The 63,249-nt window shown below is 36.0% G+C and overlaps 4 protein-coding genes across 8 annotated transcripts; 2 read left to right on the top strand and 2 right to left on the bottom strand.

Moving 5' to 3' along the window:
- Positions 1–2,532: 2,532 nt before the first annotated feature.
- Positions 2,533–40,518, bottom strand: LOC108119317 (serine-rich adhesin for platelets). Of its 5 annotated transcripts, none has more exons than XM_043213828.2 (10): positions 39,997–40,518; positions 31,326–31,646; positions 30,973–31,146; positions 29,084–30,912; positions 22,446–24,632; positions 8,398–9,005; positions 8,000–8,197; positions 6,849–7,066; positions 5,771–5,914; positions 2,545–4,968 (listed from the first exon to the last, which is right to left on the bottom strand). In XM_043213828.2, the coding sequence occupies exons 2-10, from the start codon at positions 31,402–31,404 to the stop codon at positions 3,665–3,667; spliced, it is 6,741 nt and encodes a 2,246-aa protein (XP_043069763.1). In that variant the 5' UTR covers positions 31,405–31,646; positions 39,997–40,518; the 3' UTR covers positions 2,545–3,664. The 5 variants fall into 5 exon arrangements, 4 of the variants coding, with proteins under 4 accessions (XP_043069767.1, XP_043069763.1, XP_043069764.1 ...); XM_043213830.2 differs by having other exon boundaries at positions 4,875–4,968; positions 5,761–5,914; positions 39,997–40,515; XM_043213829.2 differs by lacking the exon at positions 5,771–5,914 and having other exon boundaries at positions 39,997–40,517.
- On the bottom strand, positions 13,558–18,690 carry dunk (disrupted underground network). Its single transcript, XM_017232470.3, has 2 exons — positions 18,639–18,690; positions 13,558–14,263 (listed from the first exon to the last, which is right to left on the bottom strand). Exons 1-2 carry the CDS (start codon positions 18,664–18,666, stop codon positions 13,602–13,604), a joined length of 690 nt encoding a protein of 229 aa, XP_017087959.3. The 5' UTR covers positions 18,667–18,690; the 3' UTR covers positions 13,558–13,601.
- On the top strand, positions 36,860–38,256 carry LOC108119319 (uncharacterized). Its single transcript, XM_070277510.1, has 3 exons — positions 36,860–37,315; positions 37,377–37,436; positions 37,733–38,256. Exons 1-3 carry the CDS (start codon positions 37,035–37,037, stop codon positions 37,770–37,772), a joined length of 381 nt encoding a protein of 126 aa, XP_070133611.1. The 5' UTR covers positions 36,860–37,034; the 3' UTR covers positions 37,773–38,256.
- A 1,788-nt stretch (positions 40,519–42,306) lies between the features above and the next one.
- Positions 42,307–50,037, top strand: lace (serine palmitoyltransferase long chain base subunit). Its single transcript, XM_043213808.2, has 4 exons — positions 42,307–42,654; positions 47,728–48,837; positions 48,899–49,161; positions 49,220–50,037. Exons 1-4 carry the CDS (start codon positions 42,433–42,435, stop codon positions 49,434–49,436), a joined length of 1,812 nt encoding a protein of 603 aa, XP_043069743.1. The 5' UTR covers positions 42,307–42,432; the 3' UTR covers positions 49,437–50,037.
- Positions 50,038–63,249: the final 13,212 nt, after the last annotated feature.

Here is a 63,249-nt window from a genome sequence, read left to right as displayed (position 1 = left end):
CGAGATTTGCCAATGTACGCTAATGCAGGGCGTCCTATTGAATGTCTTTTGCTTACAACCGGAACACAAGTTTATGAACAGAGCTTAATGAAGGGAATTTCTGCTTTGAAATACCTATGCATTTGATCGAAATTCTTCCATTTTGACGTAAAGCGATAGCATATCCGACCCTATAAAGTATATATATTCTTGATCAGGATCACCTCCTGAGTTGATATGAGCATGTCCGTCTGTCCGTCTGTCTGTTTCTACGCAAACTAGTCTCTCAGTTTTAAAGGTATCGACTTGAAACTTTGCACACACCCTTCTTTCCTTTGCACGCAGTATATAAGTCGGAACGGCCGGAATCGGCCGACTATATCCTATAGCTGCCATATAACTGATTGATCGAAAATGGTATAACTTTGGTGTTTTTAGAGTTAGAGAGTTCAAAATTGACATGAGAGCTATTTTTGGCAAAATCGAAATTCTTCCATTTTGACGTAAAGCGATAGCATATCCGACCCTATAAAGTATATATATTCTTGATCAGGATCACCTCCTGAGTTGATATGAGCATGTCCGTCTGTCCGTCTGTCTGTTTCTACGCAAACTAGTCTCTCAGTTTTAAAGCTATCGACTTGAAACTTTGCACACACCCTTCTTTCCTCGATCGGAAATTGTATTTGGTAGAAATATCAACTTTCGTATTTTTGAAGATAGAAGCTTGGATAGAACTTTTTTTAGATTTTTTATTGTAATTGATTGGTTTTATTATGATGTAATCATGATGATTTTTTTTATTATGATGGTAAAATGAAAACATTTGAGAGCGGGTTCCACGACGCGGCCTGCCAAAATGCCGTAGAACCCGCACTTATAGACATTTTTACAGCGGGTTCCACTACGAACTGAGACGATGTTAAGGTGATTTTACAATTTTGTATTTTTTTTTTATTGGATTATAAATTTAGGAAAACATATTAAAAGAATCAAAATATAATATAAATAGATTTAAAATTAAAAAAAATGTATGTCCCGAGCCTGGTTTGAACTCGTTTTACTTTGCACACCAGCCAAGCACTCTACCACTCGGCTATTCCTCATTCGTTGTCGCGCGAAAAATTTCTCAAAGTTAACTTGTCGTGCAATGGAACCCGCTCGTTCCAGCGGGTTCCACTGCTGGAACCCGCCATAGAAAATTTTTCTTTGTATGAGATGTCCCATCTATGTACTTTATAATCTTTGACAAAACCCACTGATTACTATTCATGGCAAAATTTGTATCAGTTTATTGTTTTTTCCCAAAAATATGAAGTTGAAAATGACTATTCGATTTTCACTTTTTAACTTCGCAACCTTTTGGGTACGACCAGCTGAGTATAGCTTCGAATTTCGCGAATGTAGCCAAATTCAGGAAAGTTTTTGGTAGGCAACATTAATGGTCAGTCTTTTCTTTAAACAATAAGATCCAAATCCCTTCGATATTTTAACTTTTAAAAATTGAATTTTGCACAACAAAAGGGGTTATCTGAACCATAGTGCAGTGGTCGGCAGGGCCCTTTTCAAGGAGCATATGAAATGTGCCTCCGTGAACTCAGCCGCACACACACAGTATAAACGTATGAAAGACATGCTCGCAGACTACTTTCTGCTATTCGTTACTAATACGAATGCTTCAAAACATTGTGTACTGAAACACAATTCATTACCTTTTCAGGGCCGTACGTCATATTTTGTTTGAAAACACACAAACAAATCATAAAATAAAACCAAAGTAGGCTGCTACTGAATTTCGAAGTTATGCCAATCTAATATTTGATAAAAATATCTACAGTTTTCTAGGGATTCAACAATTTCTTTCGCCGAAACCTTTACCGCGTGGTTTAATGGTTGAGTAAATTTCATTGATGGACTCGGCTGGACTTAGTTTGCAAGTAAATCTCTTTTTTAAACTGAGATTTAATTCTAAAAATTCGTTTGCTTGACTACTTACATTTTCACTCTATAAAAAGGGCAAAACAAGTTTTTGGACATTTCACATACACAAACACATATTACAAGACACACTGAAAAGTATTCATTTCAAAAATGTTGATTTTATTCATTATCCTTTCACTTTTTTTTGTGTTTTTAAAATAGCACTCAAAATCTAACATTGCAAGCTAATGTAAGCGTAAGCAACATTCAAAATTGTTCTATTGTGAATGATATGAATTTCAATAATTTCAATTCTTTTTCAAATAGGGGTCAAATTTCATATAGTGCACTCCTTTAAGATTATACTATCAATGTAACAATCTATTAAGTGCCTACCACTGCTTTAAAGTAGTAGCACTGTGGTTGATAAACCTATGTCTGTTTGTTCTGAACTTTAGCTCAGTGGAGCCTAAGGGTTATGGAGCAGTTAAAATTATGCGTAGAGGAAAAAAACAAAAAAAAATCGTGGAATCAATTTAGATTTAAAAATAATGATGATGAAGAACGTTTCCTAGTCATGAAAAGGGAATATTAAATTTTTTTATTTTATAACTTTTTTTTTCAATGTCGTTTTATTAATATCTTAAATATACTATTCCTGGCTTACCAAATGTTTGTTTTTAAATAATTATTTAACGAAAAGTAGAAAGAAGTTAACACGGTTATTTCTTTTAAAATTATTATATTTACCTTTATTAACACAATTTAAGAAACAGAATTAAAAAATATTGTCTCGTTCTCGAGTTAGTATTTTTGAAAAAAAATCTCTTGACTGAACCATAATACGTCTTTCGGTATATGATTTATACAAGCCCCTAGTGTAGCCTCACAGTTCATTCTTATTTGCACGCAGTATATGTATAAGCCGGAACAGCCGAGATCGGTTCACTATATCCTATTGCTGTCATATAGCGGAATAACGATCGGAAATGACACAACGTTGGTGCTTTTAAATAGCTAGAGTCTTCTTTAAGAATATGGGTTTTAAAAATTTGGTCTTGTAATGGAGATCTTATAATCGGCCAACTCTAGCATATATTTGCGATACATAATATATATTATAATATAAACTGATTTCTAGCTACCAGCATATATTAACTTCGGATCCACCCGAAGTAAGCTTTCCTTTCCGGTTTTTTTCGCATTCGAGGCATGCAAACGTACGTAGGAAATATTCATAACTTAAAAGTCATAAGCATTCCTTTTATGGTCGATTCGAACGGTGATTCTGGTATTAAAAAACTTTCAGAACACATGTCTTATTCCTTTCAAAGCACAATTTTGAAAAAACTTAAAACTTTACATTTTTTAATCTTTCACAAAAGAGCATAACATCGTTATAAATATTGATAGTTTTTAACCTTAACTATTTATTTTGTCTATCTTAGAAAACTATTTTTTAAAACATAATTTTAAAAAAGAACCAAATACTTAGCGAGTTGGTACGTAACAATGCCACAAGTAAGCACCGAGTATTTTTAGTTGAGGCACTCGACTGTCCATTATATATAACCCACTGACAACTTTAGCACTTAACTTTAACATTTTGTTAGGACTGACTTCCTCACATACGAGTGCTTTCAATACTACATCCCAATCCATCAGTATCCAAAGCATAGTGCGAACATATGGTTTTCTTTTGGAATTTTCCCCTTTTCCCAATTTGGGTTTTGGCGTTTTTGGGGGATTTGTAGCCGGCCACTAATCAACTTGGTGGAGAACTGCGCTTAAGTAGCTCATCGTCATCTAATTGAGCGAGCGCGGCTGGAGAGCCCACATCTATTGTTGTGACCCGGTTGCAACCGTCGGCTGCAGAGGGCAGCTTAATAAGCTCGCCGTCAGTTTGTACGGGCATAATTATACAGACAAAACTCTGTCCCGTTTGAGAATCGCGAGGGTGCAAAGTCACTGGATTAAATTTATCACTTTGTCCATCTGTAAATGTTTGAAGCCGCTGAAAGACCTCCGGGTAGTGTTTGTGGAGTATAACTCCACGGCGAGATAATATATCCAGTATGTTGGATAGAATAAGTTCGCGGTTACTAAGTAAAGATCGCTGTCCAGGATTAAAGGTGAGGATGAGGATCTCGGTGCGTTCCGGCACTGCCACCACTGATAGCGACTGTTGTAGTGCTTGCTGCTGTAGTTCCATCTCTGCTAGCGCTGACTTGCAAAGTTTTAGCTTTGCGCACCGGGACACAAGTTGGCGCTCCCATCGCACAGGCGCCTGCCCCATTCCAGGCGCTTCGGATACCACGCATATAGCCACGTAGATCAGCATCTTGGACTCTGGCTTGTACTCTGTGCTAAGTTTCAGGAGTTCTGAATACAGCTCCAAGCCCATTTCGGCGGGCATAAGATCAGGCCAGCGCACGTAAGAGGCCTCGCCCATGCACTGAAACCCGTTTTTAATAAAGCACTCCGCCGCGTCAGCACTGCGGAACAAGACCCGTACAACACCCCGTCCCTGCGACAAGCTGCCTTTTCGAGCCAAAAGGCTGAGCTGACGTTGCGAGTCGGGGTCGTCCTTGCATGTGGCTAGCACCTGCCGGCAGAGATTTGATGCACGCGAGTGCAAGCAAGCCTTTCGGTGTTTCTCCCAGTGCGCTCGCCTACACTCCCGCGTACAGTATAAATAGGAGCAGTTATGGCACGACTTGTACACTTTCTTGGCATGTGCCGGAGAGGCACTTTGCTGACACTTAGTGTTTCGGCAACGCACCTGAAGTTCCAATCCCGGTTGGTGCTCTCCGTTTGGTTTATCACTGCTTTTCTCATGCGGCTCTGCAGGCGAAGAATTTTCCAATGATACCCGTCGATTTCTGGAGCTGGCATTTTGTTGACTATTAGTTTCACCTTGATATAAGTGTGAGTGGAAGTTGGTATTTGGCTGGCCCTGAAATGGCTCTTTTTTAGAGTGTGCCGCATCACCTTCACTTCTTCTACGAATCTTCTGTGGATCGGCAGGCGTTAGCGCTTGAAGCTGCTGCCGATAAACTGGGTCAGTTGCTGTGAAATATAAAATGAACATCACAAAGTTAATAATGTGTAAGTTCCAAAAAATCTTGATAAATGTATAAATAGGAAAGTGCATTTCAAGGACCGGGAGCTGTGCTCATGCTGGGTGTAGAAACAAATGAGTAGTACATAACTAAAACCGCAAGCAATTATGTTTACGATAGTTTCTATGAGAACGACTTTTTACTAATAGTTTCAATATAAAAATCAAACCAACTGTGACGATAGTCAAAACTTTATTTTATTTTACTAAACCCGATCTTTTATTCGAGTGCTGAACTTGGCATAAGCTCATTTCTCCTAGCACACATTGCTGAAATATTTCTAACAAAAGTAAATAAGAGATCAAGTGAAAACTATATCTTTTCTCGAAAAAAAATCCCTTTCAGCGTAAACCTTAGTACTTTCCGAAGCATCTTTACTTAAGTATAGTAAAAATTAATAACTTTATCTAGTTATTTTTATTTAAAAAAAAAATCATAAACGAGAAAGAGCCGCAATATTAATATGTTTTTTTTTTTGTAAATTTTTTGTTGATTGTTAAACAAAAAAAATAGGAATCATGCGAATACTCGCCATCTTGAGTATTCTTAGGTCTTGATTGTTTCTAGAATCCCATACGGAGGATATAAAATATCACTTACTTTAAAAGTATGTAGATTTAGTTGCGAGTGCATTAATGTTAAAGATTCTGTTTAGAGACTTTTTGATATATATTTGTACATATATCTGATATTTTTCGTTTATGTATGGGTTTGTGGACTATATTGAGGAAAAACTTACAGGTTCATACCTGTCGTCTTCGACGTTGCACCTTGGTTTCTGCTGCTGTTACTGTTGTTATTGCTGTTCTGGTTGGAGGAGAAAGTAGTTGGCAGTCCTAAAAGCGAAGCTAGGACATCTTCTAGCGAGGCGCTGCTCAAAGAGCGTTCGGGGGCTGAGATTACATAGGGTTTTTTAAATGAGGTCCTCGAGTGAAATTTTGCAATAAAGTGTTCATTTCATAATATAAAAATTGTAACAAGCATTATTTACTATATGCTTTGCTAAATGCTGAATAAGTTAATTTTTAAGAGTTTTACGAGGAAATTACGGAAATTAGAATTCATTTATAAAACAGGAAACTAAAATGGATCAAAATAAAAACATGTTTTAATGGTACAAATTGTATTTATTATAGCCACCACAACAGTTGTTGTCATGTATGTATATATAATTGGGTACAAAAATAATATTTAAAATATAAATATGAAAATAAAAACATCTACAAGTCGTTCGTTGCATACTGATAAGAAAAATAAATATATATTTTTAGCACTCCTACGTTGTCAGATTGCATTTTCAAATTTGAATTTGTCTAGTTTTAATGTCACTGCCTAAAATAGAAAATTCCGAAATGCCTTTATTAAACATACTACATTTAATACAATTTTGATGGTACGAGTAAAAGAAATGGCGCAATAGCATGCTTATACCTTGATAAGTACGCTATGAACATTATGCAAAGGCAGTTGATACAAAAACGCCCGAATTAAAGATAACCAAATAGAAGAAACATAAAAATGCTGAATTTTTGAGCATGTTATTTGTAAATGAAATAAAATGCATTGCACTTTTTACCCTGGATAACGGAATAAACAAAGACAAATACAGCAAGCAAACAGACGCAAATGTATGTAGGTAACACTTGCATCTATATGTGTAGCTTTATCTACGGGCTTATCGATGAGACTACTACAACGTAAGTATGTAAACCTAAAATGAGTTTTGTGCAACTGTTCTTTTATTACAGGCAGAACAAGGTTTTGTGGCTCAAGTCAGCATCGCATGTTATGTTTCGACGCCGTGTCATATATAAATGGTGGACTCACCGCCACCGCCGCCGACACGACTAAGACCGTTCATGCGAAGCGATGGTTGCTCAGCAGTGTCCACTGGCCTTAGACCGTCTTCCAGATGCAGGTGGTACGAAAAGCTGTGTAGCTGATGGTTTCCATGTGTTGATGTGGGCGGGCTGCTGTCAATCACAGGTGTCAGTGGCGAATGCAAAGGCCTTATGCCAACAAAGCTACTCTCCAGCCAGCATTTTCTATAGATGGGACGAAATAATAAAGCAGCTTTAGTCGATTTGAATGGTAAAAATCAATATATGACGTAATGCCCAACTGCAGAACATAAATATATAGCACAAACTTAACAATAAGTTTTCTAAGCTTTTGTTACTTTTTGCTGCCTTCTACTGTCACATGATACTTATGTATATTACGGTCTTGTTAAAAAGCAACATTTTAGTATAACTGACTCAAAATAAAAACACACACATTTTTTCAGTTTAACTCAGTCCGATATTTCAAAGCTACTGGAAGCGCGCATGGGACTTGAATAAAAAAAGGATATGAGCCAAATCTGTAGTCCTGAGCCCAACGAGAGGCAAAGAGACTAAAACCAGCCAGCCGTAAGGGTTGCTGGACTGATGCCCGATTGCCGGCCTAATTTTGAAAGTAAATCGATATTATATTAAGGTCAACGCATTTTCCTCCTTAATCCATTAAAAAAAAATTATCTTATAAAAACTCCTTTCGATTGCCCAGTTTTCATATTGAACCAACTTTTCTTCAATTTTTAAATTTATGTTTTTTTTTTTTCATTAAACACTAAACGACAAAAAGACTAAGTATCGATAGTTCGGAAGTCATGACTTTTAGTATTATTAGTTTAAGAATTAAGCATCCACCTTCCTGGTTAATCACAGTTGTTAGCCACATGAAGACGACGACGGATAACCCAACATAGGGGGCTTACCTCTTTGAGAGATTCTTGTTGGATATTGTTTTAACTTTTTGGCGATACTTCTGACTTTGACACTTTCTAAGGCGGATACACTTACAAATAGCTAAGTGTTTTTAAGTTTTGAAAAATATAATTAATATAGTTTATGGGGAAACGGAAAAAGGGATAAAGCATAAAGAAGTTATTTCAACAGAAAAGAGTATTAAATTGCTTTGATATGACTGCCATTTACCTTGAATTCGGACTGGATGAGCGGCTGCGCTCCGCCATTTGCTGTTGCTGCTGGTCATTCACATAATGAACGATGGCCGACGTTACCTCCTTAATGGAACTTTGGATCTCTGCTGTCACAGGCTGCTGATTAGAGACTCCATTGGTCACCGAATTCGACGACGGGGTTGCACGCTGCGCCAGAAGTGAGTTCGCCAAACTGAAACCACAAAATGATTATATTGTTTTTATAACGAAAAAGCGGTTGAATGTGATTCTCCTCCTAATTATTTATTATGAGACGTGATTTTTTAGTATTTTTTAGACGTGAATTCCCTAGATTGGCCATTAATGTTAGTAATAGTCGATATAACGATTTCAATTATGTACATAGAAAAGCTTAGCGAGATTTAAACACACCGTTCATGTGGCGTCCGTTGGGATAACTTTTCTGTGCTGCGCCATCCAAGGTACGGCTGACGGTAGGAGTTCCGTAGAACACCGCTGCTACTGGCCACTGATATAAAGCTGCTTGTAATAGGCGCTCCCCGCGTGAAACTGCCGCGCTGCGAGATAATCGGCGAAGTTTGAGTAGAGTTAAGGTGGGACGTGGACCAACGGGTTGCTCCTAAGCACGTCTGAACATGCCCCGCCCCATGGTCAGTGGACGATCCCCCAGTAGAGGAGCTCTGGCCACCATGGTGACTGTGCGCTGAGGGGCTAAGTAGCAAAGGGCTTCTGTCGGAACGTTGCGAACCCAATGAGCTGAGTGATGTCGTCTTTGAGTTAAGTCCCTGCCAACGACCTGTTTCCTGCGTGCGTTTGCGGGTAAAGTTTCCTGGACGGTAGCCCCCAGTTGTTCGTCCGGCGACAGATGTTCCACATGAAGTGCTTTCATCTCCCTGATTGTAGTGTCGGAACCAGTCGGGAATGTTAAGCCGCTGCAGAGAGGCCTGTACACGTAGCTGATGTTCGCTCAAGGCGGCCGGGTTTTGATCATGAGATTTTCGAAGTTCATTCTCAGGAGGCTGAAACGTATTAGAAAAATAAATGCATAATTCAACTTGGTTTTTATTATAGTTTTAGTCCGATAGGGATCTACATCGGATCGGATATGGTTTTTTAGAAAACATTCTTTGAGCAAAAGTATAATCTTTAGAAACTCTGAACCTTTTATCTTTCAACTCCAAAGTTATCAAATTTGTAATAACTTAACACTTTTTTTTTATTATTCAGACAAGTCAATATTGTTATGTATAGTTATTCTGGTCTTCTTATCTTATGCTTCTTATCGTCGCTTTATACACAAGAAATCACGTCAGGTTTTTTTGCAAATGGCAGTAAAGTTAACCAAATTTACCAAAATAAGTAATTCTAATATGTTAAGTACATGCTTTATGATTACAAGATACTTTTAATAAATAGTTTTATAATATATATTTGCTTTTAATAGCCACCCGGAACTTATGGAGTACAAGGATATATTGTTTTCTTGTGAATGTACATACATATGTAACACCACTAACCATACAGCATATAGACAACCCATTTCATACAACGAAAATGGACGCGAAAATTTCTTGCGACAGGCCCCAGCAGGCCCCAGAGCGGATTTCTTACGCTCTCTTACGCTCATCGTTCGTTCATCTTACGCTCATTCTCGCAATAAATGTTTTCTGTTTCTCAGTCTCTAAACGGAGCGCGATGAAGAAGGTTGGCCTGCGCTTCGGTTGATCTTTGTATGTATGCGTGTCACACATTCACATACATGGGTGTATGTGTGCGTGCGATTTCGTTTCGAAGCCAGCGCACAAAATTTTGATTTTTCTTACTTTTAAGGCTTGCTACCCTAACAAAATTCGGGTATTCGTTATTTGATGAAATGACGAAAGAAATTATATTATTTTGTATATTATATTTTTTTATTATTTCAGCATACATTTTTAATTTATTTAGGAATAAGATTAAGTGTTAGTAGTAAAATGTTTTCTGTATATATATTTTTACGAATCATTAAAAATCAATATACTGAGAAAGTGTCAGAGTATATTTCGGTCGGAGTCACTTAAAGCGCCGTTTGCTTTTAAGTTTTTGTTGTTCTGCAAGAGGCTTGTGCATGCCTACTCTAACGATGGAATGATTTTTAGGGGAGGGTGAAGACGGGTGAAGAATTAAATTACTTTTTAAAGTTATTATATATAAGGAAATATATATAAGGAAATTATTAAATTAACGACAATAATTTAATTAAATCTCACAATAACCCAAAATAATAACAAGTGCCTGAAAAATTGTAAACAAAAAAGGTAAACAAGTCCATCAGCTGTTTTCGTGTCTTCACCCTCCCCTAAAAATCATTCCATCGTTAGAGTAGGCATGCACAAGCCTCTTGCAGAACAACAAAAACTTAAAAGCAAACGGCGCTTTAAGTGACTCCGACCGAAATATACTCTGACACTTTCTCAGTATATTGATTTTTAATGATTCGTAAAAATATATATACAGAAAACATTTTACTACTAACACTTAATCTTATTCCTAAATAAATTAAAAATGTATGCTGAAATAATAAAAAAATATAATATAAAAAATAATATAATTTCTTTCGTCATTTCATCAAATAACGAATACCCGAATTTTGTTAGGGTAGCAAGCCTTAAAAGTAAGAAAAATCAAAATTTTGTGCGCTGGCTTCGAAACGAAATCGCACGCACACATACACCCATGTATGTGAATGTGTGACACGCATACATACAAAGATCAACCGAAGCGCAGGCCAACCTTCTTCATCGCGCTCCGTTTAGAGACTGAGAAACAGAAAACATTTATTGCGAGAATGAGCGTAAGATGAACGAACGATGAGCGTAAGAGAGCGTAAGAAATCCGCTCTGGGGCCTGCTGGGGCCTGTAGCAAGAAATTTTCGCGTCCATTTTCGTTGTATGAAATGGGTTGTCTATATGCTGTATGGTTAGTGGTAACACGGAGTAGGAATCACCTTCGACCCCATAAAACATAAATATATTTTATCATCTTTTCCAGAAAAATTGTATAATTTTATTCAAAAAAACAAAATTTATCCAAATCGGAAACCCTTTAGGACTTCTAGACTTAGGCATTTTATTCGGTTTAGTTGTTAGTTTCATAGCTTTGGGTATGCAACAAAAAATTATTTTTTGAAAATCTATACTGTAAGGTAAGTTTAAGTTTGGTGGAAAATGGTAAAAGAATTGAGTACCGGACTCGACTATACAGTTTCTTTCATGTTTTTTCATAAATAATTTTTGTGAGAGTTTTTTATGTGGGTTTTGTATATTTATTGAGTCTCACTGCAGTTGTTCAGAATGTGGATAATTCAAATGTTAAATTTAAGACTTTTAAATTTAAGTTTTAATGTAAGAACTTGAATGGAATAAAATAATAACTTTAACGAAATTTTTTAAATAGTTCTAAGATTTTACAACAGGACTTTAAATTTAGAAGTCCTAAGCTTAACATTATAGATAAATATATGCAACTGAAACTCGAAGAAATATTTTAACAATTTTTGAAAAACTTGTAAGTTATCGAAAACTAGTTAAATCTGCATATTTGATGGGAACTTCCTAAAAAATTGCATTTGGAAATCACTGGCAGAGCAGAAATACAGTCAATAAACACGCAAAGACCAGAAAGAGAGAGGGAAAGAGTTGGAGAGACATAATGACCTTATTCCCAATTGGGAGAACTGCAACTAAAGCAAGTCACACCCAAAACGTTCCTACGCGTATATCTCGGAAGTATACATAACTTCATAAAAATAGATTGTGCCTTTTTTATTTTTCTATGGGTGTTTTTTTTTTATCAAATAATCACCCCCAAAGACTTTGGCACTTTGACGGCATATAAATTGAGTTACTTTAGTAACCAAACACTTATCGCGCGTATTTTTTTATATTTTGGTTTTGATCCTTTAAGGGGAATCAATATATGTTTTGTGACATTCTAGTTGTAATGAATTAACGAAATATTGCTTTTACTTGGGATAGCATTGTGCGCGAAACGCGAATCCAATACAGGTACACGCACGACGGAGAAACTTCTACGCCGCCTTTTGCAATTTCTAGCGACAGAGAAGGTGATACGGTTTAGCACTCATCCGTATCCTTTAGCGCAAGTAGCAAATTTAAACAGTGAAAAATCGAAATTCGACTACTCGTCAACTTGTTGTGTTCGAGCTCTGGTCTCGGTTTCAATTTATTTATCCTTGCGCACACCCATTATCCGTTATCCATTTTCCCGGTTCGTTCATGCATTACCGGTTCCCATATGCTTCACCCATTGTGAGTGTCTCTCTTTGAAAGCTGTTGAGAGCAGCTTTCGCGCATGCGAAATCTTACACAGCTTAAGCTTTCCCCTATAAAACAGGAATGCAGCGCCCTGTTTTTCTCGGGAACATCCTGCGACGTCGATGTAAACAACACAAAGCCCACAACAGGCCTATTTCGCCAAAATAGATCATTAAGTTTACAGCAGGATAAGGATCGGCCGACTATATCCTAAAGCTGTCATATAACTGAACGATCGGAAATGACCCAATTTTCGTGTTTTTGAAGATAGTTGGGACTTCCTAAAGATTCTATATTTAGTCAGATGATCCGACCTATCAAATTTTATTACCAAATAACTATCTGCCGGCTATATCTTATAGCTGCCATATAACTGAACGATCGGAAATGGTATTTGGTAAAAATACCAACTTTGGTATTTTTGAAAATAAAAGCTTGGGACTTTTTTAAAGTTTTTATTTTAATAAATTCGACATATTATGATACTCTGATAAGGATCTAAATCCAAAATTTGAGATATGTATCCGGTTTTAACTGCAAGGTTATATCAACTTCAGCTCCGCCCGAAGTTTGCTTTCCTTTCTTCTTCGTATACGAACTTGTCTCCCATTTTTCAAGCTAGTTAAATTTCCTTCTTTCCTTTGCATGCAGTTGATAAGCCTTTTAATCAACTGATTTAGCTAGAAGAGTGAAACTATTATATTTGGCCAAATACCAAATTTCCATTATTTTTATTTTGTAAATTTTAAATACTTATTAAAAGTTTTCATAAGCTTCTTTAACTTGTCTTTTGAAAAAATTTAAGAAAATTTAAATATTCATTTTTAACATCCGTGGAGCATTCTATATTTTATTTTTTTTGTATGGTTATTCCTATAGCCTTGAGACGATTGCACGTTTTTGGTTAGCCAGTTGCGGCTTTTCTATACATAAGAGACGAGTGTTTTTATAGCCGGTACTCATAAAGTATAACATAGAGAAGAAACCCACCCCATAAAGTATATATGTATATTTTTGATCTGCATCAAGAGCCGAGTTAATTCTTCCTTCTGTCCGTTCGAACGTCTGTTCGTATGAACGAGCTATTCTCGAAGACTATGATCTTTAGGCTACAAAAATTATTCTACCAAACTGGTATTAGAAGTTGTTATTTTTTTCCCATACATTTTATCTGCGGATATTATATAAAATTATTGAATTATTTAAAATAAAAGTACTTTTTATTTAATATACATATAAGTGTTTTACAAACGAGTTTATTCTATGAACTAACTAATTTAATCTTTTTTTACGCAAAATTACAACGTTAAATATCGGAGGGCCTTGTTAAGGAAACTCTCCTCCGGCGAATCAATTTGAAAGGCTATACCCCGCCGGGATCTGCTTTTTAAGTGTTCATAATGCTCTTGAACTGCGACATTGGTGAACACATCTTTGTCTTTATGGTCATGGCTATGGCAAGGAAACATAGAAGTCTTAGAGCAATCCCGCTTCAGTACCATGTTGATAATGCGTGACCGCGTGGAACGACGTTTGGGCTGCGTAATTACCTGGGAGCGTGGTCGGACTGGTGGGGGAGAGGTGGACCCGTACACTCCAGATTCGGTGGAATCGTAACCTATGCTAAGCAACTCTTCGCCACTACAGCTGCAATAGGTAATGCTACTGCGTGGCGACTGCGTTGCGCTTCCGTATGCTTCATCATTGCAAGTGTAGTACTCCGGTGATTCCGCGACCGTCTGTTTTTGGTTTTGCAGGTTATCGGATATTGCATAGGGAATGCACTTGGCTTCAAGGTACATTATCGGTTCGTCGACGGCCTCCTCAACACTTGGTGTCGGGCTTCTACACCGTTCATCCTCCAGTACAGCGATGCGGGCCTGTTGCAGCTTTTGTTCCCGGTGGCGTTGACGGCGCTCGTGACGCTCTTTCTGAAGGCGGGATATAGTCTCCAAGCTCTCTATAAAGAGAAATAGGTCTCTTTGTGCAAAATGGACTGCGTCTAGAGTAAAAGTTGTAGACGTGGACATTTTGCAACTATCGTTGAGGTTCAAGAGCTGGGTGCAAGTGTACGATGCCATAACGAGAGCGATATAGGCGTTTCAGTGGTTGACAGGCAACTGATAATTGTTGACCACACGCGGTCGTTTATATATGCAACAGGTACGCGTGGTGCATATGACCCTTTTAATTATCCTGTTATGGTGCACTGCTACCTGTGCGTTGTACTTAACCTTCCCCATACCTGGTAGTATAATCAGTAGACCTCGCAAAAATCCTACGGGCTACTTAAAGTGCTTAAAGGGCTTCGGAATTTCCTCAAATTAATCCCGAACTCAAAAAATTTAGGTAAGATTGGATTTACCCTATTTTAACCATATGTCCACTGAATAAATGAAACAGCTTTTAACTTACACCTGCTGAAGAATTTATGATGGTACCTTTAGGTATGTACAACCAATTTCAAAGCCACTTGGTATTGTCTAAAATTGCCTAAAGAAACTTCGTTTACTTTCGTTTTACTTAATAAATTTACAGTGGGGCGCAAACAGTGAGTGCTTTTTGTTAAAATATTTTTGGTGACATGCCAAATTTTCATACGGATCGGCCGACTATATCCTATAGCTGCCATATAACTGAACGATCGTTCTACATACATCGTTTTACATACATAGTCCTTTACATTTTAAAATTGATAATGGCGGTAAACGCAACTACAAAACCTACATTATTCAATATAGGGTAAAACTTGATATTCTTTTGGGTGAACCGCGGGAACTGTAAGCAATGGGAGCAATGTTTGTTCTGGACTTTGGTTCGTGGAGCGGGGAGTAAAAAAAAAGATTTTGTCGGCATTTCTATATCCTATAGCTGTTAGTTCTATCCATATAACTGAACGATCGGTATTTTTTCAGATAGAAGCTTGTGACTTTTTTTAAATTATGTAATCTAATAATTTGTTTTTATAACAAAATTCTCATAGATATAACCAATCATTACTAAAAGGGTATATGAACTTCGGCTCCTCCCGAAGTTAGCTTTCCTTTCATGTTTTAAAATGTCGTATTGTAAAAAATTGATTTTATGGTATTATGATAGTCGTTTAAGGAGACCCCCCCATTCTCGGTTTCAAAAAATCAATTTTTTTAAATTTAATTCGAACTTATAACTATTCAAGAATGTTCCTTTAAAATTTCAAGTAAAAATTTAAAAAACTCTTGAAGATATAGCCGATTTATGGTGGAACTTCCAAACCTTAAAACGCTTTTTTTCTCGAAACAGTGTTTTTACGACTGGCGCATGAGGTTACTCAAAACCTATTAATCCAATCGGTAAATCCAAATTTTAATACGTTATTCTATACATATAAAACTCTCGTATGAACTAGGATAGATCAATTCGGTAAAGATCTTCTTTACTTTTCAACTTGATTTGTGGCTGAAAAAAATTTCAAAGGCCCGCTATTTTGTTAATTTTTATGCGAAATTAATAATCCTAGTTCATACCAGATCCAAACATGTACTCTTTCTAATCCCGTTGGAATTTTTGGTTTCTGATGTTCCAGTGAGCAGAAATTTGTTTGAACAACACAAAAAACAAAAAAAAAAAAAAAAAAGTAATGTAACATTTTTTTTTTCCTTTTTATGTCTGCAAATAAATAACACAAAAAATCGTCAAAATTTGAAATTGAAAATGGGGGGGAGGGGCCCCTTAAGTCGCGGCCAACTGTATGCGTTATTTTTGGTAAATGTATATCCGCCCAAAGTTAGGTGTCTTTTCTTCTTTTTTTATCATCTTACCCTAGCAATCAATTATTCTCTTTGGAACTTGAATCACTTCAGAATTTACCATCATAAGCTCCCCTACTATTAGAAAAATCGGAAACTAACTTTTTTGTTTGTTTTCGGAACTTGTCCAACCAGGTAAAAAAAAAAATGCAAAAAACTGCAACCAGTTTCTTACAATCTTTTTTTTTATAAAACATTTCTAATTGTAGTTCCTATTATAAGGTTATTTCTTTAGATTAAAAATTATTTGTTTATTCAACTATTTGAATGTTTAGTAATCTTACTAGTTGGCATCGTTTTAAATAATCCAAGCGACCAATTGGCATTTAAGCCTTAAAAAAATTGCATGCAAAAAGTTCAGATAAATAGATAAAATATACAAAAATAAGAAGTATCAAAAAAAGTATAAATACAAAAGGTATACATATATCTTGAGGACATTCGGTCATTGGGAGTGCGTAGCACTTTCACATTTTGCTATTTACAATTTTTTTTTAGCCAATTCAGCCCAGAAGGAAAACGATTTTATTGTCTTTACATGAGTATAAAGTGGTAATTAATTATTTTTGATTATTTTTTTTATTTAAACCTAGGTTAGTCAAATTATGTATAAATAACTGTTTCAACTGGCCTAAGAAATTTGTTTTTTGGTAACATTCTAATAGGGATCGGCCAACTATATCAGTTATTAGGGATGTATGTACAGGTCTTAACTGCAAGGGCACATTACCTTCGGCTCCGTCCGAAGCTAGCTTTCCTTTCTTGTTTCAAATATTTTAAAGCCCTGTTGAAGTATCAACTCGATAGCATTTAAACAAAGGGATTTTGCACAGAACAGACGAATATATGTAGATTTTGTTTTTTTTTTTTTACATATTTTTAAGGATATAGAAATTAATACCTACATAAAGTACCAAAAGTACTTACATAAATATACATACATTTGTATTTATGTACTTTAAAGGTAAACTTTTATGGCGGAAGCCGTTCATCTTTGCGGTAATAGAATATGTACAACATACATACATACATATGTACATAGCTATAAGGCACTATGGGCCGAAACGCCCAGTTTTAGAGATACTGGCCTCAAATTTTGCACATACGCTTAAACTATTTTTGTCGAATTTCGAATTTTTTTTGTTTTTTAAATTTGACCACGCCCACTTTGGGCGGAAACGTCGTTTTTTTGGCATGAACTCCAATTTTAGATATACTGGGCTCAGTATTTCCATATATGTACATACATATATGCTTGAACTATTTTTGTCGAATTTCGAAATTTATTGTTTTGGAAATTTGATCACGCCTATATCAAGAATTGGCCATACTGGCATTTTTACTTAATTTTGACATAAACTTTTCATGTTTATGAATAAGTTTATGAAGACATAAGTTTTTCTTAACAAGAACTAAAACTTTTACTAAATATGGTTCTATTTAATTTAATTTAAACCTCTAACAGCGGCGACTTTCCGGTGGCTCTCCACCCCAAGCTTCGAGGAGCGCTGCATGAGAGAACTCATGCAACATGTATTGTTTTTTCGAAAAGGGGCAAAAACGGGCGAAGAAGATCAATTAAATTTGAATTCCTATATATTTATAAGTAACTTCTTGCGCCGATATGCGCTGAAAAAGTAACACTCCACAAAGCACAACTACTTTTGTTACACATTTCTGCTAAATAAACACATACAAAACATATTTATTTGGGATATCTATTCATCAAAACGTTGTTCATACTCAAAAAATAGTTTCATAATTTTTTTGATTTTATGCCGCACTGGGACCACAGTGCAATGTATAAAAATACCGTCTAATTATATTCAGATATATGTACATACATACATACATACATACATACCATATGTGCATATTTATGTACATAAGTAAACACATATCAGGTTCTTAGCCTTTAATGCATAAATTACTTTAAAATAGTCATTTGTGACTCATGTTACATTTAATATTTAATATTGTTGATTTTATTAATACGCCAAGCAAAAAAAAAATCACAAATCTGCGAAATAGGGGTTTGGGGCGCTGGCCATTTGAAGAATTCATATATGTACATATGTATGTAGACACAATACTTAAAAGATATCTACATATGTACATACATTTTCAATATCATATAAACTTGTATGTATGAAAATATAAACAGGCAAAACATACATATGTACATACTTATGAATAATCATAAATATACCCACAAACATGTGTACATATGTATGTATGAATGACTAGACCGCTAATTTTCAAACAATTTTGCTGGGAGAGAAACGCATTTGACGATGCTGATTTGTTAACTCAACGCAAGAGAAAATAAAAAGTACTCCTCTAAAAATGAGAAACAAATTAAAAGTGTGAAAAATTGTGTCAAGCGACGAAAGTAAAAATGTAAATAAGCAGTACCACAAAAAGACTTTAATTAATTTAATTTCCTGTACCTCCTGCCCACCCCTTCGGTTACTACATACCAACCGTGTTTATATATACATATATGTACATACAAATGCCGTGATGAGAGTGCAAATGATTGCTGACCTGTAGGGTGATCTGGTGATCTCAGCATTTAAGCATTTCAATTGAGTACTACCACTAACCATACAGCATATAGACAACCCATTTCATACAACGAAAATGGACGCGAAAATTTCTTGCTACAGGCCCCAGCAGGCCCCAGAGCGGATTTCTTACGCTCTCTTACGCTCATCGTTCGTTCATCTTACGCTCATTCTCGCATTAAATGTTTTCTGTTTCTCAGTCTCTAAACGGAGCGCGATGAAGAAGGTTGGCCTGCGCTTCGGTTGATCTTTGTATGTATGCGTGTCACACATTCACATACATGGGTGTATGTGTGCGTGCGATTTCGTTTCGAAGCCAGCGCACAAAATTTTGATTTTTCTTACTTTTAAGGCTTGCTACCCTAACAAAATTCGGGTATTCGTTATTTGATGAAATGACGAAAGAAATTATATTATTTTTTATTTTATTTTTTTTTATTATTTCAGCATACATTTTTAATTTATTTAGGAATAAGATTAAGTGTTAGTAGTAAAATGTTTTCTGTATATATATTTTTACGAATCATTAAAAATCAATATACTGAGAAAGTGTCAGAGTATATTTCGGTCGGAGTCACTTAAAGCGCCGATTGCTTTTAAGTTTTTGTTGTTCTGCAAGAGGCTTGTGCATGCCTACTCTAACGATGGAATGATTTTTAGGGGAGGGTGAAGACACGAAAACAGCTGATGGACTTGTTTACCTTTTTTGTTTACAATTTTTCAGGCACTTGTTATTATATTTTGGGTTATTGTGAGATTTAATTAAATTATTGTCGTTAATTTAATAATTTCCTTATATATATTTCCTTATATATAATAACTTTAAAAAGTAATTTAATTCTTCACCCGTCTTCACCCTCCCCTAAAAATCATTCCATCGTTAGAGTAGGCATGCACAAGCCTCTTGCAGAACAACAAAAACTTAAAAGCAAACGGCGCTTTAAGTGACTCCGACCGAAATATACTCTGACACTTTCTCAGTATATTGATTTTTAATGATTCGTAAAAATATATATACAGAAAACATTTTACTACTAACACTTAATCTTATTCCTAAATAAATTAAAAATGTATGCTGAAATAATAAAAAAATATAATATACAAAATAATATAATTTCTTTCGTCATTTCATCAAATAACGAATACCCGAATTTTGTTAGGGTAGCAAGCCTTAAAAGTAAGAAAAATCAAAATTTTGTGCGCTGGCTTCGAAACGAAATCGCACGCACACATACACCCATGTATGTGAATGTGTGACACGCATACATACAAAGATCAACCGAAGCGCAGGCCAACCTTCTTCATCGCGCTCCGTTTAGAGACTGAGAAACAGAAAACATTTATTGCGAGAATGAGCGTAAGATGAACGAACGATGAGCGTAAGAGAGCGTAAGAAATCCGCTCTGGGGCCTGCTGGGGCCTGTCGCAAGAAATTTTCGCGTCCATTTTCGTTGTATGAAATGGGTTGTCTATATGCTGTATGGTTAGTGGTACTACTTTGTATGTATGGCATCAGCCTTGCCCCAGCACAATAGCTCTTAACAATTAGAAAGCAGCGTTCGCAGTTTTGCTCTTAAGAAGCCGCTTTTCTCCACGTACTAACAGAAAAAGTAAAACAAATATGGAACAGAATTTTTCCGGATGGAGAGCAAGACTATCCATATATTGACATATGTATGAACATACATATCACACGTTAAAATGAGTTTTAAGAGAGTTTAAGAGCACGCATTGATCAAGTACTATTTTGAAAGAGAACTTGCTTCAAGTTCTGTGTGTTTGGCTTTGCTCTTAACTCAGACTTTGTCGAAAAGCGAATGAAAATTAGACACAATAGCAAACATATTTGAGTTGTAAATAAAAGGTCTCTTTTGTGAGACGGCACATTAAAAAACTATTTGGAGTAGCAAGGAGTTGTATTTTTGCACTTTAAGATAACCAAATACAAAAACGATTATTAAAATATCTTTAACCGTTGCTAACCTTCTTTGTTGCCTGCAAAATGAGGAGAAGTTAGGTTGTGTAAGGGTTGCCTTTTTTGCTTGGCACGTTTGATTGAAAAATATATTTTTATGATTGTAGTACATACATATATAAATTTGTAAGTATGTACATATGTACATGTTAACTACAAGTACACGCTGGTTTAAAAAAATCGCATTTAAATTACCCTACCATTTACTGACAGGGGCATAGAAATTAAAGTATGCATTAACATATGTATGTATGTACATACATACATATGTAAATAAGACCATCTGGCGGAGGCAAGGGTAAAAAACGCCTATAATAATAATATAACTCAAAAAAATTTGCTCTGAACAAAACAAAATGTTGAATATTTTATACTCAGAACTTCAAAGTAATAGTTTAAACGGTTTTTTAAATTTAAAAATAAAATTTTAAAATAGCACAATATCGAGCCCTATTTGCGAAAATAACGTAAGCGCCATTCTTCACTAAAAGCGTCATTACCACTAAAAACAAAAATCATTTAACAATAACCAAGCTCAAAAAGTACATACATATGTAAGTCCATTTACTTCAAATATTTAGTAGGAAACCGCTTTTGGAAATATAAATGGCGTAGCTTCATGGAACACAGAAAATTTAGTCCTAGAAATGTTTTATGAAATGGTACCTGATGGTAGTTGGTATAGACTACGAAACCCCGTCGGACTAGGATTTAGGTCAGACAACTACCTAGGCGACTTAAAAGGTTCACATTTTTCCCTTCATTTTTGGGACTTGGGTGGTAATAAGCATATGATAATATTAAGGGGGACATCTGAGTAACTGGGAAAAAAGCGGATTTTCTGGAATTTCGTATTGCCAAATGAAAAAGCCAATCGAAAATTTGTAAATTATGTTTTATAATATTAGGATTTGGGCAATATATTGATTTTTTGCAAAATGGTGAGTGATTGAAAAAAAGTTAAAATTTTTACGAAAAAAACCTCACAGAAATTCTACGTTTGTCGATTGATAAAGGTATTTTAAATATACCTTCAAAATTTCAGATCGATCGGTTAAGATTTGTTCGAGTTATGTTTCATTCAGTCTCAAAAAAAGTGGTTTCGAGAAAAACGCGTTTAAAGTTTTACTGTACTGTGGGATATACATAAATGTGAGGCTTCGCCGCAGAATGGAAAATTTCGACAAATAGATACTTTTGCCGGACTCTATCTTTTGATATGTTATTTTTAGACCCAAGAAAATTTTTTGTTTGAAATATGTACTATATTTTGCACATAATCCATACTCGAATATAGAAAGTTAAGCGCGACGAAACACGATACATAAAAATTTTATTGTATGATTGCGTTGTACTTTGTATTGTATGTAAAAACTAAAATTTAAATAATATAATGCATCATGAGAATACTGGAAATTCAAAAAGGTTGGTTTGATCATCAAATATTGATGAACTTATGTATAAATATTGATGAATTTATGTATAAATATTTATTTATACATGTATAGTATATACACATTTTAATAAGTATATAACCTGGTTTCCTAACCTAAGACATCTACATATATTAATATCTAAATATATTAAAAATTGCTTATACATATCTATACAGAAGATTCTGTCTATAGACATTATAAATGCTACTCTCAACAAATGAGCGACATCAATAGCCCTTGGGAGGGTTAAACTAAGCCTAAAACTAGAACAAGTTGTCCACGAAACAATGCCAAAATGCAGCTAAAATCGATGTCCGTAAAGGCTGAATGTGTTCGTAAAATGTATGTATGAGCTTACATATTTATAGAAACTCACCAAAGCATTTTTCTGATTTTCCTTGTCGAGCAGGAATTCCATGCTCTTGTGCGGTCTCCGAACTGACGCGATTTGGACGACTCCTCCACCTATTGAATTTTTGACGGCATCTCCGTTTAGATCATCCACTTCGTAGGCCGCGCTAGTCACGTTTAAGCGTTTTACAATGTATCGCTTGTGTGGAAGACTGAGCGGGTTGCTGGTTATGTCCATGAGGGAGCGAGTTTTTCCTGAAATAATAGTCTCGTGGGTGTCCAGATTGGTTTCAATCAACCCCATTTTCCCGGCACAATACTCGGGTGAAACGGCAACGGGTACGGCGGTGACCACAGTGGGTCTTAACCCACTTCCGTTTCCACCCAATTGGTTGAACATTTGGGTCTTTTCAGCCACTGTAGCCCGCGAAGGCGACTCGGTGTCCCGCATTTTGGCTGGAACGCCAGCCGACAACTGTTTGGCGAACTTTTGGTACTGCTCCCGCTCGGCTTCGAGCATTGCTTCGCTTTCACTGGCAGCACTGGGCCCGGCAACGGCACTTTGAGGCGTTCCTTGAGGCGCATGCGTTAGGCTGCCACTTCGGGGAGGCTGCTTGGGCAACGGCGGTTTACCAGTCACCTTTTGCAATGTGGAGGTTTTGGCCAGCTGTTCTGGCTTTCGAACGCTGTGTACACTCACTGTACTAGCCTCGGAGACGACACTGTCGTCGAGCTGGCAGGATTGAACATTCCTTGGGGGCTTCAGTGGTATATGAATAAAGCTGTCCGAGCTTCTGCACACGCGACCATTTTCGTTGCTTTGGCTTCGATTCACAGTACCTGCTTTGACCGCCACCGGTGCCTGCTTTTGATCCGTCCGATCCAGCTGTGGCTTCTTTTTGCGTCGCAATGACAATCGCAGTCCATGAGCGAACCTAGAAAGGAAGCTTTTGGAACTAGGTTGCTTTTCTCCTGCCGACCCCGCTGCGACCGCATGTTGCTTAGGATCACTGGCAGGTGGCATATCGCCAACGCTGCTGCCGATTTCTGGATCCTCTGTGTCGAAACGCTGTAAAAGTTGCTGAGAGGCGTACAAGATGTGGTGGGCGCGATTGGTGGGTGGCTCGCTGAGAATGGGTAGGTGCAGACTCAATGGACGTATTACCGGACGATGGGAGGGTTCGGGCGTGGGTGTGTACGTGGGCGGTGTCGGTAGCGATGGCTGCGCGAACCGGGCTGGCAAGTGTAAACCGGGCGGGCAGAGCAGAGAATCAAGATTAACTGTAACTGCGTTGTCTGAAGCGAGCTCATGGTTTGTTTTAGTTTCGCATTTCGGGTCTCTCCCGATCGGCACGATGTTTTCGTTGTTCTCATCGCTCTCTTCTGCGACGATCGGCGGTTCTCTTGCTGGCTCTGCTCTTTCGCTGCGATATCTCTCTGTCTGCTCTTCGTTATAACGGGCCGCGATATTCTCGTTCTCTTTTGTGTTGTGCAACACCGTGGCGTCAGCATTGTCCAGAAGTTCATCATCGCTCGAGACTCCCTCGCTGGAATTTGCATGCTCCTCCTGGGGCTCTTCGGAGGACTGCTCCTGCCAACAGTATTTGCTCACCACTGGACAGAAACTTACTTCCTTGCTGAATGAGTTTCTGGAACCAGCGGGCAGTAGGATGCCCAAAGGCTTGGGTAGGGTGGGTGTTTGCGGCAGCTGGTGCATCGATGTGTGGGCGCTGCTAACGTAAATGTCGTCCTCTTGGTCTTGTTGCCGGTCCACATAGGCAGAAAGGTCGGGAGTACTGCTGACAAGGCTACGTGTCTTTGCGCCCGCTGCATGTGATTGAAATCGTCGCTTCGGCAAAGATGGCTGTGTCGGAAGCACTTGTGGTTTGGGGGCTGTGACTTCCTGGATATTGAAGTTACACTGCTCCAGGCTTTGGGCATAAGAGGTGCGCAAATTGGTTGGGTCCTGGTCAAATGTTTTACCGAAGCTGCTAAAGTTCATTGTAGCTGGTTGGAATCCAGCTTGACTGGTTGAATGAGTTTGAGGATTTACAGCTATTCGCTTGGTTCGTGGCGGTGGCTTTCTGATTGTCAATTGAACGTGCTGCACTTGTGGCGCCTCGATCGAATCTTGCGAGTCCTTATTTCCTGTTACCTCGATCGTCATGCTGGAATCAGAAACTTCAGTAGCCTGAAGTACTTCCGTAGTGGTCTGAAATTAAGTAAATACAATATCAATGTAAATAAGGGATTCTATTACAGAAAATCTTTAAAAATTAAATTTAATTTAAGTTGTTTCAAGAAAATATATTTCCATGATCTTGTCAGAAGTCTTGTGTCAACGGCTAATATTTGTTATTGTTTTATATTTTTAACCATACTTATTCTTTTATATAAATATTTTTTTAACTGGAATATTTTTTTAAAGCATACATATGTATGTATCTTTTAATATATTCAAAAATATTGTTTGTCGACGTTTGTAGAAACGATCCTTAAATCGGAATAAAAATTTGAGAAAAAAAATCATTTTCGTAAGAATAAATTGAAAACAGACAACTATAAAAAATGTGAACTATGTACATATGTCTGTATGTACACTGCGCGTCATTAGATTAGCGCCCCCTTAGTATTCCCATTTGAAGTGAATTATTTTCAAAACGATTAATCATAAAACTATAAATTTATACCCCTGCCGAGGGTATCATAATTTTGTCCAAAAGTGTGCAACGCGGTGAAGGAGACATCTCCGAGCCTATAAAGTATATATGTATATTCTTGTTCAGGATCACCTCCTGAGTTGATATAAGCATGTCCGTCTGTCTGTTTCTACGCAAACTAGTTTCTCAGTTTTGAAGCTGTTGTCTTGAAACTTTGCATTAACCCTTCTTTATTTTGCACGCAGTATATGTATAAGTCGGAACGGCCGGGATCGGCCGACTATATCCTACTATATTCTATAGCTGCCATGTAAATGAACCATCGGAAATGAAGCATCTTGTGTTTTTGAAGACAGAAAGTTGGAACTTTTTTTGGTCAGTTGATCACATCTACCAAATTTCATAAGACGACTTATACATAGACGATCGGATATGGTATTTGGTAAAATTAACAACTTTGTAATTTTTGAAGATAGAAGCTTGAAAAATTTTTTTTTTTTGAATTGTAATTGTTTTTATACCCTTGCAGAGGGTATTATAATTTTGTCCAAAAGTGTGCAACGCAGTGAAAGAGACATCTCCGACCCTATAAAGTATATATATTCTTGATCAGGATCACCTCCTGAGTTGATATGAGCATGTCCGTCTGTCCGTCTGTCCGTCTGTCCGTCTGTCTGTTTCTACGCAAACTAGTCTCTCAGTTTTAAAGCTATCGTCTTGAAACTTTGCACACACCCTTCTTTCCTTTGCACGCAGTATATAAGTCGGAACGGCCGGGATCGGCCGACTATATCCTATAGCTGCCATATAACTGATTGATCGGAAATGGTATAACTTTGGTGTTTTTAGAGTTAGAGAGTTCAAATTTGACATGAGAGCTATTTTTGGCAAAATAATACGACATGCCAAATTTCGTAAGGATCGGCCGACTATATCCTATAGCTGCCATATAACTTAACGATCGGAAATGACCCAACTTTTGTGTTTTTGAAGATAGAAAGCTGGAACTTGGTACAGATTATATTTTGATCCATCCTACCAAATTTCATAAGGATCGGCCAACTATATCCGATGTTTGCGATATATATCCGGTTTTAGCTGCAAGGGTATATAAACTTCGGCTCCGCCCGAAGTTAGCTTTCCTTTCTTGTTTATTGTAAGAATCGTCCAACTATATCCGATGTTTGTGATATCGAAGAAGTTAGAATTCCTTTCTTGTTATACCCTTGCAGAGGGTATTATAATTTTGTCCAAAAGTGTGCAACGCAGTGAAGGAGACATCTCCGACCCTATAAAGTATATATATTCTTGATCAGGATCACCTCCTGAGTTGATATGAGCATGTCCGTCTGTCCGTCTGTCTGTTTCTACGCAAACTAGTCTCTCAGTTTTAAAGCTATCGACTTGAAACTTTGCACACACCCTTCTTTCCTTTGCACGCAGTATATAAGTCGGAACGGCCGGGATCGGCCGACTATATCCTATAGCTGCCATCAGGGCCGTAGCTAGAGCCTCGGGGGCCCTGGGGCAACAAGTAAATTTGGGGCCCCCTATACGGAAGTCTTTTGCCCCGGCGGGGCCCTTTCGCTTCGGGGGCCCTGGGGCACCGCCCCACCTGCCCCATGCTAGCTACGGCCCTGGCTGCCATATAACTGATTGATCGGAAATGGTATAACTTTGGTGTTTTAAGAGTTAGAGAGTTCAAATTTGACATAAGAGCTATTTTTGGCAAAATATTACGACATGCCAAATTTCATAAGGATCGGACGACTATATCCTATAGCTGCCATATAACTGAACGATCGGAAATGACCCAACTTTCGTGTTTTTGAAGATAGAAAGCTGGAATTTAATACAGATTCTATTTTTGGTCAGTTGACCCAACCTACCAAATTTCATTAGGATCGGCCGACTATATCCCATAGCTGCCATATAACTGAACGATCGGAAATGGTATTTGGTAGAAATATCAACTTTCGTATTTTTGAAGATAGAAGTTTGGGACTCTTTTTAGATTTTGTATTGTAATAAATTGGATTATATTTTCCTATTTCCATAAGGATTGGCCAACTATATCCGATGTTTGCGCTATATATCCGGTTTTAACTGCAAGGGTATATAAACTTCGGCTCCGCCCGAAGTTAGCTTTCCTTTCTTGTTTTTTTTTATTTTTTTTTATAAAAAATTGGTTTTTTGATGAAATTTTCATAAGAATCAGCCAACTATGTATGTAGTATGTATGAAATTTGGGATATATTTTCAAACTTTACTGAAAGGGTATATGTACATATTTACTTCGGCTCAGCCCGAAGTAAGTTTTCCCTTCTTGTTTAGTTTAAATATATTTTTTTGTCTCCCCACAAGCGATTTAAGGAACTGTGGTTTGATCACCACACCAAAAGTGTTCTTAAATGTAGAGCTCTGGAATGGGAAGATTTTATTGAACAAGAGGGAGGAAATTGATCATCCTTAGATTTATTATACATAAAAAGCGTAGTATCTTATGTATAACCCTAGAAAATGTTTTCCCCATGAATATATATTTTTGGCGCATACATTTGAACTTTCTTTCTGTTTATCCTGGTAGGTTGGGCGTCTAAAAAAATAAAGCTTAATGCGCTAACTGTACTTTAAGTTTGGGTACTTGAATTTCGATTTAAACCAGTGGTGCCCAAAACCCTATCCCATGGGTTTGGAAATATCCCTAAGTCCGGCCTCTGCCTGCACACCGGCACTGTAGAACGACTGTAAATTTTAGTAAAATTCCAAATATTCAAATACAAAGGAATGTCCAACATGGGAATGTATTTGTTTGGGCACCACTGATTTAAAGCGTTTTTAAGTTTAATGAACCAAACTAATTTTTTATAGTAAACAATTTTCTTTGATTTTTGTTTTCAAAAAATTGGAAGATATTTTACATTTTTATTTATTTTTTTTCGAACTCATACTTAAAACCAGGGACAGCAAATAAGACTTATGAGTTCAAAAAAATTGAACGACAAAAAAGCCTTTGTGGGGAGTGGGAAAAGGACACTTATACCATTTTTTAACGGTGAATCCAGAAACACAATAAACTTTTATTTCAATTTCTATTGCTAAAATTGAAATATAACTCCTTTATTATGTCCTTTAAGGACATTCGATACATCATTTGAAAGGTACTGCGCCACAGATCATAAAAATGTAAGCGGTTTTTTGTAAGTCCACTCGGTTTAGAAGTTATTCGCATTCAATTTTTATTTTCAATTTTTATAATAAAAATTGAATCGTAACACTTATTTTCAATTTTTTTAATAAAAATTGAATCATAATTTTTATTTTTATTTTATTTATTAAAATTGAAAAATAATTCTTAGTCTTAATTATTATTATAAAAATTGAAAATAAGAGTTATATTTCAATTTTTGTCATAAAAATCAACAAATAATTTTTATTTTATAATTTTTATTTTAAAAATTATAACAATTACGGTCCCTGCTTAAAACAGTACCCGTTTCATTTAAAAGAAACTGACACAACTTCACATTTCTGCAGTGCCTCCCTTAGTCACCTAAGAGAATTATTGTAGGAAAATCTAGATATATATAGAAAGAGAAATAGCTTGAATTCTCTTTTGTCTTTAAAAACAAAGACAATACACGCCCATACATAATTTCTGTATGAAATAAATGTAAATGAGAAAGAAAATTGTATTTTGTAAACGAAACTTCAGTGGAAAATTATGTATTAAACTAACTATACGTATATAAAACTATATATTAAACGTGGTTACGTGATATATTTATGTTACGTAAAAACGGCAAAATAGTTGGAGCTTAACATAATAAGGTACATTGGAAATCCGATTCATGTATGTACTCTGCAACCACGTATGTATATATGACCATATATATTTACATATTGATAGATATACATAAATATGTATATGCATATTTAACTCAATTGCAGTTATCAGATTTCTATATGTCCTCAGATCAGAAACTTAAAAACTTAGACCTACCTTGTCAGCTGATGATAGGGTTTTGTCTTGATCCGCAATGGGCATATCGTTAAGGATGGATACATTTTTGTCGTAGATTTTGCTGATTTCATCAAGCAAAAAATTTCCTTTGCAGATCACCTGCTCATAGTCCCCACCAGAAACGCTGCTGCGGTCCGACATCTTGGCACATTTGGTCCTCTTGTGGTTTCTCTGAAGCTGTTCGGCTGTAGGTTTCTGATCGGTATAATCCAGCAGAGTGAGGTTTTGGTAACTAGCGTTAAGATACCCCGCACTGGCCACGCCTACTGAAGTTCGGGAGCGATCCACACGTCGACTAATCCCAACAGCTCGGTCGTTCCAGCTACAGCTACGGCGGATCTTCGACAGGCTGTGACAGTCGAAGAAGTAGTCGCGCCTCTCCTCCGCCTCCCACTCGTCGCCGGAACTTGCGCCGCTGCTGTTGCTGTTACTGCGACAATTTCGTTGGTGGGACCGGCTGTTGCGCGATCTACGCCGACGTCCGAGTTGCTGCAGCTCGTTGGGAAGCGAATGTGTGGTGCCTAGGGGCGGGGAAAAATCTGCAGCAGAGGAGCTGCTGCTGCTCCGACTGCTGTTCGTCGTTCTTTTGCTGTTAGTGGCCAGCCCGTAGCCGGTGACGTAAGTAGGGAGCGCTGGATCGATGACTACTGTTTTAGGCGACGACGAACCTCGCGGCTCGCGTATATCGGGCAAACTGTTGTGCAGCCATGTAAACGAGGCGGCCGACGATGCCTCTGATCCGCTCGGCGATGGAAGTTGTGAAGGTGATGCTGAGTCTGAGGCCGATGGACTCATCGATTCCGATTCAGACGATGCCGAAGAGGTGGGACTCTCCGGGGAACTATTAATAGCCAACGTCTGAGAGCAGGGCATTGTGCTTGTGCCCGACGGCTGCTCTATTTTCAGCTGACACAAATCATCCTCGTCGGTGGAGTTTTGCGGATTGGGTGAGCTGTCCTCTAGAAGCTGTATCTCTTCCTCTTCGGACAGCTTATCGAAATTCTGGGGTATCGATTTAGACGTATCACGCTGCAATGTACTTGGTTCACAATAGCCGGAGTCCTCCGAAAGGTTTTCTGCCGAGGTAAGTGGCAATCGGCGAATAGTGACTCCATCCGTTTTCCCCCCATCTCCCATATTTCCATTTCCAGAGACCGAGATAAGAAGACTGCGTCCGCTGGCATCGCTGGAGCTAGAACTAGACTCCGAATCCGACTTTAGCTCTGCTTGATGAAGGTTCTTCGAAAAAAGTTTCCGCTCTTGCTGGTCCTCGAAGCTAAGCTTGTTAAGCTCATAATAGGTTTGGTGCAGGCGTCCGTCGCTTGACTCGTACCGCTTCATCAGAGTCAGAGACGAGGCTGACGCCCTTCTGCTTTCCGGATTCGCGTCGGACGTGACTACACCAGCACCTTGTTCACAGCTTATGAGCGATGGTGAGCTGTTTCCCAGACTGCTCATACTTTGGTGCTGCTCTTGTAGTGTGAGCTGCCGTTCCAAGGACTCGAATTGCACTAAAGAAGAACTGCGGGACAGCGAGTGGTAGGAGTCATTGTCTGAGAAGTACTCATCAAAAACTCCACCACGACGGCTGCCGGTACTGCTTCTTTGCCCCTGACTCCCATAACTGTCACGCGTATAAGGCTCCACTGACAAAAAGCGGTCCTGGCTGGTTGGGGGCTCAGGATCAAAGTGTAAAGAACGACGAAGTTGTACGCTATCATCCAAGCCGTCTACTTGATCAAGTTCTTGGCACCTTCTGGCTCGCTTTGGAGGGCAGGCGAAGTCTCTCTCAGATATGGCGTCAATATCTGCAATATTTGTAAACAAATAATAATAAAAATACGTTATTGGAGAAATATTAATCCTACCTTTTGTTATTTCGACGCGTATGACGGAGCCTGTGTCGGACTCCGTAGAACTCCAAAAGCTGTTGCGTTGCTCCTGGTTTCCGTTCCAGCTGCCCTGGGCATTTTCTTCGTCCTCGCTTGTCTCCTCCATAATAGGCTCTAATATTTGGCGCGAATTGGATAAGCAAGCATCATCTATAAGATAAGAAAGATTATTTTTATGGAAAACATTCTTATAAAGTCTCACTAAACAACTTATTAATGAATAAAAAAAAATTTGAAAGTGGCGAGACGGAATCATTTCCATGTTTGCATACATTATTCATTTATTTGTTTCGGTTTGGTATTTATGAATAAGATGTTTTTTATCTCACCTTGTTGTTCGAAGGATCCAAGGCAGTTCCATGTTTTCGATGCATTGGAGAGATATCCTGCCAAATCTAGATGCTCCATTTCACGACGGTTCTTTAAAATTCTTTTAGTAATTTTTTAAAAACCACTTCGTACGACTATTCTTCTCATCACAAAATAAGCAGTTGTTGGAAATATAATTAATAACACAACTGTTTTTCATAATTTTTTCCTGATGTTCTGCTGGTCAATGTTCATCAAATCCATAGTCGCCGTATGTATTTATCTCATTATGTGTTTTCGGTTTTTTTTTCTGCTATCCAGTTCAATACTTTTTAGATGCACTAATGTAACAAAGAAAGATAGTATTTTCGTTAAATTTGCATTAATTATACATTTATGTTACAAGCTAGCTTAAAACTGGGTTTCAAGTATAAAATCTTATTCTTGTATGCTTTGTGTGTTATAATTTTGGTCAAAAGTGTGCAACGCAGTGAAGGAGACATCTCCGACCCTATAAAGTATATATATTCTTGATCACTATCACCTATTGAGTTGATATGTCTGTCTGTCTGTTTCTACGCAAACTAGTCTCTCAGTTTTAAAACTATTGACTTGAAACGTTGCACACACCTTTATTTCCTTTGCACGCAGTGTATAAGTTGGAACGACCAGGATCGGCCGACTATATCCTATAGCTGCCATATAACTGAACGATCGGAAATTGTTTTTGGTAGAAATACAAACTTTGGTATTTTTAAGATAGAAGCTTGGGACTTTTTTTTACATATTTTATTGAATTAAATTGGTTTTATTGTTATATTCTTATAAGGATCGGTCAACGATATCCGATGTTTGCGATATACATAAATCCGGTTTTAACTGCAAGGGTATATAAACTTCGCCCGACTTCGGCTCTTCTTTCGTGTTTTATATTCCTAAAGCTAAAGATGTCATTGGTTTCATTAAAAGGTGGTCAAAAGAGTACATCAGGATTTCGTAGAATCCGTAAAAAAGAATTTCTTACCATTTTCACTTAGAGATCTTAACTGGGATGCAATAAACTTATGTACTAATAAACTTACCAAGCGTTACCAATCGTAGCATAATGCTAGGTGTAGTTTTTCAACATATCCTAATTAATGGGGATGTAGATAGCCAGCATTTACTAACACGATTACTAACATTCCCAATAGAAGGACTAGAAACTTTAGTCCTCTATTCCTTAGCCATTGTAGTTCGACACATGCACAGCACGACTCTACTCTATAACAACTCTTTCCTGTCCTTCAAATTTAAAATATAGAATTTTAAATTTCCTTACTAACTCTTCTTAGCTTAATAAATTACAAATAGCGTAATAAATACCTCTACTCTAAGCTTAATGATGACTACAGGAATGCTCTAATTGATGCAGAAGCCAATTCCAAATTCTGAAAGACCGCGAAAAAAAATTAGCACAAACAAAATGAGAAGAAGCCCTTTACAAATATTCAGTATATAGGATAAGGGATTTGAAGCACGTACTGCAAAGCTAATTAGTTTTTCATATTGAACTAAAAATAAAATTTACTCTGATTCTGCTAAGCTATTCCAGATCAGAAGAATAAACAGGAAGTTAACTTACAAATTTTTTTTTCAAAGTTAGTAACAAAATTGTATCCTAATATTAGTTCCCAAAACTTATTTAATAAAAAATAATAGGGAAAAATATATTTGCTAACGTCACTTGGGCATCTGACCGGTTGGGCGTGTGTTTGTTTATTTCTCAATTTGTGCTATGTAAACTTGAGTTATTTTTAAATTAAATTGAAACATACATACATATATTGCAAGAACGCACAAGAACATGCATACATATGTACATACATACTAAGTAATTGAGAAACAGTTCCGCAAAACAATTCTTGGAGTGAAAAAAATATAAAAAGGGAAAGGAAGGTTGATAATTTAATAACAGTCACGATAACCAAATGTTCCAAATGTAAAATGTTTAATCGAAGTAAATAATAAAGTCTTTAGAAACTAATATTTAACGCGAGACAAGCAAAAGGCAAGCTAAAATCTTGCCACCCCTGGCAAGATTGTATCTATGTAGATTATTTTATAAAATTTCTATCCATTAGATGCCTTGATTAATAATGCAGTTACAACAATGTTCATTTCCAGCATGGCATACTTTTTAAACGGCAAAGTCAAAAAGTATTTTGGGCAAAACCTACAAACAGCCTCAATAGAAAACTCATTAGAAAAAATTCAAACAACGAACATTTGAACCACTTCAAACATCGATTTACGTATAAGAATTTGAGAATATAAACAGAATTTCGATTAAAAAAAAAGTTTTGAACTGGCGTTAAAGATAAATGCCACTTTTGGGTACGTGCCAAATATTAAAACAAACTTAACTTTTCGAATTACTATTGCAGGGCAGAAAAATAGCTGTTTTACATTTATTCCACTTGTCATATTTACACATACATACATTTTCACACATGCATAATTTACCTGGATAACGGCAAGTTTAAAAAAATTGCCTAGCTTTATGGTAGTATGGAAGAGATGATGTATTATTTCTGAAAACTTATTTATTAACCACCAGTTACGAATGGGTTCGCAGACGAAAACCAAACGAAGTTAATGTGGTTGTTTGCTTTACGATTTTTAAAGAAACAACTTATGATCGATAATGATCAATGGAAAGTATGAAAGGTAAACATATGTTAAAACTAGTAAATACGGTAACAGTCAAGGTACTCGACTATAAGATATTCGATATTCTAGCTTCAGTGAAACAAGTCTATAGAAAAACAGATTAAAAATTAGTTTCTCTTAAAATCGGGCGATCGGGAAGAATTTTCGTTTCTCATTCTAGCCCCTGTTAATTTAAAGCTAAGTGAATAAAACATGGAGCCCAGAATATTAAGAATTAAAATATATATTTAATTTATTTAACAGAATATGTATTTAATTTATTTAAAATTTAATTTTAATTTAAAACTATTTGTATTTGTGTTAAAAATCAAATTCATATTAATGTTAATTCCAATTGGAAAAAGAATGGAACAGTCGGATTCAGTCAGCTTTTTCAGGGCGAACATATGTTGCCTTTTCATTGTCTGGATTCATCTCTGAAATCACTGAAAATCTTTTACTTTAACTTTTTTGATCTCTGTTTAGTGATGTAAGAAAATTTCAGAAACTAAAAGAAGTATAAAGGACGGCTATAGTCGAGTTTCCCGACTATATTATACACGGTACTTATCTCTTCTACCCACAATTTACCTAACCTTTAAAGTTATTTTAAGTTAAGTTAAAGTTATTTGCGCTTGGGCAAAACAACAACTTCAGCCACACTAAAGATTCTAAAGATTCACTAGGGAAGCAGACTAATTAGTCTATAACTCCCCTAAAAATGATTCGATTTGGCTGATTTTTGATTTGTATTAGCCATTGGTTGGTTTGGCGTCAAAATATTTTTCAAAAAAATTCCCGAGGCTACAACAAGATTTCTGTTTTGGGAACGGGAGTGGGCGTGGCAAAATTTTGACACAAACTTGATCTGCGCGGATAACACACGAGTTCAAGTTCCAAATCCGATAGTTCCATCTCTTATAGTCTTTGAGATCAACGCGTTGAAAATTTTAGCCCGTTTGTATGGGAAAATGTATATTATATGGGTATATCTCCTCTAAAAATCGTCCGCTGTGATTGTAATTTAAAGATATATATTAACTATAGAAAAATTTGGCATCAAAAGTTTTTTACCGGCGCTACAAAAGTTCGAGATTTGTGATGGCGGTAGAGGCGTGGCAAAATTTTGAAAAAAATTAATGCCGCTACGTCAAAATTTCAGTTTTGAGGCGGGTAGTGGCGTTGACCAATTGTAACACAAGCTTAACACACAAACCGGATAAATCTCCATTTTATAGTCTCCGAGATGCACGCGTGAAAGTCAGAAATGTCTATAACTCTTCTAAAAATCAGCCGATTTGGCGTAATTTTGATTTCCGAAAGAGTTAGGCATCTAAATTGTTTCAAAATACTTCCTGTACTATATATTTCCTGTACTGTATTTCGGAGCTCAAGAAAATGATATTTGTGGTGGCAAGAGGGACTTGGCAAAAATGTATTATTAACTCAAAAAAACTTAACATGCGCTTCTACTGTAAGAGCCTTAACGCAAAATTTTATATCTCTATCTATTATAGTTTCTTAGTTTATCAGGACTGTACTTTATTAGCTAATTTATGTAAAACGCCTAGCATTAGATACCATGTCGACTAACGCATATCCGTCTACCGCCTAGTCTTGTTAGGCAAAAGTTTTTAATTATTTATTCATTTTTATACCCTTGCAGAGGGTATTATAATTTTGTCCAAAAGTGTGCAACGCAGTGAAGGAGACATCTCCGACCCTATAAAGTATATATATTCTTGATCAGGATCACCTCCTGAGTTGATATGAGCATGTCCGTCTGTCCGTCTGTCCGTCTGTCTGTCCGTCTGTCTGTCTGTTTCTACGCGAACTAGTCTCTCAGTTTTGAAGCTATCGTCTTGAAACTTTGCACACACCCTTCTTTCCTTTGCACGCAGTATATAAGTCGGAACGGCCCGGATCGGCCGACTATATCCTATAGCTGCCATATAACTGATTGATCGGAAATGGTATAACTTTGGTATTTTAAGAGTAAGAGAGTTCAAATTTTATAGGAAAGCTATTTTTGGCAAAGCATTACGACATGCCAAATTTCATAAGGATCGGCCGACTATATCTTATAGCTGCCATATAACTGAACGATCGGAAATGACCCAACTTTCGTGTTTTTGAAGATAGAAAGCTGAAATTTAATACAGATTCTATTTTTGGTCAGTTGATCCAACCTACCAAATTTCATAAGGATCGGCCGACTATATCCTATAGCTGCCATATAACTGAACGATCGGAAATGACCCAACTTTCGTGTTTTTGAAGATAGAAAGCTGGAACTTGGTACAGATTCTATTCTATATTCCGGTTTTAACTGCAAGGGTATATCAACTTCGGCTCCGCCCGAAGTTAGCTTTCCTTTCTTGTTTTGTTTATATGTACATAGTAAGGATGAATACTGCTAACAAAAAGAGATTAAATTAATCAATCAGTAATTCCACACCTACAAAACCTTGGGCTATTTTAAAAAGACATACAATATGAAAAAAATATATTTTTATATAATTATATATAATTTTTTAACAACAGGACATCTTTGTTACAAATTGAAGACATAACTGGGTCAATAGTGTATAAACAGCCAGATCGACAGCTCCATTCTAAGTTTCGTCTTTCACCTCAAGTGTATATTTATAAGTACATACGTATGTCTGTACAAAAGGGGATTGCGACTCAAATCTTATCTTTGAGGTAAAAACAAAAATTTTTTGCACTTGCCCCTTGTCGGCCGCACCTGTATGATACACCAAATTCTGGAGACTGCATTTCTTGTTCGTTTTTATTTAATCGCGAACAAGCTTTATTTAATACAACTACTAGATAAAATTAATATTTTTGGTCCTTCTAAGAGCTCGTTGAATTTTTTTGTATCTCGCACAAATATTAAACTTAATAAAAAACACAGCATTTTCTTGCCAATCGAACGGGCGTTTACTTGTGATCCCTTTGCCAATTTTTTGATACTAACTCGAAGGTGAAACTACCGGACAAGGAAAAAACAGGCGTATGGCCAAGAAATACATATGGCACCAGCGCTGCCCTCCGTCAGCGCCGACCGTCCACTGCCAACCGCTACGTTTGGTTCAATACTAACAAACCAGACATTGGCCCAGGGGGACGAGGCGACGGCACGTTACGATCATTATCTTATTGTTTTTGTGTTTATTCACAATATTGAACACAGCGTCACAAAATACGACAGAAAAATCACAACCGGCTCAGTTGATAATTTTAAATATTTTAAGAGCATACACTCTTATCTCAAGCAGGAGCCCTTGCGTCTTATATTTCTCGGACTAAAATGGTAAATTCATAGACATTTCAATTTAAAAAAAAAAGCCGCAAATTGTGCTTATGTATTGTAGCCCAATGATAATGCTATCGCTGATAACGCTGATGACACTCATTAACACGGCCAAGTGTAGGTAAGTGTTAAATAGCTGAATTCAAAAGCTTAAAATTTTGTCCAAAGACCAAAGTTAATTGCAGTTTTAAAAAATTATAAATTTGTTCTTCCTTTTGTCTATTTTAACATAATGCAACTGATAGATGAAATATTTTTTAATTTGTGTGTGAAACGCACAATATTTCAAACAAAAGGTCGCGCGTTCACTTAGTTTTTTGCACCCGTTTTTTAGACTTTCACTTTCAAAATGGATTTGAAGTGAATCTACGAAAATTTTCCATTGTATTCGTATTGTATTCATTAAAAATTTTTCAGGAGTGTCAAAGTGGAAAGGAGATGCTGTGAACTGCTATAGAACGGCTACAGTGTGAATCGACAACGGCTATACAATAGCAATCGGGGGAAAATTTTCGGACGATTGTAAAAGTACTAAAAATTAAACATTTTATTCGTTTATTTAAGCAAAGCAACTATTGATGCACATAACATAACTGAAATAATTTGAAACAATTTTCTTTTAGTTTTTTAGAACTCAGGTTTTAATCAACTATTCTTTATTTTAATAAAATCTTCTGTAAAGTCGTTAATACTTTGCAAGATGCATTCCAACACAAGATGCTATGGAAACCTGTTTAATTCAGATTCATTTTTAAAGGCTTGTTCAAGCCAATGTGCTGCCGTCCAATATGCAAATAGGTTGAATTATTAGTCATCATATGGCTAGACTACACTGTGTCTGCCAACTGTAAGAGGTGATGTGTTTTTAAACACACAATCGGACGTGGTTTGTTCTTTACTGTTCCCGCATCCCCCATAAGTTCGAAGGGAGCAGAAAACAAAGCGGAGCGTGTCGGTGTTGTACAATTTTAGACAGTTTCACTAAAAGGCAGCCCACTACTTGGCTTAGTGAATTATGTAGAAAAAACTTCAAAATGTAAATGAAACAAATGCGAAAACACTTTCACATATGTATGTACATATATTGTATAGTATATTATATATACATACAAATTAACACTTTTTTTATGATTTTCTTTTTAAAAAGATCTCTATTCATGTATTCTATTTAATTTCTAAATACTTTTATTTTACTTCATATTTTTATATCATTTTAGACTCCCATTTTGTTCTGGGATTAAGGACTTGGTTCTTTATTAAGCATACATACATATGTACATATGTATATAGGGTATGTACATGCACATACCCTGTATATGTACCTTCAATTTCTCTAAAGGTCAAATAAACGTATGAATTTAATAAATATGTACATATGTATGATCCAAATAAAAATAGTAATCACTTTTAATCTCCCTAAAAAAACTATTTTGGGCCCAAAAAAAAAAAAAAAAAAAAAAATCCATCCCTTGAGAATTAACACGTAAATGAGGCAACCAAGACGATGCCACAAGGTATTAGCTGGTAAAAACACATGTGTATAAACGCGTTTTGTGGTATATTCCTCCTCTCCATTTTATGTTCCTGGAACCGAAGATCTTACACACTTTTCCCAAATAATCTTATAGGTATTACCTTAAGTCAAAGTATAACTATAAAATGTATCAAGGTTTACCTACAAAAATTCGAAATGCATTTCCCGCCCCTTCGATTTGGCCAAAGAAGGATCGATGTTTGCAAAATTTTAACTGAGAGACTAGTTCTCATAGAGGGATAGACGGTCCGGAAGACATGCTTATTAGGAGATGATCCTGATAAATAATATGTTAAAAGTATCACTGCACACTTTAAACAAAAATCACATTACCCTCTACAAGGGTATAAAATCGCACTATCTAGGGTGAGTTCATCGGCTGTTTTCATCTTTTCATGCTTCAGAGCTTTGAGAAACTGTTGGCAGACAGCTCTTTTTTTTTGCCTGCAACCGCATTCGCTAACATGCATTTCATTCGAGCTTAAAACAAAGCAAGTCCCACAAGCACCCTGAATTGCATCAAAATTGTTAGCACATTGTACAAAATTTAACTACAATTCAAATTGGCTGCATAATAAGAACTATTCCATATTGCTAAACCTAGTATTGTATATTTATGTTTTCACAGGTAGCCAGGTAACAAGCCAGTCTTACTAGAATTCTGCCTAAATAAATTCGAATTGTATAAGAGAAACTCCTGCCTCCTTATAGACCCGGATGTTACTTCCTCTGCAAAAATCCTTTTTTACAGTAGGAAAGAGCGACGGACTAGACTACATATAGCGTCGCGGAAAAGGATGGCAGACTGCGCAGCCAATTGCCGTAACCACATTAATCAACTTATTAAGAGTATAAAGCAATGCTCGGCATTAGCCGGTTCAATCAACTTTCCAATTGGAATGTGGCCAAAGAAAATATAAGGGAGAAGAAAGGCATTAATCGGTTTTCGCTTTTGCATGAACTTTCGAATTTCTAAGCGATTTGACTCGTCGCAAATCTTATTCTTATATTCTTGGCAGTTGTTGCTTTTCAGCCCTTGGATCAGGTGACGCAAAAGATCGTCCAAACCAATACAAAATTTCTTCACTTCAGTTTTATTTTAATTTTATGGCAAACGTGATATAATATGACGAAATTTAAATCTTACATATTTCTATGAAGTAATTGGTTCGGGAAAACCATTCCTTGGTTAAAGATAAGCATCCAAGAATAATGGTGAAGAATGCATAAAGATACACGGATGAATAAATAACGATATTTCGAACTTTTGCACCACTATTATTTTTTTTTCACTTTTTTTTTCTTTGTTCATCAAAAAATTGAATTATATGTATTAGTCCAAATAAACACTTTTTAAGCTCAGCTCTTTTTTTCAGTAATAACTACTATTTTTATTTTTCTTTCTTTTCCTCAATGGTTGCTGAAAACTGCTTCGGTTTGCTGATGAGCCAAACCTTTACTTGATTTTCAAGAAGTCCCCAAAAACATAAGCACGAGTAAATTCTCTTTTTCTGGAGAGCTGGGCATTTTAGCATTATATTGCACATACACTGGCACAGCACAGACACAAGTGTAGTCAATCAACTTAACGGTTAACTGGCCAAGCTATTGGCCAAGACCGCGCGATCTCCGCAAACTGCAAACTGGCAATGACAACGAACGAAAACTAACTGAGCCCGGTTTGTAGCAAACTGGTCTTGTCCCAGAAGAGAGGCCAAAAGAGCGCTCGTGAGCGATCCGGTAAAAGTAAAGAACGATGAAAACAAATAAACTGGTTATTCCACGGCTGTCCCGGCCATCTCAAGACCTAGCTAAGAAAAGGCTGCCATGCATCAGCCTAGGAGTTTTCCCAACGATCCCATGCAGATTAGGCAGTGCTATTGTCAGATCTAATGACTAGTTAGATGCTCCAATGACCGTATTTCAAACATTCTCGTATTACTAAATAGCCTCTGAGACGACTGTAACGTCTCGTTCTCAACAGTTTCATAGACATTGCTTATTTTTGAACCTCGCTTACATGAACGGCAGTCGCCGCTTGTTTTTTTTTGCTTTCCCCCATTCATGTTTGTGAGTGTGTTCGATTTGGAGTTGCCAACTCCTCGAAACCAGCTAGTAAAAATGTATTAAAAGTCAAATGTTTTGTTTGTCGTGTTAAAAGTAATAATTCTTGTGCCTCCAGTTAGAGTTCATTTTTTGTTTTATATTTTTCGCTCTTGATATACGTCATTCAGTTTATGAAAAAACGAAGTATTATTGTCACTATTGTCGTACATATTTGGAAATTGACTAATTATTTTCTAATAGAAGCCCCATCCAACAGGAAAAATATGGAATGCAACGCTTACTACTGTGAAAATACGATTGCTCTTTTTTTTTAAACAAATTATCATATTGAGGTTTTTTTTTTAAATTAAAGTTAGATGGGACACTTATGATAATAACAAAAACATAAAATCCCTTCAAAAAATGGTCACACGATTATTTTTTTACTCTAGCTTAGCAGCTCCAAATCCAAAACCATTTATACTTTTTCCCGACAGATGGTGCTGCAAATCTACAAACAGAAAATCTGACAACTTTACTCGATATATTTACATGAATGTATATATTTATTCAATCTAGAGGGTTAAGGGGGCTTTTTTTTACTCGAAATCTCTTAAATTACGAAAGTTATCGGCCGTTTGGTGGTCAAGCGCGAGTCAGCGTGTCAAAATTTCTCAATATTATATTATCAATCAGCATCAACAGCCGAGTCGATATAGCTATGTAACCGATATAATATAGCGATATAGTCGACTTGCATATAAAAAAGTCAACTATTTGAAGTCCTAAAATAAACTTTAGTCTAAATAGACTTTTTCACAAATGAAAATATTTTTCATTATCAATAATTATCAGTTAATTTTCCGTTGTGTGCAGTGCATACGCTAAATGTGGAGAGCAATGCTCTGTAAATCGGAACTTGTGGACTAGTTTCGGAAGAAATTGTTGTGGACTAGTTCCGATTCAGGAATTGGCCATCTTATCAAAAAAATATCAATAACCTACTGTTAATAAAATGTTCGCAATAGTCGTAGGCAATTTGTATAATTTTGCTTCTATTCTCTATTTTAGAACTTGCTCGTAATTATTTTCCAAATATGCCCTTAAGAATGTTTCAAATGGAGAAGAATAAGATCTCTTATCAGTATAGGCGAAATTTTTTAATCCATTTTGCAGCTATTTGAAGTGTGCAGATTTCACTGTGAGTATTTTTATTTTTAACAAATCCAAAACTTTATTCATCTTAATTTGTTGGTAGTAATAGTTAATATTGAAAATAAAAAATTAAGTTTCCGTGTTGCAGTTCCGCTGTTCCACATTGATGCTGACTAAGCGACGGTAATTTGACATACAAAAAATATCGTATTTTGAATTATTTTATACTAAGATACAATCGATATATTGGTATATTACTAAAAGCCCTACTGATAACCGCAAAATACTACAACAAACTTCGTAGGAGTAGGAACCTAATCGCGAATCGCAGAAAACTACGGTCGCTCTTGTTGGGAATACAGGTGGGAGGCACTATCATAAAATGGGAAACTTTGACGGAGTGGGAACGGTGTTCGAGCAGAGCTGCGACATCACAACTGGAGCGAATAGAAAGCTGCCCCCAAATGGAACTGCGATAGGAAAAGAAGCCTTGGATGAGCCGGAAAAGAAGGAAATCCTTCTTAATCAACAGAAATTCTCAGCACCAGCCTACACTGAAATTCGCACGCGACGTTGTACTGTAAAGGCCGCAGCTGAAGCCAAGGTGAGCACACCTCCAAATACCAGGCTCCCGTAACAATAATAATTGGACACAAAAAAATGTGCTTTGTCCCTGTCTCGCTCTTACAGCCTCCAAAACATTGATTTATGCGAGTTTTTGTGCATATGAGCGAGATGAAGTTATTTTTTTGCTTTGCGGCGAGTTTTTTGCCTATTTTCTTACTTTTCTGGGTCAATCTTACAGCTGTTCTGCTGCACTGTTTTTTTTGCATTTTTTTTAGGCCGGCAGGTGATAAACCTATGCATGTTCTGAAGCTAACATTGTCTTTTTAAATCCGAATATAATCATAAAAATATTTTTTTTGTACATATATGTACATGTATGTAACACATAGAAAATTTTTTAACCAGAAATTAAGTATCGGTATTGTATACGACACTCCTGTCTCGAAACTATAACTTCCACTTTCTCAATGTATGTACATATACCCACAATATTCGATTAACAGAGAACTGGTAATAATATTGTCGTGCCGTGCCGGGCCCGGTCTTATCAAATTGTTTCGCCCAATCTTTTACGTAAAGCCTCACAGAATGCGACTCACCGGTGAATCATACAAATGCCTACCCTTCTCACTACACTGAAAAGAACAAAATTCGTATAAAAAAATAATTATGGGTGTTCCATTTTTTATGTCGGTATGTAAACATGGAATAACTTTGGTAAAAAACAACCGATTTCTATAAGTGATGTATTTTTATTTAGTTTGGTTCCTTACAATTTTTTTGGTCTAGTTTTTGAAAACAATATCTATCAAGTGACCACCTTATTAGCAATTACTTACTGAAGTTTCTTTTTCACAAGCAATCATCCAAGAGCCCTCATAGTTAACCAAAAGCACTTCTGCTGACATTACGATTTTCGTTTTCGATGTTTACCTTTTTTACATTACAAGCGCTCGCGCTATCATCGGTCGATGTAGCATTTGATGTATGCTACATAAGCATACGTATGCTTTTATCCTACCTTTTACTCAATCAAATTTTTCATTGTTTACATTTTTTTTTAAGTTTTATTTTAAATTATATTTATTTTTAATTAGCCGGATGGCGAATCATAAACACAAACTATTTTCGCCACTATTATAATTACATACATATGTATATATAGTTAAACCCGAGATTTTTAACATGACTATTCACATGAGTATACAATCATACAGGCATATGTATATGATTTTGGGTATACAAGTTCTATATTTGTCATATATGTATATACATACATACATACATATGTATATTCAATATAACATTTTTAAAATTATAATTATAAAGTTAATTTTCGATATCTCCGAAAATTATAGCGCCTTTGGGTCACACCACAGAAAATTTATGTTTTTATTTTTTTTTTATTTATGTATGTACTTTACTTTATTTACTCGTATGTTTATATGTATGTATATGTAGTTGTATATACATATGTATATCTAATCAAGTTATTAGCGAGGTTTGAAGTGTGTCATGTTAGGCAATTGGTTTCTATAGCTTTTATGGCTTCGTAGAATACATTCAAATGGAATAGAATGAATGAGTGCAAGAGACACAACGAATTGAGTGAGTGGGAGTGAGAGAGTACGATAGCATTCTAACTCATCATTTAGTTAGCGGTTACCATTTTTACGCTATTTTTTTGTCCTATTTCTATTTTTTTCTTCTCTCACTCTCTATCTATGAGTTGGTTCACTCAGGGAAATTATATATTTTCAAATTATGTTTGTCCATAGCTAAAATGGATAATAGTTAGTTTAGAAATAGTTAGATAATAGATAGAGGAAATAGGTTCTGCGTTTTAATGTCGTTTTTTTATACCCTTGCAGAGGGTATTACAATTTTGTCCAAAAGTGTGCAACGCATCTCCGACCCTATAAAGTATATATATTCTTAATTAAATTTGCATTATAAAGTTTATTTTGATACCTGAAAAATTAAATAAAATTATTTACAGCCTAATAATACGTTTTGTGACTCCATACCTTGATGCCCAGTTAATAATTAATTCTTTGCAAAGCTCTTCCCCCAACTCCAGGAAATCTAGCCCGAGTATTTCGAATTCATTAACATTGTTGTCTACACATGACATGACCCTGTTGTTGGAAGCTCATTATCAGGAGATTCAAAAGACATCTCTTGGTAGCTTTTGTTATAATTTAATCTTGTAGCAGTTAATACATTTAAAACTTTGCCATCGATTAAAGTCAAATGTGCCTTATATTTCACTATTATTTTTTGGTTTCCGCAAGTGTAGGTGTGCTCATCAAGGTTTTCTATTTGCTCGTCCAAGTTGGTTTTTTCATTTTTTAAAAGTTCAATTGTTTTCCTCCATTTCATTTTAATGGAATTCCATTTTAAGGTGTCGGCAAAATCTGACCGATCGTGACTGGTCTAATCCAACAGGCTTATATACTTTGTCCTGTTGAGCCAATCCGTTGCTTGCGAATGAGCAATTACGTCTTTCTGCATTTCAAATATGTGGTCAGCAGAATGATGTAATAAATTGTGCAGCGATATTTCAACTTTAGATTCAAAGTTATTTTATTTAGTTACTCCATTTTAATTTCATTTTTGTAACTTCCGAATAAGAGAGATAAATATTGCATCCATGGAGCTCACTCATTGCTTTTATATTAATATTTTGCCTTTTTGTTAAATTGTTTGCAATTAAAAAGGCTAAAGCATTTTCAGGACTTATTGGTGTTATCTCTTTCGGCCTAAACTAGTTCATCATAACAGCTATATTTTCTCTGTTTAATGCTTTTTGCAGTAGAGGAGAAGTGTCACCTGTTTTCAATTTTTTGGCCAATGTAGAAGTTTCATGCAACATCATGTAAAAATGCCGCAATTCGGGACTTTTTGCCCATAGTAGACTTGCCAAATTTCATAAGGATCGGCCGACTGCATCCTATAGCTTCTATATAACTGAACAATCGGAAATGACACATCTTTCGTGTTTTTGAAAACAGAAAGTTGTAATTTCGTAGAGATTATATTTTTGTTAATTCGACCTACCAAATTTCATAACGATCGGCCGACTTGATGGCATGTATGTATGTACATTTGTGTATATGTACAAATGTAGATCGGTTAGTTTAAGGGGAGGGTAAGGTCAAATCATGCGAAAAAAGCCATGTTTTTGTGATTTTTTTCCTGACGACACAGTTAAAATTTATTTATTCAACCAACGGTATATTAAAGTATGACATTAGAAGAATGTTTTATCAAATTTTCACAAAAAAATATTTAAAAATATGGCAATGGTAGCAATTGTCCGGACGTGTCGCCAAAAAAAGTTGAATTGCGGTGCCCCTCATAACTCGGTGCTGGATCATTTGTAATTAAAAAATGAAAATTCATTCGTTAGATAATAGTTTGCCCCAGGTAACGCTGTAAAGGTTTTTTGAAAATTGCAATTTCTTAATTTTTTCGAAGACTTTGAAGTGAAAAACTCAATTTTTTGGGAAAAAATCGGGTAATTTGTCATTGCCAAATCAAAATTATGAACAAACAAGAAAGGAAAGCTAACTTCGGGCGGAGCCGAAGTTTATATACCCTTGCAGTTAAAACCGGATATATATCGCAAACATCGGATATAGTTGGCCGATCCTTATGATTACATCATAATAAAACCAATTAATTACAATGAAAAATCTAAAAAAAAGTTCCAAGCTTCTATCTTCAAAAATACGAAAGTTGATATTCCTACCAAATACCATTTCCGATCGTTCAGTTACATGGCAGCTATAGGATATAGTCGGCCGATCCCAATGAAATTTCGTAGATCGGATTAACTGACCAAAAATATAATCTGTACCAAGTTCCAGCTTTCTATCTTCAAAAACACGAAAGTTGGGTCATTTCCGATCGTTCAGTTATATGGCAGCTATAGGATATAGTCGGCCGATCCTTATGAAATTTGGCATGACGTAATGTTTTGCCAAAAATAGCTCTCATGTCAAATTGGAACTCTCTAACTCTAAAAACACAAAAGTTATACCATTTCCGATCAATCAGTTATATGGCAGCTATAGGATATAGTCGGCCGATCCGGGCCGTTCCGACTTATATACTGCGTGCAAAGGAAAGAAGGGTGTGTGCAAAGTTTCAAGACGATAGCTTTAAAACTGAGAGACTAGTTCGCGTAGAAACAGACAGACAGACGGACAGACGGACAGACGGACAGACGGACATGCTCATATCAACTCAGGAGGTGATCCTGATCAAGAATATATATACTTTATAGGGTCGGAGATGTCTCCTTCACTGCGTTGCACACTTTTGACCAAAATTATAATACCCTCTGCAAGGGTATAAAAAAAAAAACTCGACAGCGTTACCTCGTAAAATATGTACAGAAATAGTGTTAAAAATTTCAAAAGGATCGGTGCAGTAGTTTTGAAGTTATGAGGGGCACCGACTTTGAAAACGTGAGTTGTGGGAATAACGCTTTAAAGTTTTAAACAAAAAAAATCCAGTGTAAAACGTTTGCAAGCAACTTCGTCAATAACTAATAACTTCGTCAATTTTACTTTAATTGACTTGAAATTTTGACACAATATTCTTCAGATATTATGCATTCAATTTAAAAAATAAAAAAAAAATGAAAAAAAAAAAATTTAATACCTTACCCTCCCCTTAACGTCAATTGGTTGATGAATGCCAAGAAAGATGCCAAGTGATTTTTTTATTGCTTCTAGTGGGGGTCTATATAAGCATGTACAATTTATTGTGCAATGTATGTGCAATATTGGTGGCAGGTACATATATGTACAAATGTAGATCGGTTAGTTTAACGTCAATTGTTTAATGAACGCCAAGAATGACGAAGTAATTTGCGCGATTGTACTGACAGCGATCGATATTTTACGAGAATACGAAGTATAAGACGAAGTAGGTGTTAGGAGAAGGGGTAATTTTCGGGCTTCAAGGGTAAAAGCTTGGGCGCCATTACTATCTTAGCTAAGATTAAAGGTATTTAACCATTTAAATATCGAAATACGTACATCGTACATACGTACATTAATATTTATTTCGACTTTTTTAACTATTTCGTCTTTTCCAGAGTCCAACTTCGACTAACTATCATCCAGATAAGAAAACTATATTTAATGGAGCAATCTTTGGGAATTCGGAGGAGAGTAAGCCAAATCAGGCCGAGGGAAAACTATCGCCCGAACTTGAGCACTATCAGAAGACTTCCTTCGAAGAAGTCCCTCTGCACACGGCCTGCCTTACATACTTAGGATTTTACTTGCTGATGATCCTGGGCTATATTAACCAACTGTTGTTTGTACCCAAAGTGGCCACTGAGAAGAACAGAGAAGGCTATGTGGCATTGTATGATGCGTTCGAGAGCTTCTACTCAAGATATGTATATCGCCGAGTGAAGGATTGTTGGAATCGACCGATATGCAGCGTTCCAGGTGATGAGCTTACCCTAAAAGATCGTGTCACCGACGACTACGGCTGGAGTTTCAAGTTCACCGGAACAGAGACACGGTGTTTGAATCTAGGTTCTTACAACTATTTGGGCTTTGCAGCTGCCACCGGACGATGCGCAGATGAATCGGAGGAAAGGGCCAAAAGCGACGGATTGGCTTACTGCAGTTCTCGCTGTGAGCTGGGCGACAATGAACAGCTTCATGAGTTGGAGAGACTAACTGCTCGGTATTTTGGTGTGGAAGATGCTATTGTCTTTGGCATGGGATTCGCTACTAATGCTCTTAATCTACCCTCGCTTCTGGGTCCTAATTGTATGGTGGTCAGTGACGAAAAAAACCATGCCTCAATCATTCTGGGCCTACGCCTTTCCGGTGCTACAATCAAGGTTTTCAAGCACAACAACATGCGGGACCTAGAGCGAGTTCTTCGCGAGGGTATTTGCTATGGAAATCCCAAAAGAGGCGGCATGCCGTGGAATAAAATAATGATTGTTGTGGAGGGAATTTTTAGCATGGAGGGATCCATTGTCCGGCTGCCCGAAGTAATTGCCTTAAAGAAAAAATACAAAGCCTATTTGTATTTGGATGAAGCACACAGCGTCGGGGCGATGGGTTCCCATGGTCGAGGAGTTACTGACTACTTTAATGTGAACCCCAAGGAGGTGGACATTTTAATGGGAACTTTTACTAAGAGTTTCGGAAGTGCTGGAGGATATTTAGCGGGATCAAAGGTAAAAGCTATCTCTTCCCGTTTTATATGTGCCTATTCATTTTGATTTTTCTTTTTGTCAGAAACTTATTGATTTCCTTCGCACCAATAGCCACGCTCACTGCTATGCCGGTTCTATTTCGCCTCCTATTGCTCAGCAGATTTTGACTTCCATGAAAACGATTATGGGCGAAGATGGAACTGACACTGGTCGAAAGAAGATAATGCAGCTGGCCAGGAACACACGCTACTTTCGCCGACGTCTAGCACAGCTAGGAGTGATAACGTATGGGCACGAGGACTCACCAGTGGTTCCAATGTTGGTCTACCTCTTTTCGAAAATTGGGTAATTTTTCTTTATTTTGTTTGCAATATTTTACTAATTTTATTGGTTATATTTCCAGAGCTGTGGTTCGCACCTTGACCACCCGGCACATTGCTGTGGTGGGAGCTGGATTCCCAGCCACTCCTATAATGGAGGGTCGAATTCGTTTCTGCCTTTCGGCTGCCCATACCAAAGAGCAACTGGATTATGCACTGGAGGTGATCGACGAAATAGGGGATGACCTTGGTCTTAAGTATTCACGAAAACCTCGGGATGCGAATCCAATTGTATACTAAAGACTTCAACCAATCTTTCAACTTACACACATTTTGCATTAAAGAATGTGGCTGTTAGATTGTTAGACCCAAAGTAAAACAATGTCCAGAAACCGGTGAATCAAATATATATATCAAATAGGTGGGTGGGATTTGCATATTTTGGACTCATGAGAAGGCTTTGAAATAGGTTTATATTAAGCAACAGCTTGAAAAATATAAAGCAGAACATAGAGCTTTAACACCAAACTAATAATAATTATTTAGTTTTACCTTTACATAGTTGTCAAGTTAGTGTAAATTTCAAATGCCTTCTGAAATGGTCTGCAATGTTTCTTTTAGTATTTTTTATTTGTGAAATATAATACGAAAGGTATTAAGAAAGTCTGGTTATCGAACACCTCGCTTTTAACATTTAAGTGCTAAGCTAAATTAAACGTTTCGTTTGGCAGCAAAATAATTTTAAACCGTAAATTTGTCAACTCCACACAGCCCGAAATAAAAAGAATAATAAAACTATGGCTAGGGCCAAGTCATTTTTATAAACATATATATTATTCTAATGATTATGTATTAATAGTTTTATTTTCTATCAAGAAATAAAGATTTGTTGCTTTCTGTATTAGTTGTGTAAATTTGAAATGCTTAGTTATGTTTCAAGTTGAAACTTTCATCGTTCAAATTATTTCAACTTTTAAAGTTTCAAAATGTTATTTTAAATATCGCAGATAAATTGCAAGTATTTTGCAATGTATTTTTTATTTTGTTAATAGATGGATAATTAGTTTCTATTAATTGTATGAAGAAAGAAAATCTTCGCTTATAACCTTTGACTTTGAGCGATACTCCATATTTTTTCGATGATTCGTAGAGGGTGAGGTTTGGGGGCAAGAGGGCAAGAGGTTTAACGCAGGTTGATGGGGATTGTTCTAAGGAGTGTTTCCTCCATTTCTACCATGGTGATGGGTATAGAAAAATTGTGCAGAAACAAGTACGGGAGCATTTGTTCGTAGCTGTTGTTGAAGCTGTTCTAAGTCAACACTAAGTCGGTGTGATATCACCAAAGGTCCCTAAAATGTATTATTTGAGTAGTGCCATTTAAGGAACTTTTTTTTTAAAGTATATTGCACGAAACTGGCGGGTTCAGTGCAATATTCCATTTAGCTAGTGGAATTAATTAGGTGTTTATTTTTCTTATTTTTTCTTTCACGTGCCGAATAATAATAGTCTTAAATGTGTAGTTTTACATACCTATATGGCTTCTTTTCGTCACAAACATGGATATACCCGATATAACCTAAAAAGTACCCGGGACTCGTAGGGTAAAAGTGTATTTTGTAGTCGAGTGAATGTATGTAACATAGAGCAGCAATCATCTTCCACTCCATAAAGTATATATGTATATTCTTGATCAGACACTCAACTCCTCCGAAATGGCTCGACCGATTTTCTTTGAATTTTGTGTACATATCCGTTAGGGCTGAGAATCGGACAACGTCTATTTTTCATACGCCTTAAGTGTTAAGAGCGGTATTTAATAATTAATTTAATTATACTCCTCCAAAATGAATAACAGTAAAAAGGCTGTGAGAGCAACGTAAAGTATATTTATATTTGTGTCATATGCCCCTGGAATAGGGCCCTGCCGACAACTGATCTATAGTCAGAAATGCCATGACGATATGTCAGAAGTCCAAAAATTATCTGTATGTGGCTTAGATTTTAAAACACCATGCTTGGAAACACCATGGAAAACTATATGTGTCATGTGTATAATCTTTAATTTTTTCCAACACAATATATATTCACAAAAATAAATGAAAAAAGAAAACAACTAGACCCTTTTAAAAGACAAAAAGGAGAAAAACAACGATTGCCGGGGTTGGCTAGTATATCTATAGAAATGGAAAACAAATTTATTCCAAGTCGGCCATTTTTCCGACAATTTCCAATTTTTTCTCCACGCATATTTTCAATTTTAAGCTCCCCTGAACCAAAGTGCAGAACAAACAAAGGTTCCATCACCCATGACAATCACCAATGCGACAATCATTGTTTTTAGTACCTATCGTTTTTGAAATGTATTTGTACCACCTAAAATTAAAAAATGACATCTAGCAGTTACCATATCCTTGAAATACTCATCCAAAGTTGAAATCTCCGATTGTGTAGGATCTTTTTGTGCTAATATGATTTTTCCCCAAACATTTTCCTGTGGAAGAATTTTTGTCAACGTGGTCGGCAGTCCATCTACAGTTTTTAATGTGTAGTTTTATATAACTATATTGCTTTTTTTCAACACAAAAAGGGGTTTTTGATATTTTGGGCGTGATTATTTTACCGCATCAAGAGGTGATTTTTTTTAATTGATCATATAGCTGGGAAACTCGACCACATCCGTCCGGTCTTATTTTTCCCAAAATCTTTATATTAGAGATTGGATGTTGACAATTTTAAAAACCTATAATACTAGAGTTTTACAAATTTATGTCTTTTGTATTAATTCATCATGTTTCATCATGTTCAAATCAGGGCAATCCTTTTGGAAATAGTATTTAGACAAGTTTCTGTATAAATGGATTCTACATACATATATCAATTCTGGTATAAATTTTATATTGGTTTGCACATAACATAAAATTACCCTGTCGTGTCACCTTTAACGGGTTTAATATTTTTGCCAAAGATTGTTCACATTTCCGAGCTGTCAAAATGGGAAATATCTGCCTATCTTACATGAACAGACGGACAAGTGGAATGAATGGGTTGGGTGTCTGTCGGAGTGAGTGTCGGAGCGGTGATGAATTTTCCCAGACAAGTTGGTATGAGTAATTGACTACGTGCGTATAAAGTTTTTACTGGCATTTTACCAGAGTACTGCGGAAGTGCCTACAACAACAGCTAAACCATATCTGGAGGTTTCAGCCTGTTTCTGTGTGTGGTCAACAAGTGTGTCTGAGAGTGTGTTTGTTATCATAAATATGCATTTTGTTTAATATTTGTCATAGCTTTTCGTCTGAGGCTTGTGTTTTTATTAGGCAAATCAGACAATGAAAGCGATCAGATTCGATTTGATGGCTATTAAAAGGAGACTGATTAGCCCAAATGGCAAAAGGCCGTGACAACTATTGGGCTGGTAAAACATATTCCTTAAATTTTTGTATGATAAAAGTTTTATGCTTGTGAATAAATTTATTGGTCTTTATGTTAGGATGACATCCTGATCTTTACGCGTTAAAAATGTTAACTCGTTTGCATGGGAATTTATATAAAACTGTCTTTTTGTTGAATTGCATTTTGTTTTTTAGATATAAGTTAACCATAAAATAGATAGGCGTCTAAAGTTTTTAAAAAAATACCTTTCAAATATTCAATTTGTTGGGGCGGGAGGGGCGTGGCAAAAATTTGAAACAAACTTGACCTACGCTTCCTGTATCTTATAAACAACGCGTTCATACGGACATGGCTATATTGACATCCCTTATATGTACATATATTCTTTATTTTAATCTCTATATAAATCGATTTACTTTATGGGGTCGGAGATGATTACTTCTCTATGTTACATACATTTACACGAATACAATATACCATTATACTCTACGAGTAATAAAAATTTACTTATGGAAATTTGACCTCTGGTAGAACTGGAGCTTATATACTCTCTAAAGTAGTGATTTATATTGTAAGTAAATATACATGGGTATATTGGATACACATATAATATACACATTTTTGATCGATCCTTTAGAAAATTTTTGTATCAAACCCCATTATTGTTTTTATTGTATCAAACCCATTATTAGAATTCATGCAATGAAGCAAAATCCATGGCCGAATATTATTTGTAAGCTTATGTTAGCGATTGAGTAAGCTCGACTCCAATGTTAGCGCTTGAGTTACGTGCAGACTTTTAGAGTCGCTGCAAAGGTTTTAGTATTAAAAAAAGGATAAAAATGCAAGGACATATAGGTGAATAACCAGTGCAACAGTGATTTTGATCTTTTAAATTGACATAGTAGGAATTGTCTATCAGGTCGTATATTGCAAAAACACGTAATTGAAGTATTTGTAAAACCCCTAATAAATTTATAAAAAATAATTTGTTTGTGACTTTTTTGTGTTTAAAAATTTGCGTCAAATTTTAAACAAATTTGAAACGCGTAATTTTTAACGATTAAACTAAAACATTTTAGTTTATGGCGTTTTTGAATTGCTTAATAATAAATAATCTTCAATTTTTTTCAAACAAAAAGGATGAAATGTTTCCACGCGAAACTGAAAGTTTTGCGTTTTATTTGTGTCGGATTTTGACGTCATTTTTTCAGTACAACTTAAAACAATTCTGTCATTTATTACACATCTTAATGCTGTCTCATGAATACTGAATAAAACGAGACCAATTTCATAAAGGAATTATGAAAATTGTTCAAGTTATGACTCTTTTCGCAAACAAGTCAATGCAACCTGGCATTCCAGTTAACCAGAATCATTTCGTAAAAAAAATTACGTGAAATTGTAATGCAAATCTTTATCTCTCATCGTACCATAGTAGACTTTTATAACACACTTACATACCTCCACTATCAAGCCGCAGTACAATGGGTGTTGTTTTGTTCTACTTAAAATGAAACTTTTACCACAATTGCATAAAAATCATACCAATTTTTTTGTCTACTATGGTATATTACTATTAACAGCATTAAAAATGTTTAGATATAATGCATCTGCATATGTATAGTCTACTGGTTGTTTTTTATTATCCAAGTACCCAGCCATCAGAAAAGCTATTCGTCATCAACCATCTAATATAAACCATTACCCATCAAAGTGCAAACAAATTAATCTTAACCTCGTTTTCCAGAGTGGATTGGCAATCTGGCAATCTGTTACACGACACGGAACGCAGTCCTTCACCCGGAAACCCTTCACTTCCTATGCTATTACTTAAGCACATGTTTTATAGTACGAATTGGTGGCGGGGCGAAGAAGAAACGATTTTTCATTGGCAAACGTGTCGCCAGGATGCTCAGTTATGGATAAAATAAGATTTGAAAGGAAGAGAGGGATTGCTCCCCAATAGACGAAGGCCGAGGACAATCAGTCATTCGCCTACCTCGGCAAACCCCTCTAAAAGGTTTGCAATGAGACGAAGTTTGACTTTTGTTGGTGCTCCTTACTCTCAAAGATATATTTTTTCACTCACTTGACGTCCCCTTAAATTCGTTCGGTTCGATGCCTATCAATCAATCAAACACACAGCAGTTCGTAGAAATAAGCCTGATTTAATAAAGGAATTTACCGAGATTTTCACAAGAAAAATGAAACGGGTGCCGGTAGGTTCTAATTTTGCGTGGTTAGAAAACCGCAAATTAAATTTGCTGCCAAATTTTCTCTCGGCAGGGCCGACCACAGTTTGTAGAGAGAATAATTTGTAGAGAGAGACACCTTAGCACCTGTCACCGGCATATGTCTAATGTCCTGGCCCTCGTCTTTGTTTTGCGTCATTAATTTCTCTATTTTGTGGGCCGACGAGTCGTGTTAACATTTATGGTTATTGGTTTTTCCAGACGATGTGTGGGAATGGTTAGGGCTAAATTCTCTAAAATACTATGCTAGCAGTTGACCGGCTCCAGAGCTGCTACTCTTGGTGTGTTTACAATGTCAATTAGGGAAATGAGATGTGGCAAAGTCTCAATCTAGCTTCAATTTCGATTTTCAGTGGTATTTTGGAACGTTTCTTAAAACTTTGTATGCTAAATCATTAAAATCAATTCCCTTGGAATGGATATATATATTTTTACCAACTCCGAGTTGGTAGTAAGCTACATGTTCTATTCAGAATACTGAAAGTGATATATTTTTTAAAAATATTTCTGATACTTCGACAGTGATACTGAAAGTGATACGTAATCAACTAACCTTAGTTAAATAATTTACGACAATTCACTTATTGACAATGTTACTTAATTTAAGGAAAGATTGGCATTCAAAATAGTACTCTTCGAATAACTCTCAGTTCATTCCACTCAGATCTTTCCATAATCGCAGCAGGAAGAATTTATTTTAATGACATGAGTTGGGCACGCTGAAATTGATTAAAAACGAGCATCAGGAAGTGCTTTGAATTTTAATGGGAAACGGCGTGACACGTGGCGTATGCGTAATTTGGTTATTAATTTAATTACCAGTCAGGAGCCAGTCTGGGCAATTTAGGATGCTTAAACAGAGCCCAATCGAATAAGGCGAAGAAAGCGGAGCGGAGTGGCCAACAAGAACTGACGAGGCCACGAAGACCCCGGTTTAATGACAAGCGCAAAGGACAATGCTAGTCCGGCCCGAAACGAATGACAGAACCAAGATGGGGAGCCAAGGCTAATGGGGAGTAAACAAATCAAATAAGATTTATTATGTGACACGCATAAAACAGGGACAACCGCACGGCTTAACGAGCGGGGACAGCATGTGAGCGTGTTGTTCAGCCGGACAATGAGCTCTTCCAAGGCCCTGGTATGCTCCAGCTCCGGTTCCCCGCTTTCCGTTTCCCGTGTTCCTTTTGTCAGAACCATTAAATCAATTGAGGGTAAGATGGCACGCATGAGACTAAAACACAGCCTAAGATATTCCGTCTCCAGCTAATTCCCGGAAATGGTTTCTAAATAACGCGCCTCATTTACCAGACACTTGCAAAGCCACTTGGAGAAAAAGCAAAGATCAATTAAACCAGTTAATAAGAACTTCATTATATTGTTGAGAGTTTTTATATCTTGAGTTTTAAAATTAAAAAAAGCAATATTCGTAACTCAGATGGACTATTTTGACGCTTAAACTCAAGAGATGAATTATTTATCCAAATCTAACTAACTCTAACTACCTAACTAAAACTATAAATATATCTATCTATTTATAAGCGTTTAAGTGGCTACATTTTTGTTATGACATATATTTTTTTTTGATGTGAAACTTATTTTAAAAGAACTCTAATTGACAAATGAAATTTTGAAAAATTTAAAAATATTTGTTAATTTCTTAATTGGCTTTTTTCAATATCGAACGAGAAAAATGTTGGAAAAGCCATATTTTTCTCGGTGCCGATTTTCTTTGATTTGGGGCTTACTGAGTAAATTCGTAATCAATCAAAAGCTAAACTGTCTTCAATCTTTTCGTGATCGTTGAACATGGTTGTTCCCGTAACAATGGCAGCCGCAGTATCAGCAGCAGGAGGATTATGGAGCAATTATATGCAAGTGCTTAGCGCATTTCCCAGCTAATTAGCCATTAAGACAACATGAACTGCTGCATTTTGTGTGTCCAGAGCCAATTGAATTCGAAATTGAAAGCCCGGCGGGTCTTTGCCTGCACACGCTGACCTGGTTGGCATTTGAAATGTTTGAGGGGCGAAGTGGTAAGTGGTGGGGAATTTGGTCGGGTGAGTAGTAAATGCCCTGCAGCCAAACACCCAACACTTACTAGCACCAAGCCAACAAGCGAAGCAGAAGCGTGGCAGATGACCATGATATGGGGTCTACACCTTTCGCTCTTAACCCATCATCTAAATTTGCAGGTTGCTGGTCTGAGGAACATTTAATAGCATTTTTGCATTTTGGCTGCGCGAATATTTCCATTGCGGAATCGAAAATAGTTCGCAGCAGCCCTAAAGGGGAATGACTAAATGGAAATAGGGAGGTAGGGGGTTGCCATTGGACACGCAACTTGTGAGTTGTGTGTGTGCTTCCACAGCTGTTGCTGCCTTTAGTCAAAATATATACAATAGCTTGTCGAAAACCACAGAAAAATTTTATATGTATCTGAATAATATCGTATGTTGAGGTTCTTAACAAAGCACACAGTTGCGAAAAAAAATAATAGCACCACTTCAGTACATTTTTATTTGGGCGAAAAAAAATATAGTTACTGTTAAAATGTATTAAAATTAAAATTTTTATTTTATATAGTTTAGTATTCCTTCTAATTAAAAACAGTCTTACTTATACTCCAATTCCTATTTAGATATTAAATTTTAAATATTTTTTAAAAATGCCTGTTAAAGCAACGAAAAAAATAATAGCACCGCTTTAACTTTTTTTTAAATCAAATCATTGATCCCTTTTTCTTGATAGAGTTATGCAAGAATATAGTTAATAATGCCAAAAACTATTGAAAAAACTTGTAAAATGTAAACAATATTTATCTCAGAATCTTCTGTAAGTCAATATAGTACTGCGTCAGAGCAAGATGTTTTATCTAATATCCGTTAAAAGGCTTTAAACGGACTTCAAAATACAAAATGATGGTTTAAACAGTTCACTAATATCCAAAGCAAGTTAATCTATTAGTTTTCAACCCGGGAAATGTTCCACATTTAAATGAGAGACATATTACACAGAGCATATAGTTTTCCAAGTAACTTTCAAATGATAGGTGGGCGCAACGAGGTTATTTTTGGTGGTATACTTATTATATAGAAGTCCAACAAGAGGAAATTTTTCCACCTTTCACTACAATTTTGGAAAAAAACTTAAAACTTAAAAACTTGTATAAAGTATTGAAAAGTGATCCATTTTTACTTTTGATAAAGTTTTACAATCAATTAAAATGTATTCTGTGTATCGTTATAGTTAAATATATGAGTAAGGTCACTATTTAAATGTTTCCTGTGCTAGTGGTGAAATTTTTTTTTCGCAGTGTACTTTACTAAGTGGCTAAGGAGTATATTAAATTAAATACTAAGGAGGAAATTAAATACTTAAGGAAATTAAATACTAATACTAAGGAGTATTAGCCTTTGTAAACAAGTTAACCTAAACTCAACAATGCTTGTTGGTTATTTTTAACCTAGGTTGTATTTGAGTTGTAAATAAATAAATCCATCTTTAAATAAAATCAATCATAAAAAAATGGTCCGTGCTCGATATTCATAGGATCGATTTGTGTCCCAAGTATACAGCCATCCAAATCACCGACTTACAAGTGATGAACTCATGAATGAATTTGAGTAGCCCTGAATTTGTCATCCTTTAAACGGTGTGGTATAAAGGACAGTACTATAGATGCATGAAATCTAGAGGCACACCAATTTTTGAAATACTGCAGAGATATTGGAATATGAAATAAATAACAATAAAAAATCATAATATGTGGATTATATTTCTTAGAGTAACGCGACATTTTTTTTTCCTTTCTTCTTTAAAAGAAATTTGGGGTGTGCTGGGTGGGCAAGTGCAGCTGGCATTGGCCACTGGCGGAAGTAATAGAAGCATAATCGATGCTGCTTTTATCCTGCAGTCTTCATGGCTACAGTTTACTGGCGGATGAGAAATGCGACAGCGGATGTGGATGCGGATTCCGAATCTGATACGGATTCGGATAAGGATACTTCCTGCTGTTGGCAGGAAGCAATTTTCTGAAAGTGAAAGATTTGTATGATATTAAAGTTGAGCTTATACCGCAAAGACAAGGCTTAGTTATAAAAAAATTGAGTAAAAATTTGCCTAAGACGACAAGTTATTGCCATCCTCTTCAAATTTGGAATCTGGCTGAATCCCTTAAATACGAGTTTTTTCCATAAGTACTATAAATGTAAAATAAGTACACAGTCCTATAGCCCAATGGCTTCAAAAAAAAAAATTGTTTTGACTTTTGTGTGTCACATGTGAACACGGCAGTTGACGACATTCTGACTATCAGAAAAGTTGAACAACACTGAGTCTTCTGCCACCTGCTAACATGTCTAGAATGAGATTATGGTAAACAAGATCTGACGGCGAAGAAAATTTAGCAAATTTGTATAACGCACCAAACGGCTTTTCTAATTATTTGACGTTGTCGTTGCAGTTGTGGCGATATTATTAGCTATATTACCAAGTGTGTCTTGTGTGTTACCGGGACAATACTTGTCGCATATTGATTTAATCCAAAACCATAGTTCGTGCCAGTTGGTCTAGAAAATAAGTAACTTGATAGAAATTTAATAGAAAGTAGTGCGAAATTTAAACTGATTTTTTCATCAAGTATATTATTTATACTTTTAAGGATTTTTAACGAGGTTCTGTGTATTCATTTTGTAATTTTGGATGCCTAATGTTATTTTGATAGGGTCGTAAGAAGTAGCCTCAATATATCAAGATTTCCAACAAGGACATTAGCACAATTTCGTTCACCTGCTCTGTTCCACTTCTTGATTTTTCCCCTGGGCTGTCCCTTTTACATTTTAACATTATACATTTTTATGCGGTGCGCCGTCTGGCAAGAATGTTCCGCGAGCTCTCCATTTCCATTTGTAGTTACAGTTGCCTAGTTTCGATAGTTGGCTCTTAGCTGGGCACCCTTCGTTAAAAGGACCTTGGTCTTGGCACCTTACTTGTTGCTCGTACTCAACAAATTGTTCCCCTCAACGCTTCCTCGACTTGTAATAGTAATCGTATTTTACTCCAAGTGCTTCCCATGCACTGTTTCCGTTTCTAATACATTTTCCCTTTCGCTCCAGTCAGAAGACGCATGTTTTGTGCTGCCGGGTGAAAGTGGAGTATATGTACATACATACATATGTAATGCTCTATTTCCAATTTATTCGCTATAATTGCATGCAGATATTTGTTGTAAGTTTATGCGTTTCTAGAAAACTACTTAAGAAAATTTTTGGTTTTTGCGCATATGGAAAACTAGAAAAAACTTCTTTTTTTACAGAGTTTTCAGATTGACAACTTAACCGTTTCGATCCAATATTTGATTCAATTACACAGTGCGACAGTGATTTGGAACTTTTGAAGAGACCTAGTAGGAATTGTTCATTAGGTCGAGTATAGTATAAAACCATGTTTGAAATTTTTCCTACACCCTCAAATCTTGATTTATTTCGAAAAAACGGTTTTTCGAAAGTGTTTTGCTCTTAAAAATTCCTGAACGCGCAATTTTAGGCCGATTTTCAATTTTTTTATGTTTTTCAATAGTTAAATGTTGTAGCTTTTGAAAAAAAAATACATCTTCAATTTATTTAAACAGAAAGGATACAAATTTTACAAAAGAAACTGACTTTTTTGAATTTTTGTCACGTTTTTCAAACTTTGACGCCATTTTTTCTGTACAACTTCCAAGAAATGGTATCATTCTTAACACATATTAATATTGTCTCATTAATCCTGAATAAAACAAGACCAATTTCATTACGAAATTATGAAAATTGTTGAAGTTATTACGCTTTTCCCAAAACAAGTCAATTCAAATTCGAGCGCACCGTAACAGTATGTAAGTACCAGTATGTAAGTTAACAGAAAGATAGAAACTCAATGGAAGATTATTCTTGTCAGTCTTATTTTTATTGATTTCATAGCTTTTATCAATGTTTAAAAATGCTAAAAATGTTTGCATGATCTTTTGCGTTTATAAGAAGAGTCATCAGTTTCACGTTTAAGTGACCAGCAGTAGTTAGCTATCATACTAACATGGTTTTTTCCTGCGAACCGTTTTTCAATCGTTGATATTTCTTGGTGAAATCGTTCACCTTGTTCGTCACTCAATTTACCAAGATTGTCCGGGAAAAATTCCAAATGAGAATGCAAAAAATGAATTTTAATTGACATATTGCATCCCATTTCTTCATAAGCTTTCAAAAATTCATGGACCACCTCTATTTTTAAACAGCATTTTTAAACATTGATAAAAGCTATGAAATCAATAAAAATAAGACTGACAAGAATAATCTTCCATTGAGTTTCTATCTTTCTGTTAACTTACATACTGGTACTATATAATTTCGTAAATTGGTCTTGTTTTATTCAGGATTAATGAGACAATATTAATATGTGTTAAGAATGATACCATTTTTTGGAAGTTGTACCGAAAAAATGGCGTCAAAGTTTGAAAAACGTGACAAAAATTCAAAAAAGTCAGTTTCTTTTGTAAAATTTGTATCCTTTCTGTTTAAATAAATTGAAGATGTATTTTTTTTTTGAAAAGCTACAACATTTAACTATTGAAAAACATAAAAAAATTGAAAATCGGCCTAAAATTGCGCGTTTAGGAATTTTTAAGAGCAAAACACTTTCGAAAAACCGTTTTTTCGAAATAAATCAAGATTTGAGGGTGTAGGAAAAATTTCAAACATGGTTTTATACTATACTCGACCTAATGAACAATTCCTACTAGGTCTCTTCAAAAGTTCCTCCAACTTTTCTTTTTTTGTCGCACTGTGTTATTATTCAAGAAATACGGGTTTGGTGATGTTGGTTACTGAAATTAAAGAAACTTTTGTTCGATAATTATACCCTTGCCGGGTGTAATTATACTCGTATTATAATTTTGGTCAAAAGTGTGTAACACAGTGAAGGAGACACCTCCGTCCTCTCTATCGGCCATATTAGAGGTGCAAAAACATCGATGTATGGAGACATCGATGTTTCATCGATGTTTTGGGAAAAACATCGAAAAACATCGATGTTTTTAAAAATTAAAAAAATATTTTTTAAATAAGTTAAATAGATAAATAGACATACGGTTGTAATAAAATTTTAAAATTTAAAATTAAAATTTTTAAATTTTTAAAATTTTTAAATTTAAAATTTAAAATTTACGTACCTTTTCTTTGCTTGTTCTCTTGATAGTGACGGCACAAAAACATCGATGGTCAAAAAAAACATCGATGTTTTGGAAAATTCAAAAAACATCGATGCATCGATGTTTTCATCGATGTTTTTTGCACCTCTAGGCCATATCTCTGTCGCCGATCGGCCATATTATATTATGGTTAGTGAGACCAGACGATAGAGCCTAAGTTAGTATTGCCAGCTATCATCAAAGCACTAGGGTCCAACCGTCTAGCACAGAAACAGATGTTTTTCACTCCATACTAGCACAGAAACTGGTGATGTTTTCCACACCAGACGGACATATGGGACATGGTGGGAGGGATCATCATTGGAGGGAGATATGACGCAATGAAACGGCAAACTGATCCATAGAGGGTCGGCCACCAGGCGTAGTGATGTAGCCTGAAGAAATCGACGGATAGCGATGATCACACCACCTCCTCGCACACACTGGGTACTGGATGCATCTCGGTCTTTTCGAAATACTTGGTAAAAGTTGGCCTCAAAGAACTCAGAAGAGCTGAAGTTGTTATTGACCCACGTTTCCACAAGGGTGATAAGAGAAAAAGAGAAATAGTTTATTTAGTGGACTTTAGAGTAGGGTTGTTGGTTTTTGAAAAAATATCGTATTGATGATATTTGCTGTGAAAAAAATATCAAACGATAATATTAAGAAATATCACAAAAAAAATCGATATATCGAGTATTTTTGATATATTTTATGGTCAGCTAAAATTGAAAAAAGGTTATTTGTAAATTTAAAAAAAGGTTTTAATATGTGTTTTCATCCATGAACTGCAAATAAGAGCTATTTTTTATTTAATAAGTGAATTGAAAAACAACAAATATTTATACCCACTCTCAAGCAACTTTTATTAACGTTCATTGAAATAAAAAATAACAAAATTATTAAGGACATTCAAATTTATTTATAAAAAAAATTAATATAAAAAAAAAGTTCTTTAAAACTTAATTAATTCATGGAATATGTACTAAATAATGCTAATTACCTAATTCACTTATTTAATGATCCTAATTACTCTTAATTACAAAAAAAATCTTTCTTCAATAATTTAAAAAAAACTCTTTCGGTTATATGCTGGTCTGTCATTCGTCTACGGGAGTCACAGACAATATATTTAATGGCAGAAGCCAACCGTTCAGATGGAACCGAACTTCCAGGCGTGATAAGATAACTTAATGCCAATTTCTGGCTTAAGAGTGACCAAACATAAAATATCGGAAATACC

This window comes from Drosophila bipectinata, chromosome 2L, assembly GCF_030179905.1.
Source record: "Drosophila bipectinata strain 14024-0381.07 chromosome 2L, DbipHiC1v2, whole genome shotgun sequence".
NCBI lineage: Eukaryota > Metazoa > Arthropoda > Insecta > Diptera > Drosophilidae > Drosophila > Drosophila bipectinata.
Note: the sequence above shows the minus strand (reverse complement) of the source record. Positions and strands in the feature narration are given on the sequence as shown.

Bases quoted from the DNA above. Each gene is read 5' to 3' on its own strand.
- dunk (XM_017232470.3), bottom strand. From the start codon at position 18,666: ATGCTGAGATCACCAGATCACCCTACAG. The intron at 14,264-18,638 runs GTCAGCAATCAT...TTCTCTTTATAG, and splicing joins ATCACCAGATCACCCTACAG to AGAGCTTGGAGACTATATCC.
- LOC108119317 (XM_043213828.2), bottom strand. From the start codon at position 31,404: ATGGAGCATCTAGATTTGGCAGGATATCTCTCCAATGCATCGAAAACA. The intron at 31,147-31,325 runs GTGAGATAAAAA...CTTATCTTATAG, and splicing joins TGGATCCTTCGAACAACAAG to ATGATGCTTGCTTATCCAAT. The intron at 30,913-30,972 runs GTAGGATTAATA...CAAATATTGCAG, and splicing joins ACGCGTCGAAATAACAAAAG to ATATTGACGCCATATCTGAG.
- LOC108119319 (XM_070277510.1), top strand. From the start codon at position 37,035: ATGGCACCAGCGCTGCCCTCCGTCAGCGCCGACCGTCCACTGCCAACC. The intron at 37,316-37,376 runs GTAAATTCATAG...TATGTATTGTAG, and splicing joins ATATTTCTCGGACTAAAATG to CCCAATGATAATGCTATCGC. The intron at 37,437-37,732 runs GTAAGTGTTAAA...AAAATTTTTCAG, and splicing joins ATTAACACGGCCAAGTGTAG to GAGTGTCAAAGTGGAAAGGA.
- lace (XM_043213808.2), top strand. From the start codon at position 42,433: ATGGGAAACTTTGACGGAGTGGGAACGGTGTTCGAGCAGAGCTGCGAC. The intron at 48,838-48,898 runs GTAAAAGCTATC...TCTTTTTGTCAG, and splicing joins GATATTTAGCGGGATCAAAG to AAACTTATTGATTTCCTTCG. The intron at 49,162-49,219 runs GTAATTTTTCTT...TTATATTTCCAG, and splicing joins TACCTCTTTTCGAAAATTGG to AGCTGTGGTTCGCACCTTGA.